Source organism: Bidens hawaiensis, unplaced genomic scaffold, assembly GCF_021521415.1.
Source record: "Bidens hawaiensis isolate Kalapana, Puna unplaced genomic scaffold, B.hawaiensis_p1.1 tig00012471_1, whole genome shotgun sequence".
In the NCBI taxonomy this organism is placed as follows: domain Eukaryota; kingdom Viridiplantae; phylum Streptophyta; class Magnoliopsida; order Asterales; family Asteraceae; genus Bidens; species Bidens hawaiensis.
This window is the reverse complement of record NW_027504990.1, coordinates 3,554-75,642: the sequence shown is the minus strand read 5'-3', so window position 1 is coordinate 75,642 and position 72,089 is coordinate 3,554. Positions and strand designations below refer to the sequence as shown.

Genomic DNA, 72,089 nt, shown 5'->3' with positions numbered 1-72,089 from the left:
CCGTGTAAATTTAGCCCCCAAAATTAAATATTTTTACCTACTCACTTAATTATTTAGCCGGTTTCGCTTAGCCGCCAATTTTTTTCTCATAGCCGGCATGTTTAGTCATCAGAAATAAATACATTTACCTACCCAAATTTAATTTTTCACCAATCATTTTTATAAAACTATACAATCATATTCACTCCATCTTATAAAACCATCTTCATCATCTCAAACTTTTTTACCTATTTATCACAAGATCCTCGTTTTTTTTTAAATATGTTTGTTAACGTCGTCGTTTACTCGGATCAAATTATAGGCTTAGGATTTAGGATTTAAGGTTTAAAACATTCCCTACCCTTATTTTAAAAGATCCTCGTTTTTAAAACATTCCCTATGTCACACCCCAACCTAAGGCGGAAATGCCGGGGCGTGAACTGATTGTCACAGCTCACAAGGTTACTATCATGCAATACTATAAATTTCAATATCTATTTAATAATTTCAAATAAAACAATTACAGTTAAGTACATCAAGTATAACGAAATTACAACAATGATTACTTAAGTTTGTATCCTAAAAAGTATCTCTACGTGATCTTCATCTTGCTAAACAACCACGCTGATAACCTGCAAATGCGTATGAAATATATTTTTGTCAACAACGCATGTTTAGTGAGTAAAACACCAGTTTAAGACACAACAGTAATAGTATATATAATATATAAAAGAAAGATGCAAACTGTTCCTGTGAGATAAACAGTTAAACCATAGCACATACACAAGCAATCAAACATAAAGAAAGGGCTAAACCGTTGCCATGAGAATGGGCATTGGTTACCAAAAACGAGGGTGTCGGTGAAACCATTGTCAATGCGTCGGACGCCGGCCACTACGACGGTCGTATGATCATACTAGACTGAGAATATGTTGGACCTCTCTGAATGCGGTTCAAATAAAGCAATTAAGCAAATAGCAAGTTAGGCATCAACTGATATACACACAAGGATTAAACAGTTGCGATTTTGAATACTAGATAATAGATAAATATGATACGATACGCATATGTCCCCAAAAGGTTAAAAATAAGTAAAAAAAGGGGAGTGATTACTCACCTGATCGGATGAAAGAATTATAAATGATGATGTGAGAGTGATAAACCCTTCGGGATACACAGACAAGGATTCCTAGTTAAATAATATTAATATGAATTAGTTATAAGAGATATAACATGATTAAATAAATTAAGATTTTGATGGAGATTGAGTTATGATTGGGATTATAATGTTATAGATTTGGATGATTGATTATATAGTTAAAATGCACTTGTCTTATTAAGTATAAATTCACTAATATTATCCTTGAGTAAATATATAATTTACGTGTATAAATAATTTAAATAATATGAGACATGCTTAAAATAATAAAATCTAAATAAATCAATGAGTAAGTATACAATTAAATAAAATAATTCAATTATATATAAAGTGAGATATACGTTTAATCATTTGAATAAATAAGATACTAATATATAGATAGATGGATAATCATAACAATGTATAACTACTTAGATATAATATGTAATAAAATATACATATTTTGTTTAAATCTTTTAAGGGAAAACTTGTTAACACATTTAGTTTATGTATAATATATACTTATATATATATAAATTAATTTATTAAAATGTTCAACGACAAGAATCCCCAACGATGAAGTCGGGTTTAAATAAGCTTAAGTTTATCATTAATATATATTTACAATACTTACATATATATAAATACATAGACATACATATATGTATATATATATAAACTTAATGAGATAAATTGATAAAAACGTAACTTAGCGAGGCCAGTTTAGATAAAATATTGTTTATTTTATATATAGTATTTATTATAAGAGTTGAGTGTCATTTTAGTACCTGTGGTTTGATCAACTACGCAACTTTAGTACTTTTTTTGAATTTTTTGCAACTGGCTACTCCATGTTTCAAAAACAGGTCATTTTAGTACTTTTTCGTAACCCCGTTTAATTTGTCCGTTAAGTCAAGGGCATAATGGTAACTTTAACTATTTTATTTATTTTCTTTTTTCTTTAAAGCTTATTCCCTTCCCCTTTAATATCATTCAAACCCTAATCTCATTATTTCTCAGCCACTTAAGTTTCTTCGATCTCGGTGGTAAAACGGGTAATTTGCGAGATTCCGGGTCAGAATCGAAACTATACGGGTCGGAATCGAATGAATCGAAAGTGTATGGGTTTTTAATTGAGTTTGATTCTTGGATGTGAAGGCGAAATTGAAAGTGGGTTCGATGCCTAAATCCAAATCTTGTGGGCTTTCTAGAGATAAAGACTCGTTACTGCTCCGGCTGTTATTATTATTATTATTACTGCTGTTAATGCTCCGGCGACCGTATGTCCGTACAATCATTTTGGTGTTCAATTCTAAGGTTTCATGTGAAATTGAGATATGGGTATTTGAATTTGGGTGAAATTAGAAATGGGTTTTTGAATTTGAGTGGATTCTTGAAGATTTGATTTGATTTGAATCAAGAAAGTGAATTGAAATTGAATTGGGGATAACTGTGTTCGAAGTTTTAGACGGAGAGTGTTTGTGGGTCGGGTCTTGGGTCGGATCTTGGCCGTCGGATGGATGAAGTTTGGGGTTTTGACTTTTGACCCGTTGTGGATCGGTTGAATTTTGAATTTGTTGTTTAGGGTTTGTGAGTTGAGGTAGTAGCCTACTGGTGTGTAATGTATGAAATTATATCATGTGTACGTATGGGATTGCAAATTATATTTTCTAAAATTATTCGAATGATATTAAAGGGGAAGGGAAGAAGCTTAAAATAAAAAAGAAAATAAATAAAATAATTAAAGTTACCATTATGTCCTTGATTAAACGGACAAATTAAACGAGGTTACGAAAAAGTACTAAAATGACCAGGTTTTGAAACATGGAGTAGCCAGTTGCGAAAAATTCAAAAAAAGTACTAAAGTTGCGTAGTTGATCAAGCCATAGGTACTAAAATGACACTTAACTCTTATTATAAATAGATTTATAAATTAATTACCAAGATAAGATAATTAAGAAAAAATATATATATAAAGCCACGTCCAGAGGGCTCGAACCCACTCCCCTGGCCGGCTCAAGCATCAAGCACACATCAACGCAACCAATTGAGCTAGCAACGCATTTGGTTAACATCTGGGAATAATAATTTATATACAACAGTTGATTAACCCCCCAACTATTATAAACCCTAAAATCTGGAATAGTTCGATCCATTATACTTTCGTTTAATTAACTAGAGGGTTAATGATATGGGGTTAAAAACGATGATGATGCATAGTTTAACCACATGGAATGATAAGAATTGATGGCGAACGGCGGGTTGTGGATGGCGGCCAAACGACGAACTGTAATTGGCATGAACGGCCTGATATACTTCGATTGAATTCTGGGTTATGATCGCGAGGCTAAGAGGGATATGCAGTAGTGTTTAATTGAATTTTTTATGATGTATAGATTGCTAATCATGGAAACGTATAAGACAGGGTGTTAATAAGTAAATTCGAATCAATTAAATCTCGTTTTCCCCTAATTAAGCGTGTCGGCAGGGTTGGTTATTGCAAGAAGAATACTATCATTGATCACATTCCAAGATTACGACGAGGATTAAGGCGCAAGGCATAACTGGGTCATGGTTTTGGGGTTTTGGATCTGGATCATGGGTTTGGTTAAAGGGGGTAAAAGGGTTAAGAGGATAATATAATACAGATTTTTCGTAGAGGTCCTTGGAGAATGTGGATGGAAACAAACTTGGATAATAGTCCTAGTTTGGGTCAAAAATGCCATAATGTATAAGTTATAAGCATATAAAATATAAATAATTAACAATATTATCATATAAATTAATTAACTCGATATTTTTTATTTAAAAAAAAATTAACCCGAACATAAAAGTGGGTCGAGCAACGGATATAAATTAGTAGTTTGAAAATCAGAGTTGTTACACCCTACCCTAATTTTTGGTAATTTTCCCTACCCTTATGAAAAAAACCCGTCTAAGTAAAGCCTACAATCTATCTGAGTAAACGACGACGTTAACAAACATATTTTTTAAAAAAAACGGAGATCTTGTGATAAGAAAGTAAAAAAGTTTGAGAGAATGAAGATGGTTTTATAAGATGGAGTGAATATGGTTGTATAGTTTTATAAAAATGGTTGGTGAAAAATTAAATTTGGGTAGGTAAATGTACTTATTTATGATGGCTAAAACATGTTGGTTAGGAGAAAAAAAATTGGCGGCTAAGCGAAACCGGCTAAATAATTAAGTGAGTAGGTAAAAATATTTAATTTTTGGGGCTAAATTTACACCGGCTAAAAAGATGACTAAGTGAAGCCGGCTAAATATTTAATATAGTTGGTAAGGTTGGTAAAATATTCAATTTTGGCGGCTAAAATTAGACGGCTAAATGAAAAAAAAAGAAGGTGGCTAAGTGAAGCCTTAGCCTAGAAGCCGAGTTGGAGCCGGGTAAGAAGGAATATTTGTAGCCGGCTAAGTAAATAGACACGTATCCCGAAGCTGGCTAAGAGTCAAAGATGCCGGCTAAATAACCATAGATGTAGGCTAAGTTTAGCCGAATTTGACACGTGTCAAATTTTTATTGTTTAAAGGTGGGACCCGTTTACTTTTCATAAAATTCCGTACCCATAAAATGGAGGCTAAAACTTAGCCGCCTTAGCCGGCTTTGGTGACGTGTCAGTTGTTTATTGGTCAAAAAACCAATGATTGGAGAGATGTAGGCTAAAATAAGCATATCTATTTTAGTAAAATTTTGGTCAAACATTTCTATTTTGGTAATTTTCCTATAGACAAAATGATAAATGGAAGAGTGAGAAAGAAAGAGAAAAAAAATGAAGAATCCTTTGTTAATTGTCAACGGACGGTGTTTGTCAATAATCATTGACAGAATCCGGTAAATAAAATGAAAAGCCGATAATTCGTTGCTGATTAACTACAACTAACGAAGGATATTGTTACCCGGTCAAGGCTACCCTATCGCCAACAAATTATCGACTTGCATGAGGGACATGTAACTCTTGATGCGATCGTCTTTTGTGAGAACCTTTTTTTCCGGTGGATAGTCCATCTGTGATCCATCACTAATTTGAGTATGTAAATTATTGTCTTTATTGACGGGCTCCTTGATTAAAGTGGAATCATGGTTTTCATGAACTAAAAAGAAAAGAAAATTGAATGCTAACTAAATTTATTTCTAATTTCTATCGTATGTTTATATAAAATAATATTTAATCAATGTAATACATTTATTAGAATTGTTGCACTTTTATATTGGTCTATGAAAATTTAAATAACATATATTTTTCAACAAAAGAAAGCTAAGCTAGTATTGTATATATGGTAGTTAGGTTAAGTGCGAGACAAGGGAATGTATGTGGTCTGAATCAAACATGTGAAATATTTAAGAGTCACCTAGCAATCGGTTACACTTAAATCGTTCAATAGAAAAAAAAATAAAAAAATAAAAAAACAAGTTACTATCACGGTTACATAACAAATTCCTTTATTCAAAAACTTTATATTTCATACATATGAATTTCACTGAATACAAGATATAATAAACATTAATCTCTTTCTGAAACTCTGATATTCTAGTACAAGTTATAAAAGATACACATAAACATAATAAATAAAAAAATTTATACTTGATATAATTAACTTTTTGTTAAACAAATCATTATCTTGTTATATTTTGGGTGATATGTAATGCAGCATTTTACATTTTTAAGTCTGATTGAAACGATTTTGTATTCAATGGTTTAGTTGGAAAGGAGCAACTTACTTTACTCTATTGATTACATTGTTTTCTACAATTAAGTTATTAATTTATTATACTTAACTGTGATAAAATCTGAATTAAATAATATGATTGTGATAAGTGGAGATATATGGCTAATAAACTTTAATTAAAGCCTTAAAAGTATAAAAAGTTTCAATAAATCTTGAAAATATTTTATTACTTAAAAAAATTAAATCATAAGATACAAGTCACGTAACTTAATCGGTCAATTTACTTTGAACTAATCAGTCCTCGTTCATAAACACCATTTCAGTAACATCGTGTAATTATAATATTGCAATTGATATATGATATCCCTACAAGCACAAAAATCAGAAGTATGACTTTTTAATAATAATAAAAATAAAAATTAAAAAGTTATAGCAATCATAAAAAACGAGCCTTGTAAAATAACACAAGTAAACTATAGCATAAATTACATGGCCAAATAACGTAATCTAATAACTAGTACATTAGATTACATAATTTTATATCACAAACAGAAAAGATGTTTTATGAAAGAATTGTCGTATGTTCTTGTTACAACTTTTATTTTTCCCTACACGTGTCTCTAGCCTTTTACTAGTGTTTTAGTGAAAATTATCATTCTAAAAACTATAATTACAAATTATATAACTATATTGCAATACTATTTGAGCCTAGAAGTCATCATACAATATGCAATAATCAATGCAGTTACATTATTTAGTAGATGATAGTTTGAGCATTTAATTTGGTTGTTGAAACATTCAATGAAAAAGGTTAATGTAAATCCCATTCTATCTTTCTTTCTTTCTTTTTACCGAATCCCCATCTTGCATAAAACCAGGACTAGCAATTCATACCATTTTTAAATTCATTTAATTATTTCTTTATTTATTTCAAAAACATAAACCTCCTCACCTTCTTCTTCACACCTTCTTTCTCTCTCTAGAAATAAAACCCAGAAGCCATTTTCTCTCTTTAAAAAAAAACCCAGTTCAGTGAGTGTAAATCAAAGTCTTTTCCATCTGGGTATAATATTATTATTATTACTACACAGTCTTCCATTTAATGGCTGACTCAACTAAATACATACCCATCAATGGAAGAACTCTGGTTTCAGACTTAAAGCTTAAAAACTACTTCTCCTTTCGAACCAAAACACGAGCCTTTGTGTATCTATCGGTTGCCATCTTCGTTGCGGTTACTTTCTTCTTGGCATTCACCCCTTCTTCAGACCCATCTTCTCCATGGTTCAACAACATCTTCACTGACACTACAACCGTTAAACCCAACCGTATAACAACTGATTCAAGATCTCAGTTCTCCTCAATTTACTCCTACTTTTTCCCTCCAAACTCATCCCAATCGAATCAAAATGACACCGGATCTCATACCCAGAATCTCAAAACCCCAAATGTGATTAAACAGAGTCCAACTGAACCACCGCCTGCTAAAATTGGCGCCAACCCGACTGAAATTGGGTCTAACCGGACCTCAATTGCAAACCCATCTTCTCAACTGGGTACGAATCAGACGAGTGGAAAAGTGCCCAATTTGGTAACAAAATCAGTACCGAATAATGCTACTGAAATTAAGGTGAACCCGGGTAAAGAAACCCAGAAATCAGTGCCGATATCTTTGGTAAATGGTACCACAAGTGGGCCCAGTCAAAGTATTGTTGAAAAAAGCAGAGAGAATAATAATAATAATATTAATAATAATACTTTGCCAAAGAAACAGGGTATTGATGATTTGATAAAGAATTTGGTGAATTGTGATTTGTTTGATGGAAATTGGGTTGAAGATGATACATACCCTTTGTATAAACCCGGGTCTTGTTCATTAATCGATGAACAATTTAATTGTTTTGCTAATGGAAGGCCTGATTTAGGGTTTCAAAAGTATAAATGGAAGCCCAATGGCTGCACTTTACCAAGGTATGCTATATTATAGTTTTTGGTGTTTTTATTATTAATTTTTTATCTTATTATTAAGAAATTAAGAATTATTGAAGCTTATGGTTTTTTTGATTTAGTTATTGATTATTTCTTGAAATGTTGTTAATTAATTGATTAAGAACTTGTTGCTTGTAACATAGATTGGATGGAAGGAAAATGTTGGAGTTGTTAAGAGGAAAGCGGTTAGTTTTCGTCGGTGATTCGTTGAATCGGAATATGTGGGAATCGTTGATTTGCATATTAAGAAACTCCATTAAAGATAAAACAAAGGTTTATGAAGCCTCAGGAAGGAAACATTTCAGATCAGAAGCTTCTTATGCTTTCATTTTCAAGGTATATTAGTCTCTTTTGGTGATATTCGGTCGATATTGTTTAAAACTTGCTTAATTTTTGATTTTTTGGTATTAATTTATAGGATTATAATTGCACGGTTGAGTTTTTCGTGGCACCGTTTTTGGTTCAAGAATGGGAAATGAAAGACAAGAACGGGACTAAAAAAGAGACCCTTCGGCTCGACTTGATCAGTAGTTATGCTGATCAGTACAAAACCGCCGACGTTGTGGTTTTCAACACCGGGCATTGGTGGACTCATGACAAGACTGCTAAAGGGTAATCATAACTCTTGATACACACTTATAAATTTATTTATTTGTTGTGGTAATGAATTAATATGCGTTGTGAAATTTATAGGCAAGATTATTATCAAGAAGGTAGCCATGTTTACAGCGAGCTTAATGTTTTAGAGGCGTTTCGTAAGGCCATGACAACATGGGGAATATGGGTTGATGCTAATATAAACCCTACCAAAACTTCAGTTTTTTTCAGGGGTTACTCTGCTTCCCATTTCAGGTAAAGACAACATTTCTTTAGTATTTTGCGTACAAATAAATGTTTTCTTGATCTAAACGCTTCAAGAAAAGGATTTTTTTTCCTTAAGTGTATCATATTTTGAAAAACTGGTATGTTTTTACTTTTTTGTTTTATAGTGGATCTGCTATCTATAAGTGTGAATTCACGCCTTTAGACAACGATCCCGCTACTTTTATGAAAAATTCCCTTAGGAAAAACCAGGATACGTGCCGTATATAACACATAACATTTTAAATTTTTGAATAAACCACTTATTTTTTACGGAAAAGATTATTGTTTGGATAGTAAATAAATCTAAAGAGTGTTATATTGGCCTAATAATGATAATAATAGTAATAAGAATAATAATAAGTTAACTTGTTTTTCTTTTTATCATAATCCAAATTTACAAAAACAAAATGCCAAAGATTCATTCTTGTTATACCAACATGCCATCAGAACGAGTTGTTTTCGACATTTACAAAGAGAATAATATTCAAATTTTCATCGTTTTCTCTTTGGACAGCGGAGGACAATGGAACTCTGGTGGAGCATGCGACCATGAAACCGAGCCCATCAAGAACACAACTTACCTTACTCCTTACCCCGACAAAATGGTCGTTTTGGAGAAAGTTTTTAGAGGAATGAAAACCAGGGTGTCGTATCTTAACGTCACAAGGTTAACGGATTTCAGGAAAGACGGTCACCCTTCAATCCACCGGAAACAGCATTATTCAGCGGAAGAACTAAAGTCACCACTGCATTATCAAGATTGCAGCCATTGGTGCTTGCCAGGTGTTCCTGATGCTTGGAATGAGATTCTATATGCTCAACTTTTGGTCAAACAATACCAAAGTCAACAGAAGATGTGAATTACTACTACACATACCTTTTATGTTTTTTTTTTATTATAAAGAAAATAGGAATATAGGATACAAAATAAGGATATAATCATTTCCTTAGTTTTTGTTTAAGAGGTTATTGTTTATATGTGTAAAGAGAAGAAAGCTTTGGTGATTATAAGTTGAATAGATGATGCTCATGCTTCTTTATTGCTAGTTTTTAGTAGTTAACTTCTTAAAAAGGATATCGACTTGCAACTAGCTTTTTTTCTTGGGCTTCTTGCGGTTTGTAAGTAGCTTCTTTATTATAATTATTTTTAATATGTTATCGGCATTTGAAAAAATGTTAAATTCTTTAAAATATTAATATGTTAAATGGTTTGAAAATATTATAATCATGAACTTAATGAACACACCAAACTTATAGGTACACTTCATAGTTTATATGCATGGTTACCTAACTGAATTTATCACGCATTTAAAAGAATACATGTATCTAATTTTCAGTTTTCATAATACTTTGTTTAAATTGGTTTTGTATCTATTAACTTTTAAGAAAATTGAAATTAACTCTTTTTTAGTCCGTGGGATATATGATTTAAGAGTTTGGATCCATAAATTTGTATTTTCACATGGGGTGTTCAGTGTACTGATGTACTCGTGTCCTTTATAAATCTGTGTGATTAAACTATTTAATTTGGTTTACAAGGATAATTATATAATCCTTTAAAAGTTTAAAATAAAAACCAATGATTGCACTTTTAAGTTAAAATTTTATCTTTAAAATCACAAGAATTTGGTTAAAAATTCTAAACTAAAGTTATGTGACTGTGTCCCGTGCCGACGTACGTTTTCTTCTAGACCCTCTTAATGGACACTTAACATAGTATGGGCGTTGCTTTGGCTTTTTCAACCTATATGCTTTCGTCCTATTATATAAAAAAAAATCATTTAATTTTGACTTCATTTTTCAACTTTAGTGACCCACCAAGATGCATGTTTCAACTTTCAAACACCATTTCACAAACGTTTTGTAACTTACTGCTGATGTTGACCCATGCCTACCACAAACTTTTCAACAATAATCGTAAAACTCTAGAAGATAAACATTTATACAGCTTGATTCTCCTCTTAAAATATTTACACATTGAACATGCTCTACATATGTTTGTGTTTTTCCCCTCAAATTTATGAAATCCATAAATGTTAGATTTTTTTATTTATATATTATTTTCGGATTTACCATACTCGACTCATTTGCTCAGCTTGTTAGCAGTTTTTCGAGCCCACATTTGATTTGACTCGGCGCGCTCGTCTATCATATATTTATTTTATTTACACACATTTATAGTTATTTTAATATATATTTAAAATTATAGTTTTTATGTGTATCTTAATTACTTAGTTATTTTTGTCATAATTTTATATTATAGTACTAAAGTACATAAATACGTATTAAATAAAATATTTCTAAACATCATGCCCGTTTAAGCGTGCAAGCATATCAAAGCTCGGTTCAAGTATGTTTTTCAAATGAGTTTAATATAAACTTGAACTCATTTATGATTCATACTTTTAACAAACTGATTTTGAATAACTTATGAGCACCTCACGATATTTACACCAAGGTAAAATAAAAAAAAATGTTACACTTTTATTGACCTAATAAATACATGAAATAATAAGTTTTATTAGCCGAGTATGGATTTTAAAACTATACAAGGAAAATAACTTCGGTGTGGTTGTTTAGGAAGCAAGGTAATATGATTATTAAGGTTATAAGATGACAAAAAGCAGCGTCGGTGATCCGGTGAATAATGGGGTCTCCGCCAGCGACAAGAAGCATCACCGACGGAAACCATCACCACAACTTTCTATACGGACACCTAAGCCTCCTCATCACATGCCCCCCATTATTAATATTGCACTATTTGATTCTTTTTATATATCTATCCCATCTTTAATGCAACACTTCAAAAAAAAAAAGGCTAATAAATATGATAATAATCATATTATTAATCTATCTATCTATAATAGATATAAACGAAAACATAAAAATCCTACGCGATATGGTCACTTCTCATTTTTTTTGGAATCACCAGATCTGTTTGATTTTTAAATGGAGACTTCTCATGCATTTGACCTGAATTCACGAGTATGGGTCTTACAAAACCAAGATATTCCTTAAACGGGTTAGAAAATCTCATTAAATTAAAAATTATTCTCAACAAATTATTGATGTGGAAATCCTATAAAATAGGATATATTAAAAATTATTATATGATTTTTTTAAAAAAATATTATTTATAATTAAAAAAATAATATAAATTTATATGTTTTACTTAATACACAATAACAATTTTATTTATTTTCACAATTTATACGCTGGGATATACCCATACATAATTTTTTAGTACACGCAATAAAATCTTATGGAATTAGCAAATTAGAATTGTATGTATAATGCATTCACTTTTGATTTAATTGCCTTAGAGTGATGGTTAAGAGGGATTTCCCCCAAATGGTGAACTTTTCTCAAATGGTGTTTTTTATTGAGTCAGACATGACGTGTCAAAATCAGTAGGACGGTTTATATTTTGTTTTAGGAAGGCTCACTCGGTTATTATGGGTAGTTTCAAACACGGATAATAATAATAATAATAATAATAATAATAATAATAATTATTATTATTATTATTATTATTATTATTATTATTATTATTATTATTGCATGTATAATAACTACTATTTAAAAATTAGATGATCTTTATCAAGAATGAGCACCAGAGAAGGTGGAAACAGGAGAAAGTGACAACTCAAATCAAAAGCATCGGTCAAGGTCTTTATTGCAATCCAAGGTCAACATCCTTGTGTGAAAGCAAAGAATCATAGTAAAATCATGAGGTTAGCTTAAAACCTATTTTAACCCTTAGAATGAGGGTAATGGGGGGTGAACAGGGGGCCATAAGGACAAACCACAAGGACGAAAACCGCAGTTCACTGAAATACGTATTATAATAAAGAAATGTGAAAAGACATGTCTACCCCTGATTTAACGATTAAATTTAACGGGGTTAGTGATTTGGATGTAATTGGCAAGAATTGAGAAACATGGAGGATCCATATGCAAAAAATAAACTTTTTGGACTAAATTTGGCTCCCTGAGCCACCATTTCGTTCGCCCTTCCCTGTCTCACTGAGCCGCCTAACCCAAGTAGCTGTCGGCCGTTCCATCATTCGAATCTTCCTTCCTCCCGTCTTGCTGGATCCTGTACCTGCTCATCACTGTGCTCTTGGTAAGGGGGCTTTAGTCTCGGAAGTTTCCTAGCATTGGAGTTTGATCTCTCAGTCGTTCATTCTTTGTTTGTCAAACCACAAGGACGAAAATAGCACTTTACTCTTTTTAGAAATTCTGATCTAAAAAATTTGGGATAAAGATTGATTTACGGGTTTCATTCGGATATGATGTTAAGAATAAACTTGTTCAGGGCATTTCCAGCTTTTTCCATATATTTTTCCCTATAATTTATATAAAAAAACACTATTTCATACATTTATCTATCATTTTTCAAAAATCTTCCACATTCTATATCTTATTCATATCCATAAATGTTTTTTCTATTATTGTTTTCTCTTTTGTCTTGTTATATAGTATATGGTGATTGAGAGATAAATCGATAATTGATATATTATATGGTATGGATTAAAAAATATATTTAGGTTTTTACTTTACTTGCCATATAACTCATCCGTAAAGTAGGGGAATATATTGGAGAGGTGATTTTGATGTTTTTTTTTTCAAAATTTATCCTAAATTATACGGGTTTAACAATTTTAAAGAATGTGAATGTGCTTTAGAATGCTCTTACAAACTAAGGTTCTTTTTTTTGGTACCATTTGAATGGTCAAATCTGAAGCTAATTTGGATTTTAGGTGTTTTGGGGTCATTTAAGAAACTTAGAAGTTAGAAGATACATCGTCTAAAAATAGTCAGTTTTTACTTTTTAGGCAGAGTTGATACCACCTTAGGTTTATGGTGGGCTTTCATATCCTTATCGTACGGAGAATTCGTTGACATGGAATCATCATATGATCTCAACCGCATCTCGGTTTATGTATGGCACGTTATGTTCGGTTTATGTTGTTAACCAACCAGAATTTTACTATAATGACCAGGTATCAAAGATACGAGGTGGCGTTTATTGTACGTATTACATGTTGGACCACTAGTAAGTGCATTCATTTTTCAAATAGGGGTGCACATCAAGTAAAAGCATAGCTAAAGGTCTTGAAGGAAATATACAATTTCATATAAGGATGAGATTTTTCCTCCGAATATCCGTACCCGTACTTATTCAGCACTCGTACATGTCTACTGGGTACGGGTATGGGTTCCCAAATTTACTGATTACAGGTACGAGTACTTTCGGATACATGTACAGGTACAAGTACGGATATTACGGGTACCGGTACCCGTTTAGAATATGTAGGGGCTTTTATTAGGTATCCAATACTCATGACCTAACTTTCAAGCAGGATTTTCAAATCATAATATATATTAGTTGAATAAGTTCATTCTCAATCTATATGTGTATATTAATATATTGTGTATACGTATATTTTTATTTCATGTATGTGTAATTGTGTATATCATTAAATAACATGTATTAACGTTCTCTCTTGTTTTTCTATAGAAATTGAGAAAGCAATAAACAAAGAAAAGAAAAAGGGAATGAATTTTATATTATGATTGATTTATTTCATTTTTAGTTATGGTATTATGTTTTGGTTTCGGTATTACGGTTTTGGTATTATAGATAATTGATTGTCAGTACCGTACCGTTACTGATACCTAGTTTAGTGGAATTTAAAAAAAAACGAACAAATGGGTAACAAACCAAGTACCTTACCCAAAGTAAATGTACCTGTACCCGTACCCGTACCCGTACCATGTAATTCGGGTACGGGTATGGGACCAAAATTTATTAATTTAAAGTATGAGTATTTTCGGGTACAGTCTCGATCTCATCTCTAATTTCATATTGAAGCTCAACTAAGCAATCTTGTATGTATCTTTTATTATTAATCGAAAGTAAAAATATAATGTAGTAATATTGGACAACTTACTAAAGATTTGAAGTTTACATATATATTTCCGTAAACTTAGACCTACTTACTCAACGATGAGAGCATTCTCATCACACTCTTCATCCTTATCTTTATAATTACACTAAAAAACATTACATTTCTCTCTCTTGTTCAATTAAATATTATGTTTTATACCTTTATCATTACAGTTTTCTCTCTTCTCTACTCACAACCAATCCAACAAATATTAAAAAATAAATAGGAGCAAACAATGTTCCCCAAATTTACAAAAAAAACACTACATTTTTCTCTCCACCCTATAATTTACACTCACAACCACTCAAAATCTCACCCTATAATTTACATACTCTCCTCACATAAATTTAGGGGATGGGATGTGAATGCTCTCATGAGCTTTTCTTTCAAATAATCCCATGTGCTCATCCTTTCTTTTGATACCAGATCACGACTATCCTAGCGGCATTAAGGTGGTAGTAACGCCCTGTTCTTGAGTTTTTTTTAAGGAGGGAAAGGAAAGGAAAACTAAGGATAGTTAAAAAACGGGTGTTCTTGAGTTTTTTTATGATGGAAAGGAAATGAGTAGGAGGAGTTAGGATGGATTAAATTAATGTATTTGCTCAATAAGTTATCCTCCCAAAAATGAGATGATTACTAAGGATAACTATTTTTTAACATAGTTATCATTTCCTTTCCTCTAATTTCCTTCCAACTCAATAACACACATAATTAAAAAAAAATTCTTCTCCTCCATTCCCTTTCTTATCATTTCCTCTCCTTTCCTTTTCTTTCTTTGATTAAAAAACTCAAGAACAAGGCGTAAATGTGTTAATCCTCAAGTAATTGAGGATTAATTTTCTTTTGACTACTTTAGGTTTGGGTATGCTATCATATTCTTAGTGTGCTAAAACTCATTGTTTAATAAAAGTCATATAAAGCCAAATGTAGCTTTTTTAAAGTGCACTACTAGTCATTTAAAGATACAATAGTCTAGTTTAATCTACGTTTTCATATTATTTAGACGCTAAATGTGTGAAATTTGAATTAGTGGGAATATTGGAAATCAAAGAACACAGGTTGAACAATTTATAATAACAACAATTGATAACGTGAGATCAATCTTGATGATAATACCAGATATTTGAGCGAGTATTTATACACAACAAGAAGGTTTAATGCTGCTATAACCGTTATGACAGTTACGAATTAATTACGGCTGCAGCAAATTAACCTAACTTCTAAAATACAATTTTAACCCTAGTTTAATAAGTATGCTACAAATAAAATATATCCTAATAATGTTTATAGTTCTAATACACTCCCCTAAACATAATTAGGTTTAAGGAAGATCTTGTTCTTTGGTAGGCTTTGAAAGGCTTCATCCAAAGCTATCTTTGCAGCATTGAAGTTTGTTTCGCGTTTCTTGTGTTCTTCCTTTCGTTTCTTGAATATCTTCTTTGCTCCAATCCAATCGTTACCCATGAATAAAGCATATTCATGTGATTCCTTTAATCTTTTATCTATCTCGGCATTTGCAACTGGTTCGTATAACGTTTCACCATAGTCTTTGTCTTCCATATTTTCTGTTCCAGCTTGTGGTTTTTTTTACATCTTCACTTTCTTTATGACTCTTTCATGTTCCTTCTTTGTTTATATATGACCTTTATTCAAACTCAAATACGTCCAAATATTTTGCATAGATTAGTTTCATGACACATCCTTCACACCATTCGAAACCAATATCTTTTGCAACCATTATCCACAATCCTTTTTCATCCACCCTCTCATGTCCTCCTTCTCTTTTCACAACAATATATAGATCTAACAATTCCACTTTTTTGTTTTGGTTGTTGTTTGGTGGTACTATACGATTTAAAGAGATATGATCATTGAGGAACCAATGTATCATCATCTCAAACTTGTTTCTTAAAAGTTCCTTATATTCCACGACAAACTCCGAATCATCGATTAAATTTATGAGGGCAACACAATCATCAAACGTTCTAAATTCTAAGGTATGTATGATTGCTTCATTCCAATTAAATCTTTCACAATCAAGACTTATGTTCTCCATATAATTTTCTAACGAACTCCCATTATCTTTCTTCACAAACTTTCCCTTCTCTAATTTCAAGAAATTTTCGTAATCCTTGTTGTATTTATCAACATAATCCTTATTCTTATCTTTCTTTTCTATATTCAAACAAGCCTTTTTCCTTTGTTACCCTCTATATCATCCAGATTATTAATAATGTTTGGACCTTTAAAGATTTGAAATATACGACCAATAAACCCGTCTACCTTTACTACATATCCTTGAAGAATTAATTGATCATAACTTTGGGTATTTTTATCAATATTAGGAACATAAAACACATTAGGGATAAATAAAGTTTCTTGTTTGGTTTCAACACTTGTCGTTCCTAATCCCCTAATAAATATTTTCCCTGTACCTTCGATGCATGTTTCTATTCCATAAGAACTTTTGATACAACTAAACATTGATAAATTACCCGATATATGATGTTTGACAATATGACTTACGTACCAAATATTTGTCCATAAACCTTTGTCTGAACCTGCAACCAATAAATCTTCATGATAATTTTCTGTGTTGGAATGATTTCTGGTTCCCACATCTAAGGATTGACTTATCAATTCCCTGGCCTCATGATCTTCTTTAACCGGACAATAAGCGATGAAGTGCCCAAGTTCTTTGCAGAAAGAACAACGTTGTTGCTTCCTCCTGCCCCTTTTGTGTTTGATCTTCCGTTGTTCAATGATGCAGTGTTAACAAGGCATCATGATGATGAAGAAATTACAAGTGTTTAATTGATGTATATTGGGTTGATTTGATAAGGAGATAACCGTGGCTTTGATACCAAGTTATTGGAAATCAAAGAACACAGGTTGAACAATTTATAATAACAACAACAACTGATAAATGACGTCAGGTTGAAGACTCACTCAAAAATAATCCGATTATAACTAATTAGATAGCGATAAGCGGGTGTCGAACACAAGGAGTTTGCGGAAAATGTGTTAATAAGTAGCTTTATAATTGAACTATATTAAACTACGTGCAAAAGTAAATTCAAAGAGTTGGTTGTTTGGTTTTGATTAACAAAAATAATTAAAACACTAAACGAGTTTTAAACAATATAAGAAACAATGCTCTCTCCCGTTTTCAGGTTTTCAATACTGATAATGCTAATGTTTACTTTTGGGATGAATTACATAGACATAATTCATGAAAGTGTGTTTGAAAGTGATCAAAGAAGACTAAGTACTTGGATTATAAAAAACGCAAGGTTATCACTCAATAATCAATATGATATAGTTAACCCTAATTCTCTTCTACTAAATCTCGATTGCCTATGGCACCAAGAACGGATAGTCAAGAACACGAATTTATACTATACTAACAATTACAAGGCAAACTCACAATCACCATAGCAATACAATCAATTGATCAAATTACTATCCCACAAATAACATAAACAATTCACAAATAGTCAATTGAAACCTTACAATTCGAGAAAGAACATAAAAAGTACTAGCCACTCATCATTCGATTCATCATCGCATCCATTAAAGTATGTAGATGAATCTAAAATATCAATTCAACGATTAAAATCACCAAAATAAAGTACTTACACTCCCAAAATCGTCCTAGAGGTGTTTTTAATGAAAGATCGATGATAATTCATTGAAAAACGACTAAAAATATAAAGAGAATCGAGCAGTTACGACCCGCACCGTGGCCCACGGTTCACACCGTGAGTCACGGTGTCTTTTTGCATAAACTGGACCGTGGCCCACGGTCACCACCGTGGGCCATAGTGGGCTTCACGGTGGGATAGAGGCCACGGTACGGTGGCCTCTGTCCATTTTGATCACATTGGACTGTGGCCCACGGTCTCAACCGTGGGTCACGGTGGACTTCAGCCTCGCCTTCCCGTTTTCATTTCTTTTGACCTCTCTCGCAAACTCGGTTCCTTAGGTTTCTTCATTATACATCATTATAGCCCCGGAACCTCCTTTATACCTACAATTCACCGAGAATACCGTAGTTATCTAATTCCACAAGATAAACCAATTAAATACATGATTATTACGATATTAACTCACTTAAGGGTTGTCCCATAGACCACCCGTCAATAAACAATAATTCTTGTATTGATAACATGAGATCAATCTTGGTGATAATACCAGAGAATTGATCGAGTATTTATACACAACAAGAAGGTTAACTGCTGCTATAACCGTTATGACAGATACAAATTAATGACGGCTGCAGCAAATTAACCTAACTTCTAAAATATAATTTTAACCCTAGTTTAATAAGTATGTTACAAATAAAATATATCCTAATAATGTTTATAATTCTAATAGGAATGTGACATAGTCGAAGTTCCGATTGGGGCAAGGGTGTTGTTTGATACTTTGATTCAGTTAGGGGTGTGGAATAAAATGGTTGCTTTTGGGAAGTTAAAGGATATATTGTAAGATCTAACGAATATCGCCGTCTATGTGTTATGCGTGAACACTATAACTCAAAGATGAGTTGCAGTGTTTAATTATGTATTATCTTTTAGGACCACGGGTGAGTACATCCATTTTTTAAAAACAAGGGCTTACATCTATATAAAAGCAAAGGTAAGTATGTCGTCACGTCTCATGTTAAACTTCGGTTTAAAATTTAGAGTATGTTTGAGATTGAGTTTGAAAAATGCTTATTGGCTTATTTGTTTTTACAAAAACCCATTTTGAAAAGTTAGGATTTGGAGCTTTTAAAAAACTGCTTTTGGAAAACTGTTTTTTAACCTTTTCAAAAAGCTAAAATAAGAAAGTTTTATATGATTGCCAAATATATTTAAACTTATTGGCTTTTTGAAAACACCAATAAACCAATAAACATTTTTCAAACTCAATCCCAAACATGATTTTAACTACTCATTGAGCAATCAGTGTGCTCAGTGCCCACATTACACTTGGGTAAGCTCAGGCCCATTGGGCTTTTCTTTCACATATTCCCGTGCGGTGAGCTCGTTCTCACAATCTCATATATAAATGTTCCTTTAATGAAACACAAACATTTCATATAGCAACCTTGGTTCAGAAAAGAGTAAACGCTCTGAGACGTCTAAGTCCCAAAAGCACACATGCGAAATTGCGAAGTGCACTGCGTGGGCATCACATACGTGAGGTGTTAGCTCTATTTACAGGAGATGCAAATGAGTTAAGTTGCTCGCGAGCTACACAAGATTAGATCGATAAAAACCTTGAAACGAGCCAAGCCTTACGATCCCGAGTTCGAGCCCTGTATATGAGGATTGTTTAGGCTCATCAAAGTTTAACAAGCCTTGTGTATATTTAAGTTTTAACTCTTTTCGATTTCTACGCCTTAACTCTGCAATGCATAACCGAGATCGAGTAGATATTTGGCTTATTTAAGGTACTCAACACTAGCTCAAGCCGAGCTTAGACTAATTTATGTTTTTTTATATACATAAAAATGATTTGAAATGTACATAACTTGATACGAGCTAGGCTTGAGTTCTAGAAAGACAAAACGAGCCGAGCTCGGGCTAAGCTTTTTACACTTTACACCCTGTCCTATTTACAACCAAAAGTTGTGACGTTGTCAAGTGTTTTGCATATCAACCTTTTTATTATGAAAACCTTTCATGTTTCATAAATTCTTAACCCCTTTTCATTGTTATACACATCATCATCCTACAGACCTTAATTTGATTCACTTTGAATAACTTTGACCCAAGCATTTCTGATCCCCTCGTGTATCAAGCAAGCGCTGCGCTGCACCCCGTTTTTAACAAAGAGTGCAACTTACTCATAATAAATATGAAACAAGTTTAAATATTATTATTACTCAACACAAGAAACACATTATTATGAAGAAAAATCTAAAGCAATTATTTACAGAAGCCCATCCGCTTGCATATAGATCAGCACCCATGTTCTGATCAGCAACGACGGGCCAAAAACCGCTACAAGATACACATTTAAAGACACATCAAACACGGTTAGATCCATAACTCACGAGCCTGAACCCCCCTGGTTCGGACAAAAACTTCCAATCATCACCGAAGCACCTGTTTTTCAAAACAACCGCCGCCTTCTAGAAGCCCGAGAATCTCCACTGTCAACATCCGATACCCTTGAAGATTCACTTCTTCTTCTTGAAGAAGAAGTAGATAACGACACTCGTGAATCAATTTCAACCGCAGTATCCACTGTTTGACTCTCGGACTGTATAACCGCAGCAATACTCGACACAGAATCCCGATCCTCCATTGATGGGGCCCGCTGTTGATTATTAATATTATTAAACGGCTCAACCAATGCAGGATCTTGATCTTGTTCTTGTTCTTGATCGGTTCTTAATCTTCTAGAAGCTAAATACCGATTTAACAACGAGTTGCTTCGATCTGAAACATCCCGAGGATTTTCAGGAACCAAATCACGGGTCAGATCAAACCTACTCCCGAGCCTACGGATCATCTCCTCCATTGGCATTGTAAACATGTTTCTCTGAATCGTTTGTCTAAAGCTCTCGACTCGCTTCGCTTGCGGTCGGTTAGGAATCTTTAGATCCGAATCTTCTTCAACCACACGGGTCGGGTTTCCCCGCCCGTATATAGGAGTCACTGTCTTTATTGTCATTTCCCCTTTGCAAATCGGGCATTCTTTTACATCCGAGTGAGCATGTAACCACCGATATAGACACGGCCAACAGAATAGGTGTCCACAATACGTAACAACCGGCTCACTCGCCATACTAAAACATATATTACAATCGAAAAAACCGCCTTTATGTTCTTTCCGGTCTGTAACCTCGTTTTCTTCAGGACCGTTACTGTTACCGTTATCATCACATGTTTTGGTCAACTCGGGTGGCGGTGTTCGGTCAGCAGCTGGCACGCTTCCCTCACCGGTTTCGGTAGGGAGAGGAACGGGCCACCATATGGACCGCCAGCGGCGGCGCCTAAGCATGGTCCGAAGCTCAAAGGAGTCGTCTCCGGGTCCATGTCCATCTAACCAGTATTCCAAATTCAAAGCCGCTGGCTCGGTGTCAACGGGTCCCAAATTAAGGTCAAGGTTCATAACATTCTGAGGCGTGTCGTCTTCCATGGCAATCAAACAATTGACACTTAATATAATATTACAGGTCGGTCGAATCAATAGCCTTAAAGGTAGGTTTCAAGTCATTAGCAGTTGTAATTAGTGAATAGTATATGGATAGAAACCCTAATTGTTTGCTTACGGTCAAAATTGGGGAAATAAATATGTGAGGTTATAATTGAATTGAAAAGTGAAAAAAAGAAACAAAGTGAATTAATAAAATGAAATTGAATTAGGGTTTTAATGATAATAATAAAGCAGGAGAATAGATGAGATGGAGACCTTATTCGGCGTCACGATCGAGAGGCGATTGATTATTATTAATAATAAAATTAACAGAGAGCAAAGCAAACAAACTGGAATGGAATGAGTGAATTGATTGCAAAAGCTTGGATATGGATATGGATATTGATATTGATATTGATAATAATATTTTGACTTATTAATTTGGGGATGATAAGATTACACCATTCGTTTACTTTACTCGCTGCATTATTGGAACGAGGTGAGGTGAGGTGAGGTGAGGTGAGGTGAGGTTTGGTTTGGTTTGGTTTGGTTTGGTTGAGTTTACGTTTATTTTACTTTTGCAACTTGCAACTTTGCTACTTTCCCATTAATTCGACTAAAAAGATTAACGTAAGAAAAGATTAACGTAAGATAAGAGTAATGAGTTTGTGACGGGGCACCCATATGGGTAGGGTGTATGGTTTTCAAACCATATGGCAACACCATCCCATCCTATGTGGGTAAGGTGCATAGCTTCATTTCATGGCAAAGGATTGCTACACAACATTGATTCATTATTGGCTATTGAATAATTAAAATGAATTAATAAAGCTCTAGGGTACTTGTGAGTAGGTGTTGCCTGTAAGTTTGTGATTTGGGTGTAATTAATGGGTAAAAATGATGTGGCGGTACATGATTGACCAACACATGGGTAATACCCATGAGTGTCTCTTCCCCTTAGTAATGTGTGGGTAAAAGAATGTGTTTTAAGACCATACATACTCATGGCTTTTTGAGACGTTTTCACTCCAAAACGCCGGGGGTACATCCCCCCCCCCCCTTGAGTTTTGAAGTTGGCGTTTTGGCAAAACGTTTTGTACACAACGCTAGGAATGCACGGATTTGAGGGTCATGTGAGAGAGGGGGAGAAGAGAAAGACATTTTGGGGACATTTTCCCAATACTCCCACTTTTTGAAAAATGCCCAAAAGCTGACTAGACGTCACATGGTGTAAAATGCTCGGGTGTGCCTTGTTGTGACTACGCATGGTCTAAGTGTTTAATTTCGTGTATATTAAGTATTTTTATATATCGAACACGATTACTTTGAGTCGTTTTATATTTACAGGTGCTCGGAGCTTAAAGGAACTAATTTGGAGCACTTAGGATGACAAGAAATTGAGTTATGGGCAAAAAGGAAGCAATCAAGTGAGCTCGGAAACAATTCGTGTGCATCTAAAGTAAAACAGACATATCCGGGGCTATAAAATAAGTTACGGAACCCATAATATATGAATTTTGGGTTTCTCGACGAAACAAGTATGAAAATGGAATAAAAAGAACCGTAAGGCATAGGGCTTAGACCGTAAGCTACGGGTTAGCCGTAGGCTACGGGTCCAGGTCGTAGCTTACGACCTGGTTTGACGGGAATTCGAGTTTTGAAGGTTTTTGTTCCATATTTAAGTCCGATTAAATCTTAATTCGATAATTATTCATACCCTAGCCACCAAGGACGACATAAGAGCAATTCTTCACCATCTTAACACATCTCAATCACCAAATCATCCATGGTTTCTTTCTTCCAATCCATATTCGAGACAATCGTGATGCAAAGGTAAGGCTAAACCACTTGTGATCACTTCAGGTATAGGGTTTGCATATGAATTGATTATTTTGATAAACATTACATGTATTGGGATTTAGTTTTGATTAATCTTTAGGGACAATTGTGTTTATTAGAACTGATTAAACAGTTGTGTTTTTGGGACTTTCATTTATCATCAATTATTTGGTTTGTGTTCATCAACATTTAGGATTAAGTTCTTATCGCCATTGAGTCGTTTATCATTAATCACTAAAAGATGTTAAGTTTTATATTAATGAACTGGTAATTAAATAGACCGTGTTCAGTTGTATCAACTCTTCGGATTAAGTTCTGTAAAACATCATAACCAAACTAGTGTGTTTCGTAATCATTAATCTATTCTAATACACGAATCATGTCTATGTGATTTCCCGATTTGTACAAATTATTGCCAGTCAGTTTATTGCGTATCCCGAACCTGGAGTGTAGTCACTGTTTTCTTAAATTGTTTTACAACCAAATTAATTTCTAAGCCGCTTGACCTCGTTTGTCCGTTTAGTTTAATAATTACTAAGTTATGAGTCAAACTTGCACTTTCCACTGATTCCCTGTGGATACTGTTGGTACATGTGTGTCAGTAGTTCATAGTCTAGCATTTGTAATCGAGTCTGTAATGCAATTATGTTTTGATTATGTTTATATTTGTAACACGCGAAGTTGTCAACAAGTTCGCTCTGGCGAACTTGTTGAATCAGCGAAGTTATTGACAACTTCGCCTATGGCGAAGTTGTCATGTTTATATACTGTTTCAGCCGAAACAGTTAGAGTTGGTCATTTAGGGTTTTCGTTTCAGCTGTTCACTTCGTGTGTTACGTGTCATTGTCTGTAATAGTGACCTCGGGTCACGTGTTTGTTATCAATATAACGTGTTTGGTTTATTGCTTGTGTGTTCGATCTCTACATACTCTACACTCGTATCTACCTACGCAGGGATTCCGCACCTGTGTTGTTAGCGACATCCCGTGTACGATCCGTCCAGGAGCCTACAATTGGTATCAGAGCCATCGGCTCGATTGTGAGGTTCGGGATTTCACGCGGGTGTAGAAAACGTCTCGTTTGACCTATTCGCGGGACGTGTTTTTGTTGGGATTGTGTTTTGCTCGTGCTTGACAGTCATTTTCAAGCCATTGCATTGATCGGAAACTGCTGGATTGACGAAATCAGATCTGAACAGTTTCCTTGTTCATCGGGCGAAGTTACCGTTCTTCGGGCGAAGTTACCATTCTTCAGGCGAAGTTGCCGTCACTGGAATTAGGGTTTCGGCGAAGATATAAGGATTAGCGAAGTTAACCACAACTTCGCTTACCTCATAAGTTCGCCTTAGCGAAGTTATCCGCAACTTCGCTTTCCACCCAAGTTCGCTTACCTCCTAAGTTCGCTCATTCTAAGCGAAGTTATTTTTAACTTCGCCAAGTCAAGCGAATTTAAGACCCAGCGAAGTTCTCTTTTCAGCGAAGTTAACTTTCAAGCGTAGTTATTCTTAACTTCGCCTACTGAGCTGTTTTAATATTTTTTTATTTTCAGGTTTTTCAGGTTTTCGCAAGGATGTCGTCAATTAACATCTCCGATTTGGTCAAGATGGAAGTAGAAGCGGGGTCAGCCACTAAGGCCCCGAGGTTGATGAAAGGAACTGACTTCGTGGCATGGAAGGACAGATTCATCCAATACATTAAATACCAGGATGCCAAAATGTGGGTGTGCATCCAGGATGGATATATCCCTCCAACTATGCAATACGAAGGCCGTGACGTGGTTAAGAAGTACAGCAAAATGGAGGACGAAGAAAAGAAAATGTATGAGGCTGAGAGCAAGGCCCATGCAGCTATAACAATGGCACTTCCTCAAGAGGTTCTCCACACTTTCAGAAAATACACTTCTGCGAGAAAGCTTTGGGATGCTCTTGAAAATAGATTCGAGGGGAATGTGGGTATCCGTGCATCAAAGATCAAACTCTTAAAGACCCAGTTCTCCGTCTTCAAATTTTTGAAGAACGAATCACTGGATGATATTATCACCAGATACTATCATCTAATGACAGAGCTTAGCAATTATTCGATTGCCTATCGAGAAGAAGAGATTGTTGAAAAGCTTCTCGATGCTCTCCCACCGAAGTGGGAAATGTACACCGTTCTTATGAGGGAAGACAGAGACTTTCCAAATTATGATCTGGAAACACCGTTCTTATGAGGGAAGACAGAGACTTTCCAAATATGGTTCGAAAAGAAACACCAACAGATCAGATACAAGACCCAGGTATGTATGGTGCAAAGGTTTACTCAGGCTCAAGTTCGAGGCCTGAATCTGCTGCTTTTTACTCGAAAGGGGAGTCAGGTCCTGACTCTTCTCATGAAGGAAACGTTTCTGTGAACATGAACGGTGATGTCTGTTTCGTTGCTGGAGGATCAAGTACTTCAAAGCCTCAAGCATCCTCAAGTGGTTTTTCTGCAAATGCCTCAAGCAATAATTATTCCAAGATGCCTATGAGTGTAAAATCTGCTGAAGAGCAGTTTGCAGTCTATGCATCATTTATTGCTTCCTACGAAAACTACATCCAGGGGAAGATTGTGGACCCTGCTGTACTGGATGAGGACTACGACCAGATCGATGCTGATGATCTGGAGGAGATGGATTTGCAATGGCAAATGGCAATGATTGTGAGGCGTGTAAAACGGTTTATGAACAAAACTGGGAGAAAGTTTGTTGGTGGTAGGCCCGGGTTCGACAAATCCAAGGTAAGGTGCTATAATTGTCAACAGTACGGGCACTTTGCAAAGGAATGCAGAAATGAGAGGGTTGAACGAGGACAAGGTCGGCCTACACAACACTCTGGAGTTAACAGAGAGATTAACGCCATGTTGACCAGAGAAGCAGGTGAGTACAACTGGAACCCGCATTCAAGTGGTTCTGGTGAGCAAGCGAACATGGCTGAGTCTGAAGTTGAAGAATGTGAGAAGGTTGATGGAAATGAGAAAGCTAATGAAGAAGAAACCGCTTTCATGGCAGATGACAAGGATAATCGCTCTGAGGTAAGTACTAAGAATATTTGTACTAGTTGTGAGAATTTGTCTGAGCAACTCACTACGATAACTGATCAGTACGTCCGTTTAGATGCTGATTTTAAAACTATTAAAGAAGATCACCATTTTACTAAATCAAGAGAAAACAGTTATAAAGTTAAAATAAAAGCATGTGAAAAAGACATTCAAAGCTTAAAAACTAAACTTGCTGAGAAAATTGAAATAATTGATCTTAGTTATGAAGTTTAAGAAGAAAAAACTAAATTGATTGCTGATCGAGATAAACAGATTGCTGACCACCAGGTGAAGGTGGTGGAACTGAACCGCAAACTTGAGCAGTTCAGGAATTCCTCGGCCATCCTTGATCACCTCGTGAGTGATCAAGGTACCTCTGCAAAGAGGGGAGGAATCGGATATCACGAAGTTCCACCACCCTTTAACCACAACTATACCTATAATCCGAGTGTTCAGAAATCTGTTGATTTCGAGGTTACTCAGACAACTCCAATCAAGATTACAAGGGTAGAACCAAGTGTTAGCTGTGGCGAAACGAGTTCGCCTGTTTCTAGTGTGAATATTTCTGTTTCGAGTCCAGTCTCATCGGATTCGGATAAGTTGTCCGAATCTGGTCAGACAAAAGAGAAAGTAGGGTTACCCAACGGTGGAGATAAAAATAAAATTTCTAAAAAGAGTTCTCCACTCAATCCGTACGTCCCACCTTATGTGAGACATACGGATGGTAACACTGCCTCTACATCCAAACCAACATTTGACAAGAAAATGGAGAGTCGGTGTTGCTTTAGATGTAACAAATTAGGGCATTTAGTTGCAGACTGCCCTCTGAAGCCGAGATTTAGAGGTGTGAGGCCAAATACAACTGAGGATAAGCGTCATTTTGTTACTGCTAAAAATGAAAACTTTTCAAAGTGCAAAAATGTAACTAATTCAAGTTTTTATAAAAACAAACCTCAGTTTTTCAACCAAACCACAAGATATAATACTTTCAACTCTCATAGGTTTGGAAGGCATTACACTCAATCTGCAAGAAGATTCCCTAACAGGACTTACAGAAATTATCCTGATGCTAACTTGAGAAAGCCAGGGTACGGGACGTATCAATCCAAGACCAATTGGTCTTGGGTCCCAAGATTCTAACTCTTTGTTTTATTGTGCAGGAACAGTTGAACAGGGCTGCCAACAATCTCTGGATTGTAGATAGCGGCTGTTCCCGGCACATGACGGGCAACAAACACTTGTTGCAAGATTTAAAACCTGTTCAGGGAGCAAGAGTTAGTTTTGCTGGTGAGAGCGGTGGTAGGATTACTGGTAGAGGAACAGTGTCGAATGGGAGAATGACACTTGAGAATGTAAACTTTGTGGAGGAGTTAAAGCACAATCTGCTGAGTGTGTCGCAGATTTGTGATAAAGATTACACTGTCCATTTCACGAAGAATGAAGCGATAGTATTGAAGCCTGGTTTTCAGATACCAGACGAATGGATAGTAATGAAAGCTCCACGTGAAACGAATACATATGTGATGGACATGAGGTCTACTGAAATGGCCACCGGAGAATCTTGTTTAATGACAAAAGCAAGCGAATCAGAATCAGAATTGTGGCACAGGAGAATGGGACATATTCATCTTCGGAAGATGAACTTCATTGTCAAAAATGGGCTTGTGATGGGCGTTCCCTTAAAAAGTTTTAACTTTGAAGACAAATGCATAGCCTGCAAGAAGGGAAAACAACACAAGAAATCCCATCTCACCAAGAAGATCAATTCAATTGCAGGTACTCTAGAACTACTTCATATGGATCTCTTCGGTCCCGTGAATGTAAAAAGTCTAGGTGGTACTTCTTACTGCTTGGTGATAACTGATGACTACTCGCGATACTCGTGGGTATATTTTCTGAAAACGAAAGACGAGACGGCTTAGATGGTGAAGAATCTAATTACAAAAGTTGAAAACGTCATGAGTAAATCAGTTAAATACATCAGAAGCGACAATGGGACAGAGTTCAAGAACTTTGAAATGGAAATCTTCTGTCTTCAGAAAGGAATTGAACATCAATACAGCGCTCCGTATACTCCGTAACAGAATGGAGTGGCTGAAAGGAAGAACCGAACGTTAATTGAAGGAGCCAGAACTATGCTGGCAGACTCGAAGCTTCCTGTGATGTTCTGGGCTGAAGCAGTTGCTACAGCCTGCTATGTTCTGAATAGGGTGTTAACCGTTAAGAGACTTGGAAAAACTTGTTACGAGCTTATGCACGGAAGGAAGCCCAACTTGTGGGGTCTTGAACCATTTGGGTCTCCTTGTTCGATTTTGAAGACTAATTCGAAATTTGGTGAAGTAGCCGATGAGGGAATCCTAGTCGGTTATGTTGTTGGGACTCCCAACAGACGGGTCTTCAATACGTCGACTTGCAAGGTGGAGGTGGTTTGTAACACCGACATTACTAGTTACCAACCGCCAAAACCAAGCAATGGACCTGCTGAGCTTTTCGACTATGTTAAACTTTTTAAGTCGTTTAACGTACCTGATTTGGAAATTTCTGAAGAAGACGAAAGAGCTGTGACGAAGATGATACTTGATGAGGAAGAGAATCTATTGCAACATCAGATGTTTGAGAAATCTCAACCTTCCACATCAAACCCTATCGATACCCCTGCTGCCTCAACTGAAGATGAATTTATTAATCCTTTTCACTCTCAGCCAGAAACAACCATAGATGAGATCTCTTCAAATTTGGAAGATAATTTGCATGTCGGTGCTGTTCCGACCACGAGAATTCACAAAGATCACCCATTGGAGAATATTATAGGTGATGTGTCCTCCGGTGTACAAACCAGAAGTAGCTTGAGTGAGCACACCTGTGTTTATACAAGCATTAAGGAAACGGGTATAATGAATGAATGTTTGTACTCCTGCTTTATAAGCCAAATTGAACCAAAGAATTATCAAATGGCTTTAAAGGACAGCTCGTGGGTCGAAGCCATGCAAGAAGAGTTGGCTCAGTTCGAGAAAATGGAAGTTTGGACTTTGGTTGAAAAACCAAGGAATGTGCACGCTATAGGCACAAAATGGGTGTTCAAGTGTAAGAGAGATGATAAGGGAATTATCGTAAGAAATAAGGCGAGGCTGGTTGTTAAAGGTTTTAATCAGCAAGAGGGTATTGACTACAATGAGGTGTTCGCTCCTGTCGCCCGGTTAGAAGCGATTCGATTGTTTTTGGCGTTTGCTGCATTTAAAAAGATGAAGGTATTTCAGTTGGACGTGAAGAGCGCGTTCCTAAACGGGAAAGTTGATGAGGTTGTGTATGTTGAGCAACCTCCGGGTTTTCCTGACCCAGACTTTCCTGATCACGTATACAGGTTGAGCAAGGCGTTGTATGGGTTACATCAGGCACCTCGTGCCTGGTATTCAACGTTATCAGACTACTTGCTGGAAAATGGTTTTGAAAGGGGATTGATCGACAGTACGTTGTTTGTGAAGAGAGAAGGATGTGACTTCCTGCTGGTTCAAGTCTACGTGGATGATATCATTTTTGCTGCATCAAGAGTATCCATGTGTCAGGATTTTGAGGCTGTCATGAAGAAACGATTCGAGATGAGTGCTATGGGTGAACTAACTTTCTTTCTAGGATTGCAGGTTGATAAGAAGAAGGACGGGATGTTCATTCATCAAACGAAGTACGTTCATGATGTGCTGAAGAGATTCAAGATGGAGGACAGTTCTCCATATGACACTCCAATCTGCGTCAATCACAAATTGGGCGCTGAAACAGATGGTGACGCAGATGTGGACCCAACTCTGTATCGGGCGATAATAGGTTCATTAATGTATTTAACTGCTTCTAGGCCTGATATAATGTTTGCTGTTTGTCTTTGTGCACGTTTTCAGGAAAATCCGAAAGAATCTCATTTGAAAGGTGCAAAGAGGATACTACGGTATCTCAAGGGCAAGCCGAAACTAGGGTTGTGGTACCCAAAGGGAGGAGACGTTGAACTGGTGGCATATACAGATTCTGATTATTGGGGATGCAATCAGAGTCGGAAGTCAACAACAGGAGGCTGTCAGTTTCTTGGAGGAAGATTAGTTTCCTGGCAGTGCAAGAAACAGACATCAGTTGCAATTTCAACATGCGAAGCTGAATACATGGCAGCATCCAACTGCTGCTCTCAGGTTTTGTGGATTCAGCAACAATTGCGCGACTATGGTCTGAATTTCTTACTCACTCCTATTTTAATTGATAACACTGCCGCCATCTCAGTAATTAACAATCCCGTGAAGCACAGTAAAACTAAGCATATTGACATTCGTCATCACTTCATACGGGATTGTGCTGAGAAGAAACTGATCAAGATCGTAAAAGTTGATACACTGGAAAATTTTGCTGATCTGTTTACAAAAGTGTTTGATAAATCTAGATTTCAAAACCTAATTGAGCTGAACGGGATGATCAATCCCGAGTAACCATGTCTTTGTGTGTATTTAAAAAAAAAAAAAAAAAAAAAAAAAAAAAAAAAAAAAAAAACGTCACTATTGCTTAAAATTAGTCGGTTACCTCCGTTTGACGGACATATCCACGGATATGTTTTGGTCCTCGTTTCTACTTAGAAAATGAGGGTCGCCATTAACCAGATGACTGAAAGTGACCGGGGCAGTTATTATGTGTTTTCTTTAAGTCGCTGAAAATTAGTCGGTCATACATAGTTAGAAGGACACATACTGGTATGTGGTCGGTCCAGTGGATCCATTGGATCTTCAGGATTGCCGTTTACCTGAAGACTTTGACTTGATCGGGGTGACTGAAGTCAAAAGTTTTGTTAATGGGAAATGAAATTACTTTTCAAGTCTATTACTTCGTATGAAGTAAATGTGCTATGTTTAACAGAAAATAGATCCAACCTTGGAAAATGATATATATACTGATTGTGTGTGCTTAACTAGTGAAGTTATTAAGCTTAAAAGGCTTTAGAACAGTCATTGTATGTCATGGTAATTTTTATGGTGCGTAAAAGTGTATGTGATACTAACTTAAACTACTCGATTTTACGTGGAAACTCCTTAAGAATGTTGAATGTCTTCATACATATCTTTCCGAATGATAGGCAGAAAAGCGACTACCCAGTCATACACGAGCCCGTGAGTGTTCTGATTCCCGTAAAGAAAGCATTTCAAGACACTGCAGTGATCCAGATTCGGGACTTGCAGTGGTTTAGTACTCCGAAGTCTATAAGTATGTATGGTAAAAAAAAAAAAAAAAAAGTGTATATTTTCAGTACTTATGAGTCATAGTCACAATCAAGACTTCTCAATTCTGGAGTGAGAAAAGAACGGGAAGCAGACAACAAGTATCTACAAGTTAATCAGACACTATGGGTCGAAGTCAATTCGGGGTGACTCGGGTATAGCCAAATACGCTTTGAGAATAGATAGAAGGCTTCATTATCTTTGAGTTGTTGCCTACTTAAAATTTTGAGCTCAACTGAACCTTAATCCGTATCACAGAAACGATGAAAACCATTTAAGTTATTTACATGCCTACAACCTGTTTCTCTATGTCATAATACAGCTAAACACGGATCCAAGTGACAGTCACATAGTTAGTATGATTCCTGTTGGGATCTTGTCTAAAACGTAGTGGTCCCTGACTAGACTGAAATTTGATCCCTTATTTCGTTAAAATTTTATAAGTTTTTCTATTTTTGTAGTTATATTAATTTATCGTTGGTTACTGGGTCTTGATCATATTTGTTTAACTCTTTTTGGAAACTTCTAATGTTAAGTGCAAGATTCTTCAAACTTAAAGGGCTGATTTTGAAATTACGGGCGAAGTTGTGCTTAACTTCGCCTAGGCGAAGTTAAGCGTAACTTCGCCTGAACCAACTCTGCCCTATATAAGGCTTTTAAAACTGGAACAGTTCATTATTGTCAAAACCACAACGAACTTATTTTCAGCACAGGTTACTGCTGTCGAGACGTCGGCCCCAGCAATTGTGTCTCTACCACCCCAACCGCTTAATCCACCGGTGGTAGTTGCACGATTTGTTGAGTCGTCCATCACTACTACTGCAGGGTTACCAAGTGTACCACCTGCGGTCACTTCTGCTGCTGATGTCCCGCCAACTCCAACGCCTACTTCAGATTCCGAGAGGATTACATCACTAGAGCGGATTGTTGCTGATCAGACAAAGACCATTCAAAGCCTAGTGGAATCCAATCAACTACAAGCAGCCCTCCTGGTTGAACACGGTAAAGTTATAGATGCCTTCAAGGCATTCTTGGCATCTCAGGGGGAGAAGACTTGTAGGGGAGATGAGTTGAGGACGAAACGGAGAGAAGATCATGACGATGATCCCAATGCACCGGAAGGTGCAGGTGGTGAGCTGCCAAGAACCTCTCAGGCTCTTGGGGCTTCCACAGCTGAGGGGGAGTCTACAAGTGCAGCCGGTGACGACGTTGTAGATGTGGATGATGATGCTGATGTTGAAGATGTTATAGATGCGTTGAAAGAGTTGGATGAGGAGGATGATGAGTTTATGAATGAAGATGATGTGCTGCTTGTTGATGAGATCGAGAGGATCGGAGAGCAGATTACTGTTGAAAACGTGATAGAGGAAGGGGAGATTGTTGATGACTCCGTGGAACACGAGATTCCGGAGGTTGAGAGACCAGAGTTGGGTGATGAGAACGCGGAGGAAGATGCTGAGTGGGAGGAACAACCGAAATGGAAGGAGGGTTGTGCCCACTGGTTCGTAAAGACGAAGAAGCCGGCGGTCCCTAAGATGTTCAGAAAAAGTTACAATATTAAGGGATACGCGGAAGCCAAGAAAGGTATTATCTGCTGGTTATACGACTAGCAGCTGCGGCTCTTCGTGATCAAGAGATACGATGGCATAAAGTTGAGATCTCTAAACACACTGCCAGAATGTGAAGTAAAAGATTTAGCCAGATTGGGATTGATAAACAGAAGTGAAGACAACATGGCTAGAATCATTGCGAAGATCGTGTGGAAAGAGTGCGTTAAAGAGAAAAAGTTTGAGCTACTGAAACCACAAAAGGGGAAACTTGTCAAAGACAAGGATAGAGGTCTGAGAGTTGATGGAAAACATTGGATGGTCATGAAATACAAACCGATCCGGTGCCTTAAAGAAGTACCGATGAAGTTCATGCCCAAGGACGTGCTCAAAGATCAAAAATGGTGGTTCGTGGACTGTGAGACAGCGGAGGCGGTAATGGAAGATGAGGATGAACAAGAAGTACTTCGGGTTTACGACCCGATGCATCTTGTTAATCTATCGCAGGCTGATCTGAAAGTGCTCAACGAGAAGAAGATCTTCTACATTCCTGCTTGGAAGGATCAAGCTAGGAAATATCAACGGGTGGTGTCGGTATGTGTTAGAGAAGGGGCGCATGCGTAGAGATGCAAGATTACAAGACTCAAGATTTGAAGATCAAGATATGAAGCTACTGCCAAGGGGGAGTCTGTTGGTACATGTGTGTCAGTAGTTCATAGTCTAGCATTTGTAATCGAGTCTGTAATGCAATTATGTTTTGATTATGTTTATATTTGTAACACGCGAAGTTGTCAACAAGTTCGCTCTGGCGAACTTGTTGAATCAGCGAAGTTATTGACAACTTCGCCTATGGCGAAGTTGTCATGTTTATATACTGTTTCAGCCGAAACAGTTAGAGTTGGTCATTTAGGGTTTTCGTTTCAGCTGTTCACTTCGTGTGTTACGTGTTATTGTCTGTAATAGTGACCTCGGGTCACGTGTTTGTTATCAATATAACGTGTTTGGTTTATTGCTTGTGTGTTCGATCTCTACATACTCTACACTCGTATCTACCTACGCAGGGATTCCGCACCTGCGTTGTTAGCGACATCCCGTGTACGATCCATCCAGGAACCTACAGATACGACACCTTATGTGCCCTTGCTAGTAAATGTATTTTATAAATGTTTTTAATTAACCTTTCGACATCGATCACTTAGTCTAAATAGTGTGATATCGAAAAGGTGAAAACGTTTAACTAGATATGTCGTGTTCAGGTTTATATGTGTGAAACAATTTTCGTATTCGTATTGTGTGCGAGTTTGATTCATAGTCTACAAACACGATCACTTTGACGCTATTAAGGGACTACTGAAAATTTCACGAGGGAAATGTATATAAAATGGATTTAATAGGGAAATGTTGCTTAAATGACAGTTCACTCTTTATTCGAACACTAAAGCGAACATGTTTAAAAAGTGGGTTGCATGACATGATACGTTTAACACGATTACATGCAATGAGTTTAGTAAACACAAATGGCATTAGAGGACACGTTTAAACATGATTGAATACAAACAACATAATAACACAAATGAACCACACATTTAAAATGATAACAAACACAAATCACTTAATATGGCTAATATAAACCTTAGATAAATAAGACATTAAAATAAATGCTATATAAAAATACTTAATGAAGTACCTTGGCCGGTTATGGGAGGGTAACATTATAAAATACACGTCATTCCGATCAATGGGTCTTAACTCTTAAATGTGTCGTGTTGACCTGTTAACCCAGTTAAAATAATTAGTTCAATGCGGTATTTGTGTTAAAAAAGGGGTTAGGCGGGTCCCATTTAGACATGTTTTTAATCGCTCATTAATGAGTCTACTTGTTTATAACCCGCACCATCAATGAGTCTGTTTATAACCCGCACCCATCAATGAGTCTGTTTATAACCCGCACCCATCAATGAGTCTAGCCTGATTAACTTCGTGTTACGTCATGTCATGTTAACGGTTTGTGTCATAAACTGCCGGCTCTATTTGATGGACAAGAAAGATGAATCAAGGAAAACCAAAAGTTGATGTTGAATCAAACCATACTAGAAATCGTCAAAGGGCGCCTCAGATTTAGAGCAAAGGAGAGGTGAAGGTCTAACATGCAAGGGAAGAAGCATAAGTGGTGGGAGTGATTATCTTCCTCTTAATGTAAGAATTCTGGATCAAATATGCAATCTTGATTTTGCTTAGAGTTTGTTTTTAGATTATGAGTATTAAAATTGGTTAGAAATGAGGTTTATGATGCTAGATAGCTGTTACATATAGTTTTGTTGAACAATAAACACACATCCCTTAATTTCTACTCCTAAAATTCGTCTAATGTCTACTTTGTAAAACCCAGACCCACACCACTTTGATAAGGATAAACAACCTATGCCACTAGGCCAAGAGGTCATAGGATGTTACATAATTAACTTAGATTCTAAACAAGAATAGGAAAATGGTTGCATGTAGGACGTTAGGGAATTTCGAAATTAAATACCCTGAATTTTTTGAGAGTTGTTTGCGTTTTTAGATTTAAACTATTTGGTAGTTCTCCAAATATCTTAATCGGATAAAACACAGATGGATCAAGAACCTCGTATGTGACATTAAGCGTGAATTTTTGTGAACCAGAATGAGAATATACAACCCAATGATACAATAATGCTACTAGGGTTTGGTAACCGCCAAAGGCCACGCGGCTACCAATTCAAATTTTAAATATTATTGAAATTCCCTGTCTTTTGACTTAGGATAAAATTGTTACAATATTATAAGCCAGAGGCGTTGCCTTTGAGACCTTGCTACAAGGGGCGCCGCCCCCTAGGGCAGTAAGATGTTCCTATTGAAAGTGTTTTAAGAGATTAACTAAAACTTTGTTGATAACTTGTTAACCTGAGAAAAATGTGAACTTTTATCCCATATTGCAAGTGAAGAAAGGTGATAAATTCTAGCCACATCATAGCTGAGTATATGATTTATGATCTGCTTTCTACACTAACGCCATGTTGGTAAACCCGTTAGTTTCCACTCGCTTCCCAGTTCTAAAAACTGTGTTAAAATTTCGACTAATTCTATAACCACCAAAAGTTAAAATAAAATAAAAAATTGTCTAAAACAATTAAATTTTAAATATATTTTCTTTAGACTGTTTAAACAAGTAGGCTAAAATGCAACCCACAAAGAACATGTAAATAACAATCCCAGTAAAAGTACCTTTACTCTGATATTCAAATTTTCTATAACTGTCATCAACTGTATTACCGATCAAGCCTCCACGTCCAACTGAGCTGTGAAATCTTGAACTCCTAAATCATGATATAAATCACGTACAAAACCAAGAACAGGCTGATCATCCACCCCCTTCTTCACCTATTAATTCACCAAATAATCTTATAAACAAACTTATATACATATCTTAAATGAATTACAATTTTTTCTTTACCTGCAGTGAAACCGATCCAACCACATGACCGGGCACAAATTCCCACAATCGCGCTTCAGATACTTCAATAACATCTTCAAGAGAAGCCACCTAACAACAATACATGTTACAAAAAGAAATAAGTTAAAGCTATTACTAATTATGATTTAACAAAATTTAGTACCTGTCTCCAGCATTTGGTCAATGCTGAGGAATGAATACTGGGTGGGGCCTCTTGAAGAAGAATACCACCACTCGTTTTGAAAAGTGGCATCGCGAGCATGAATACAGCGAATGAAACTAATCCCAAACACAATACTTCAGCATTCTCAACCCTGGAAAGCCAATAATAACATTTATGTTTACTTAACATTACATAAATAATAAGTAAATGATTAAAATGTATTTGTTTATTAATTGCAGAACTTACCCAAGGCTTAATAACCAGGAAGCCAGAATCAAGCCTGCACTGGAAATAAGACACAACACAAGCTTTAAAATCAGATTTAACATTTATCATTTATGAATACGTATATATCAAAACTAAAAGAACTAATCATACCTACGGATGGAATCAGCAACCACATGCAAGCAAACCGAGTGGTGATTCATATCTTCAGCACTTCTATAAACTAAAAAGAGAAAAATAAGATAAAACTGCAAGTTAGTTTTTCTGGTACTTTTCATGAAAATTATATATTCCTAAATCCTAAGGTAAAATCAACACATACCAAGACTAACACGAGCATAGTTCTGGAAGAACCAAATACCAATGAGATTCACAAACAAGTTCGTTACTGCAGAAACGATCATGTAATGCCTGAAATTGACAATAATATAATTAAATACTTCAAGCATCCATTATACCATCAATCAGTCAAAAGAATGACTTACTTGTGCTCAGATTCATCTTGTACAAACGCATGAAGCGCTTCAACAGTCAACGAAAACGACATAAACAAAAGAAATAGCTGTCTAAACAAGAAGCACAATTCAGACATCCACCATATTAGCTAACAATAATGCAAACGTAAAACTATATCATCAATCATACGCAGAAAGTTTGCATACTTACAGAGTTGGTAAAAGCAGCTAAAACTTCTAACCGCTTGTACCTGACATAAAAACCAATCATTTTATCTAAACCGACTCATAATTACTAAAATCACAGTGCTTTCAGTTGATACAAACTCAAAGCTCACCCGTAAGTGTAGACTCGATCCGGCTTTCTCCTAGACGCAGCCATCGCAAACAACGAAAACGTCAAAAGGCCACATCCAAACGTCAAATGAAACGCATCAGACACCAAACCTAAATACAAAAAAACAAACATCATCCGGCTGAGAAATTCAAAACCAGAAGCAATATGTTACTTATATCCAACAGACTAACAACAGTACCCGCTTGACCCGACAGAAGACCGATTAACAATTCAGCCATCGAACACGCAACATTAAGCGAAATCAACATAACCAATCTCTTCATCGGTTTATTCCCAGATCTAATCACATTAACCAAAGAAAACACAAACCCAGATACCGAATCATCATTATAATTATCTATTTTACTGACAGAATCCGACCAAATTCTCTCGCTTCTGTATTCTCGTACCGGTGTCGGATATATGTCGATCTTGGACGAGGTACGAGAAAGCAGAGGTTTATTTGTCGAATAGCTGTTGGAAATGATTGATACCGGAGTGGGTTGTTCGCCGGAGAATGAGGTTTGGCGGGAATAGGCGAACCGGCGGTCGAAGTCGCTGGTGTTCCATGAACGAGGTGTCTCAGCTTCTAGTTTCTGGTAATCGAAAGTGGGGTTTGAGTCTGATTGGTTCATTTTTTGGTGTTGGATCAAAAACCCTAGAGATTTGATGGATGGATGGATTGAAATAGGTGAAGGGTAGGATTATTAGGAAACAGTCATCGGCGGGATGAAGGCTTTGACCAAAACTCAAAATCTATTTAGGAAGTAATAATATGTTTGGGATAATCCCTTCCAAAGTAATATTTAATCAGGGATTAATATGCTGAACATGTTATACACAACACACAAATATGTATATGAGTGGAGTATGATTTAGGGAACTGCTATTTAGATACTTTTTAATTATTTAGAGTGGGTGTATATAAAAGATAAAATGTGTATTAAAAGAGTGTATGAATAGAAAAAAAAGTGTCTTAATAGAAAAACCCATGATTTAATGGTCTTATCAATTTCTTGGTTATAAGAAAGTCGGTTTAAGTGACTCAGCTAACCATCAAATAACCATTGTCTTTTAAGTCTCGGTCAATTGAAGTACTTTTTAGCTAAGAAACTTATATGGTTTTGAGTAAAATTAAAATAATATACGTATTAATTTACAAACGAGGCATTTTATAATATTTAGTATATGATATATATTATATATTATTTACAATATATACAAACTTAGTCTGGTTAATAATGGACATCATCTTCTGGTCGCATAAGATGCTAGAGGCATCGTGTAGCCATCACATCAATCTACCAATCATATAATATACGTATCATATATTGTATATTAGGATTGTAAGTAAGGTTTAAGCTTACTTGGGTTATGTATTGTCATGTCTTTGTTTATACTGTAATACACGGTCCTTTAAAAACATAACAAAATATAACGTTTCCATAATACTAAAGCCATAAAGGCTCCATATTTTAGCCTTTCAAACCACTATATATCTATATTCAAAACGCGATATATATCTATAAAGCGCTCTCAAATAAAGCTATTTTCATATACATATTGTCGAATTTATTGATTATTATGACGTCATTGATTTCTACCCTATATAAACATGTATATGAAATCCATTACTTTATACAAGCATATAAAATCCCATGAAAACCCTTTGCCTTGTGTATGTATACCTAAACCGGTTATACAATTTCATAGAAACCACTATGTGATGTATAATCATTAATAGTTGAATAAGTAATCTAGAGGCGTTCAACTGTTCATGTGTCTATCCTCTACCTTTTCTTTCGAGCAATAAAATTTAACATTGGACTGTCATAACATGTCGGACACGACACGATAAGACATAATGACCCGTGGTATTAAACATGAACACGACATGATAACTAATTGTGTCATTTTTTCCAAACACGAACACGAACCTGTTTAGTAACAGTTTAACTTGTTAAGGGACCTGTTTAAACATACAATGAATAATACATGTGTAATGAAACAAAAAATTTTTAAACAAGCATAAAAAGTCCTAATTAATACTTAATTCATAACATATTTGAAACAAAAAACCACAATTCTTTTTGAAACAAAAAAACACAAATCCATAACATACTTGAAACAAAAAACCATATAAGCAAACCATAACATCTGTTAAAAATATAATAATGGGTTCTGATGGACATGAGTGAATGTCGTATATAAGTATGATATTAGGTTTAGGACTTTAGGAGTGTATATTTTTTTATAAATCAAAATCTACACAGGTTATTAACTTGTTATGACATGAATTTTAACATGTCTTTTACAGATCGACCCATTTAAAACATAAAATTGGAAACATGTTAAACTCAAACCCAAACCTGCTAAACCTTGTATCATGTCGTGTAATAAATTGACAGCCATAATTTTCCACGCAAAGTTCTTCAAACCTTACCCTTGCAAGAGCATAAATAAATCCGGTCTCTAATAAATCATAAAATTATCTATTAGAGTAAAAGTGGTGGTTGGTGTCACAACCTTTAGTTTTCTGTTTTAGGTTATAGATAAATAATTCGGGATGCTACCAATATGATGTGTTGGTATGGCGGTTCGATCTAATTTTAGATTATGGCATTATAATTACATGTGTATTTGTTTTGTTATTAGGCGTACCTCATTTTTGTAAATCTTTTATTTATTTTAAAGGAAGACATATACCCGTATGAATATTTTAGATTATGATTTATAATTATTATTAATAATAGTTATAATAATAATGAAAATTTGTTAACGTTTTATTTTATATCTATGGCTTGGGTTTTATCGACCGAATAAATGTCTTTATAAATATTTTAATATTTTATATATTAATCAACCGAACATAAATTAGTGCACCACTGCAAACAAATCCGACCTATTTGACGCGTTATCTGCCCTGCATTTGCGTCGGGTAAAACAATAGATTAGTTATAAATAAAAAAATAACTAGATAGAAAGGGTAGGAGCATGGTAGGAGTTACTAGTAGGTATATTTCCTCAATTAGCAGACATTCAATTCAACCTTTCTTTCAGCTGAGTTAGTAGTATATGCTGCTATCCTCACCAGAGATTCAATTCTTAATCAATTTCCTCAATCTGTTCAATTAGGGTTTACTACCTGATTCTAATTTCAATCTCACTCTTCCTACCGTAATCAATGGCGTGCTGTTCAATTCAATCTATGCTTCCTTCAATTCCCAGCCTATCTTCTTCGTCCTTGTTTTCTCGCCCTTCTGTAATCATTTTGCCTGTGTTTTGTGCCAAGTTGTCGAATCGAAATGTGAAGTTAATCGGTAAGAGATTTGAAGTTTGCCGAGCAATGGTGCAGCAGACTCCTTCGGTTCAGGGAGCTTCTGCTACTTACGCTAAGGAAATGGAGAGGTTATCCGCTAAAGAATCGTTACTTCTCGCTGTACGTTTTCGACAACCGAATTTGTTTAATTTGCCTTGAAAAATCTGGTTTATTTTCTTGTAGCTTTTAATGATTGATTATGTGATTTTAAACTAGTTGGGCAGTTTATTGATTTGATTGTGATAATGGAGATTTTAGCATCAACTGTTTATGTGCTAGAGCTAGACAAACATAATATATGATTTGGAATGTGTTAAACGCTTATATGTTGCAGTCAACGGTATAACGTTATTATTATTATTAAAAAAGTAAACAGGATAATATTATTTAATTTAATTATTGAATAGTGTTTCCACGACTATAAATACAAACTACTTTAGAGTTTTAACAATGAACACAATCTCTTAACACAACCAAAGAAACATGTTAAAGATATTTGAATGCACAATGGCTGCCCTCTTCGTCTTGTACCTTAATCTGTTAACCATGACAAGGTTCTTCCCTAATGTGAAGGTGAATGAATAGTCTACTTTTGTTTTCGTTTGTTGTGTTTTCCATTGGCTTCTTCGTACACACCTATATAATTCTCACAACTCGTAAGGCACCACTGTGGATGCTGATCCTCGCGAATGCAATAGTGCTGACGGCTATTGCGTTAGTTATGTCAGCTTTTGTTATCAACTATGGCCAGCAACATGTAAAAGGACATGCTTTAAGCTTGAATGGAACCACACCACAACAAACATTTGCTAGGAGATTCTTATGGGAATCGACAATACCGGTATTTAAATGGTACCTTTCAACACTTCCTGAAAAAACAGTACCTTTCAGGGGTGCCGGAGATCCGTGAAGGAGATCCGTGAAATATGAACGGAGTCTCCGTGATCACCGGTCGGGAGTCTTGGAACTAGTTGATTCAGGCTGAATGTGACACCATCTGGACGTCCCTATAAACAACAAACACAAAAAAATTAGCAATGGTACAGAAAAAGACTGATGTGGAAGCTATGGTGAACGACGCTGGTATTTCCGATTCCCATAAGAATCTCCTAGCAAATGTTTGCTGTGGTGTGGTACCATTCAAGCTTAATGCGGGTCCTCTTACATATTGCTGGCCGTAGTTGATAACAAAGCTAACATAACTAACGCAATAGCCGTCAGCACTATTGCATTCGTGAGGATCAGCATCCACAGCGGCGCCTTACGAGTTGTGAGAATTATATAGATGCTTACATAAAGCCGATGGAAAACACAACAAACGAAAGCAAAAGTAACAGGCTCTTCACCTTCACATAAGGGAAGAACCTTGTCATGGTTAACAGAGTAAGGTACGGGATGAAGAAGGCAACTATTCTGCCTTCAAGTCTCTTTAACATGTTTATTTGGATGTGCTAAGAGATGGTGTTAATTGTTAAAACTTAAAAGTGGTTTGTATTTGTAGTCGTGAAAACACTATTCATTAATTAAATCAATATTATTAAAATAGTATAGAGAATTTTCCTGTCTACTCTTTTAATAATAATAACATTATACCGTGTATATATTCTCATGTGATTAGTAAACTAGGATTAAATGATTAGTAAACTAGGATTAAAGCTTTTATGTGTGACATGAAACAAGTTATACACTGCTATTCTTTCAATGTTATTCTTGTTTCTGATTCCTCACACGCACAGATAAATAGAAATAGAGTATAGACACACATGAATACATATGAGAGGTAGTAAATGGATGATCAATGCATAGCAAGTTTAAAAATGCCACCATATATTTGCAGTTCACATAAGTGTTACTATGAAATCACATGAGTGATGGTTGATTTCCTTGACATTTTAATCTATTTACACGAAGCAGTACCAATATAACAACTAGAGTTTAAAAGACTTTCAGAGCAATGGCCTTCTTAAGACATAAAGAAGTCGTATTGTTATTGTAAATTTCATACAAGATTAATCAAAACTTTATAACTCACTTGAACCAAATTACTCTACAAGTATTTGAACCTTTTGTTACAGTTCAAAGATGCCGGAGGGTTTGAGGCACTAACTGCTGGACAAACAACTGATATGCAAAAGATTGATGTGAATGAGAGAATCGTTGGTCTCGAGAGGCTTAATCCAACACCTCGTCCAACAACGTTCGTTTTAACAATAGTAACAATTTAAACAATAGTTAATAGTTCTTAGTATTTTTATTTTCCCCTTTCCCAGATCTCCATTTCTGGAAGGCCGATGGAATTTTGAGTGGATTGGATACGGAAGCCCCGGATTATTTGCTGCTAGAGTATTATCAGAGTATGTTTTTTTCTGATTAATTATTTATTTAATATTTGATATATACTATTATAAAACCTTTTGCAGAAGATTTCCTGCAACGGTAGCAACCTTGCGTAAGATGGATTTGGTGATTAAGGATGGATATGCCAAGATTACTGCCAACATTAGGTTTCTGAATACGGTAATCATATTATTATTACTACTACAGTACTACATTATGAATAATAGCATAGAGACATAAAATGATGAAATGCTACTTGTTGGTATGCAGATAGAAAATAATTTCATTTTAACTACAAAACTGACTGTGGAGGGCCCGCTTAGAATGAAGGAAGAATATACAGAAGGAGTGCTTGAAACCCCTACAGTTGATGAAGGGTCGATTCCGCAGCAGTTAAAAGGCATATTGGGCCAGGCGGCTAATACCATGCAACAACTTCCGGCCCCAATTAAGGATGCTGTTTCTAATGGTTTAACTATTCCTCTAAGTGAGTTTTTATTACAAAATTTTGATGTTGTTCGTTTAAACTTTAGATTGGTTTTGCAATGCATCCTGTATTATTGTTTCAGATGGGGCTTTTCAGAGGTTGTTAATGATTTCTTATCTTGATGAAGAGATTCTAGTAAGTTGCTAAACACACTAATGCATACTCAAACACACATTATTAACTAACTTATTATGAAAATAGTATTTAATACGGGTGTTGTTCAGATTATAAGGGACACAAGTGGGGCCCCTGAGGTTCTTACACGAGTGGATGTGGCTCAATCTCCCATTGATGCCATCGAAGAGTATGAAAGTTGACCGAGTAAGAATAAACATGTAAGGATATTTCATAAATTTCTTGAACTGCAAAAATATGAGTATCATAAATTCATACAAATCACAACCCATTCTTTGTTATGGTTGATATTGTGAACCTAATTAAATGGAGTTTGTAAGTTTTTGCAGTAGTTTGTAGAGTTACGTTTATCATGAAATAAGTAAATATTAAGTTTTAATATTTTGGATAACGGGTTGTATTGGGTTTGGGTCGTTATTATCCTGGATAATCCATCTTAAATTCAAACTGTCTACTTTGAAGTTGTGAAATGGTGATGGCTTTTTATATAGTTAGTATCATATGTATATGTACCAAAATGTTATGATAAATTTTAGAATCTGAAGATCCCCAGGACCCCAAGGCCATTTCATTATGGAACTACTTCATTGTGACTATTCTCTTTCAAATAAACTCCTTTTGGTGGTAGGTTTTTTTATTTATTTAAATGGTTCTTAATTACACAAATAAGCAATCAATGATTCTATCTTTTGAAACTTGCATGTTTGAGATTTGTGATTATAATTTGTAACATGTTTGGCTTAACTTCCGTTATATGACGAATTCTAGTATGCCGTCGTAAGTTAAGTGTTATAATCAAACATGCTACAAATTGGAATCACAAATCTCAAACATTCAACAGGTAAAAGTTTTTGTTACTATGTTATCATTAGAAGATAATTTTGAAGCACAAACTTTTATAAAAGTTAGGCATATAAACTAATCGAAAACTGTTAGTAATTTTTTTTGTGAATGGTTCAATTGGATGCTCGTTTATTGACCTAGTCAGGTATCCGCGCGATGCAGCGGGATACGCACGAACATTATCGGTGTCAGTACGTTCCTCGCAACAATACGTGCATATCCTGATGATGGTGTGTGCTTAACGTGACATCAGAAACGCAACTGGTGTCGGTAAGCTAGCGGGTCACACAATGCCTACACATGAGTAATCTGGTACGCATAAACAAAGTCATCCGCGTAAGTTATGCCTGAACGCAAGTAACAGGTGTTGAAAATCAAGAAGCAAAGATGAAATGTACAGTAATTTCAAGTAGAGCTGCACAAATCGGGTACACCTTGAAAACCCGAACCGGTTCGGAACCGGTTTTTTTCAACCCGGGTAGAGAATGACACCGGTTCCAGTCAGGAACCGGTTCGGTTCCCGACCCGAACCGGTGCCCAGATATGCGAACTTTTAAGAACCGGTAGGGTATGAACCGGAACCGGTTTTTACGTAAAAACCGGTTCCGCCGGTTTTTTTTGAAATTTAAAAATTAGAGCCGTTAGGAACAGGTTCCAACGGCTATATAGCCGTTTTTGACCGTTGGAACCGGTTTTTTAACTATAAATAGGGTATTTTCTTACTAATAATAGCAAGTTTCAAAACTATCAAACACACTCCAATTCCAAAACCATAAAACACACTACAAACCAAAATTAACCTTAAACCGACCACAAATGGCATCCAATGATGACGTTGTTATGGTGATCGAAACAACAAGATGCCCCGATGTTTGGGTCCATTACGATTTGTGTCTCATGACCGACTCACATGAGTTAGCATGTTGCAAATATTGCTCGAAGTTTCTTAAAGCAGGGTCCAACTCGACATTACGAAAACATACGAATAAGTATTGTCGAGAGAAAAAAAGATTGGAAGATAAAAAAAAGGAAGTGGGAGAGTCGTCCGGCTCTACAACCCAAAAATAAGTATTCCCGGATTAAAACGACGGACTTTGTTTTTTATGTTTTAGTTGTTATGTTTAGTATCGTTTATGTGTTAATAATGTTTGTAATAGTTAGTTTTTAAATAAATAAAATGTTCGTCGTTATTAAAAAAGTAACAAAAATTAATCGAACAAATTATAATAAAACATATAGTACAATTCTTCTTCGTCGAAACAAATAATTTTACCAAAACAAATAATTACAAGTAATGGAAACAAGTAATGGTGAAACAAGTAATGGAAACAAGTTATATATAGGTTTGGCCCAAAAACCGGTTCCAACGGATATATTGCCTCAAAAACCGGTTCCAACGGCTATATTACCGTTGGAACCGGTTCCAACGGCTATTTGGTGTCTAAAAACCGGTTCCAACGGCTATATTACCGTTGGAACCGGTTCCAACGGCTAGTTTGACTTTTTGTTTCACCCTTTGAAAAAAAACCCGTCGGAACCGGTTTTTCCGGGTACGACCCGAACCGGTTCCAAATAATAACCGGGTAGGAACCGGGTTGGAACCGGTACTGAAATATATATAGTAGAACCGGTCCCGATTTTCGGGTACAAAAATACCCAAACCGGGTATTGTTCCAACCGGGTTGGAACTGGAACCGGTTCCGGTTCGGTTCCACCGGTTAGGTTCCGGAACCGGTGTTTTTGTGCACGTCTAATTTCAAGTAGACCACTTTTTAACCAACCTGTTTTGACGCGAAACCCATTCCAACCTAGTATCGTTTTAACCCAAAGCTAACCTGGCCTCTTTCGAATTGAATCCACCGAGAACCGAACCAAATTAACCATTTTTTGTATCGACATGTTCTGAAATTAATTTGTTATGACCTGTGAGCCGAACATGTCCGACCTTTTGCCGTTACTAATTGATAATCATGTAACATGCTAATTTTTTTAAAATTAATAAATTATAGTAATATGATACTCAAATTAAAGATAAAAAAAATTGCTCGTTTTATGGTGTAATTTAAAAAAAAAATATTAACGTGTGAAAAAGTTATGGCCGTTTAAAAGTTGTGGGGGTGGTTTGTTTAAAATAAATGGTAAAAGTGTAAGTATTATGTAAATTAACAAAAACTAATTGAAGTTGAAGGACTAAAAGTGTAATTTATTTTTAACAAAGTTGAAGCTAACCGTTCATTGATATGGGTAAAGACAAAAATGCCCTTATTATCATATAATTTAATACATTACTAGTATGAAACCCGCACGATGCTGCGGCGACGACTATTTGTGACACGATATTTGTTTATGTTTGTTATCAATCCTCTCGTGATATATTGTATAATACTTACGCTAGTTTTCTTATTCGTGTAATATTTTACAAAAGTTTATTACGCTAACTGTTTTTATTCTTATTAAAAAAATTTAGTTAGTATCATCAACGTGTCATTACCACTTTGGTGGAAATGTAAGGTGATTAAGGTGTGAAATAGGAGGTCATAAGTTAAAACCTTGTTGTGTGCAAAAGTTAAGTCATTACAAAGAAAGCAACATCAATATCATGTATCTATGTCATAAGCCATGCATATGTTAAATAAGTGATATTTTAACATTAAAATTATCGTCTATTTCCAAAAATACTTATTTTAGTGCAATGCTGTGGTTTTTTTTTATTTAAGACATATAATTTGTTTTGCTTGTGTTACCTAGTTCGTTTTAAATTGTAACTCACACATGTAACTAAGATTGATTTTTTTTACTTTTACATAATTTTTTTAATTGTATAAGTCATTATATTTTATATATTATATGAATTTTATTACATAACGTATTTTTAACACCAAGTTGAAAATTGTTAACATTACTAAGTTATTTATTTATTTGTATTTGAAATGCATTTTAATAAAATATGAATAAAGTTGCATGTATAAGAAAAAAAAGCTAAAATGTTATAAATAAAAAAGTTGCATCTTACACTTTTTAAAGACTTGTACATTGATGCAACAATGACTTGTACATTATAATTCGTATCTCGATATTCAACAAACTTTATATCAAAATATTGACAAAAATAAGCACATATTAATGATACGCTTGGTTTTTTTTTAATACATAATATATTATAAGATATAGAAGAAAAAAAAAATAAATAAACATATCAAATACATGGGTAAACTTAAGGGGGGTAGAAATGTAATTATTATTTAAATATATAAAAACTTAGTATAGTTGAAGGGTAAAAAATGTAATTGTAATTAAAAGAATTAATGTCACAGTAGGCAGCTTAGCTGTGATTATGAAGTCAGGTGAGAAGCGTTATGCAATAGAGAAGTCAGCTAGTGCACTTAGACAGGTAGTTGATTTCATTAGGGAATTGAATTGCAGGAAGGTCAGCAGGTCAGGTAGTCCTTAGGCCGTTGAGCGAAACTCTTGGCGTACGTGAGTGATATTGAGTTTAAAGACCACAATGCTCTCTTAACCACCTTAAGACATTCAACAAAGGTTGTAAAATTAGCAATAAATCTTGTACCTCTTAAAAATTAAGAGGTTCTTGGGATTCTCTTTATATATAGTATATAGATATGTTGTATCATTTGCATGATTGATGGTACCTCTTAAAAATTTAAGAGGTCCTTGGGATTCTCTTCATATCTATAGATAAACAAATTTTGTTCTTCTTCTTTAAATGAATGAGTAGTTTTGTTCATTATGTGGAGGTGGAATTGAGACCGTTGACCACCTTTTCACTTCTTGTGGTTATACGGCAGTGGTTTGGGATGGCTTAGTTTCTTGGTGCAAAATACACAGGTTCAGCGGGTCTAAGTTTGAAGATGTGGTGAACTTTCATAATTCTCTTTAGGTGCCTACGGCTAAGAAAGAAGTAATTCACGGGATTGTTATTATTGCTTGTTGGAGGATTTGGAAAGCAAGGAATGAAAAAGTGTTCTCCAACAAAGTAGTTAGGATTGAAGAGATAATAGGAGACATTAAATCTCTTAGTTTTCTTTGGTATTGTAATAGGTTGAGATTTAAACCGATCCTTTGGGAGGACTGGTGCTCGTTTAAGTTGATGTAATCCTGCTTGTTTCTTGCCCCGTCGGGCTGTTTATATAAAGTTTAACTTTCAAAAAAATTTTAAGCATGTGAAAGTTTGTTCATGTACGTCCTACGTATATTCATTTATGTTTGTTTTTATTCATCTAAGTTGATTTGAGCATTAATGAACGAGTGCGGACACACTTATCTTAATGAACGAAGACATACACACTTATTTCTTAACAAAGAAACACATTTATATTCTTCGCGAATGAACACAAACAATAAAATCCATTTGTTTAAGTGTCCGCGTTCGTTCATTTGTATGGTCAAAGTTAAATGATCAAATGTTAAAGATAAATGATAAAATATGGACGAGTCTCATATGTGTTTGGTTATGTTTCTTTGGCTCTTTTCAAGCTAATTTAAATCAGAGTTCACTTTATTAGAAAAGCGAAAGGCAAATAGAGAGCTAAGTTCTAGTGTGTTTTTTTCAGCTGGTCAGTTGAATGGATCTAACCAACAAACTTTTTCAGTCCGTGTATGACCTATCTTATGACTCGTTATATTTGAGGTTTTCCCATACAAGCCCATTAAACATTACATATGTGAAAATGCGATATAGTCAATAGGAGAAGAGCACCTTTTGAAGGCAATTGAGCTCATTTATCACTTCAACTTATCAAGAATTGTTTTTTCTGCTAATTACAATTTACAAACTGGTCTTTGTTTTTCAAATAACGCGCAATTGACATCATCAAGCCAGAAACCAAAAACACAATGTCAAGTTTTTCTTATGATATTCAAATGTTCAAAAAATAGAAGCCGGATCCTTCTTGGATGAAGAGTGTTAAATTGACATGGCAAGGACACTTAAAAAATGAACATGTAGCAAGTCTAGCAATAATACACAAGAATCAAAAGTAAAATAAAACTAGCCCATGTCTATGCAAATTAAACAATTTATAAAATAGCCTCTAAGCACAACTCAAATCCGAGTCACAAACCATAACGTTAAACTAAAACTCCAAAAAACCTAGAATTTAGTCTCTTATGTTAGTATTAGGCCTAATTATACAAAAGACCACCTTATAAAATAGATTTATGAAAACTAATATGATAAACAAATAGAGTGAACGTTCAACATCCACGAGGTTTGGTCATCTACACAACTTTATTTCAAAAACCTTTTTTTAACACATGAAACATTGAGGTTTCGGAATTTTTTTGTCCCCTTTTCGTCAAAATGGCTAACTACATGTGCCTTTTAACGTTTAAGTTAGGAGCAACAATCGATACTCAAATCAGTCATACTCTGGATTTTGGGGCTGTCTACACTTTATGTTGGGCCTCTCAAGCCCATCTTTGCATTTGGGTCTAGATAAGCACCAACTTTATCATTTTTTTTGAACGATCGACAAACATAAAATTATCTAAGTATTAATAACGATAAAGAATGTGAAAGAAATACTTAATTTAATCCTTACTTGATGTGTAATGTAACATAGTAATTATCTTTTTTAATTGGGAGAGATGGCTGAGTGGACAAAAGCGGCGGATTGCTAATCCGTTGTATGAGTTATTCGTACTGAGGGTTCGAATCCCTCTCTTTCCGTTGATGACTTTCTATTTTTTTTCCTAGTTAAGTGTGTGGAATAGCTAAAAGAAAATAAAAATATGAAGAAAATTGTAAAATAAAGCAAGAAAAACAATTTATTCTTCACGTCCAGGATTACGTCCTGGATCATTGGATAGGAATCCAAAGATGAAGAGAGAAACAAAGAATATTACTACTGTGTAAACGCAAAGTTTGAGAGTAAGCATTACACAACCTCCAAGATCATTTTTTGAAAAAGAAAAACGAGAGAAAAGAAAAGGGTGATCCAATGGCAAAAGGCCATCGTCAGCTAGCCCAACCCAGCCGTATGGAGCCCTTATGCGTCTCCAAGTTATCTCCACTTCCGAAGGAAACCCACCGGCTCGAAGGCTTACTAGTGCTAAAACCCGAGCGCTCTCAAGATCAAGCCGATGATCATAAATATCCCGGTCTTCCTTCATCAAACCATCCATACCATCATTAAAACAAATTATAAGTAGAAATCGATCCTGATTCCTGACCGTCCATTCAAATTCCATACTAATTAATTCTACCGTGGACACATTTCAAGAAAATTTGCATCCCTAATTAGTAACCACCCAACGTATGCCAAAACTCCACGTATCAACCCGTTAACACACGTGTCAGCTCACACTATCACATGTCAAACCTGTATTCGTGACTTTCTCCCCACCCTCCAATCCTTCTCATATATCCTCAAACCATGCATCAGCAAAACAAAAACAAAGCAAACAAACAACCAAAAACCAAACACAATGCAGGCAGTAAAAGAAACCGCGGCGAATATTGCCGCGTCCGCGCTGTCGGGTATGGAAAAAACAAAGGCAGTATTAGACGAAAAGGTGGAAAAGATTAGCACAAGCGACCCAGTTGAAAAAGACATGGCCACCTTAAGAAAAGAAGACCGGATCCGGATGGCGGAGCTCCGGAAACAAGAGGCTTACAACCAGAACGCTGCAGCCGCCGCCAGTCACGCCGGTGGTCCTGGTAGTCCCACCTTCACCGCAGCTGGTCACATCAGCCCTCAAAAGAACCCGTTTCATAAACCCGGTGGTGAGGCTAAGGACTCGAGTAAACCGGGTTCGGTGCAGCAGGGTCACGGTGCAACCGGAACGTCCACGGTGCAACTCGCGAAGGCCGCGTCGGGTTAATTAGCCGGTGTTGCTAGAATTGTTTGGAGGATGGGTTAATAAGTGAAAACGATTTCATGTATGAATGTTTCTTGTAACGATGTGTTTACGATATGAATTTATTCAATTTAAGCAAGTTTTGGAGCTTGATGATTTTTAAGGGTAACATTTTGCGCATGTTTGGGCTGGCGTGTCACTCGTAAAGTGCGCGTCTAAATAACAATTTATATTAATGGTAACTAGGGAAACAACCAGTCGAGTTGCGGCGGCACAACAATGCGAATTCGGTGGTATCAGTTAAGTTCGTTACAATATCGACATTAAATAGAAAAGTGTCAACGTCCAAAATAGTATGACACACGTACAATTTATGATCAATATGACATGAACTTGATCATGATACAAATAATGTATTTAAAATGACGCTTACTTGACCGTTAAAATCAGGGCATTGCAGTAGCCGGCAGTGAGTCGGAGTGAATTCGGTCGATAACGGATATGTTAGTTATTGTTCTAAAAATAAACCCAAATAATACATTCAAGTTAAAATATTTAAAATAATATACTAATAATAAAAATATATAAAAAGAGAAATGAAAACAAATACAAAAAGGAAGATCCATGCTCCACCAAAACTCACCATAGAAATATGAAATAAGTAAGTAGTAAAAAAATTGATGCTTAATACGGGCCTCGAACCTAGGTTGAGTAATCAACAACCAAGTGATAAACAAAAAAAAAACAACCACCAAGTTACAAAATCTGAATTGTTTAAAAATCAAAGCGATTTAACTAAATATAATAAATGAACTAATAAAATATTAAAAAAAAGACCTTTTATGACATCAACATTTCAATCTTTATATGGGTTTGGATATGGTGGAAACCATGTGTTGGGTAGGAAATGTAACAAACAATCCAAGCTATTCATTATTAGATCCAAGGGATCATATTATGTGTAGTAAAACAATGTGTTTTTTATGTTTGAAGCAGTTGTAAAAGGGTAAAAAGGTAAAGTTAGGGTTTTGATAAATAAGGAGATTGCTTAGTATTTGCCTGGTCTTTCGTCTCTAACAAAAAATCACGCGGTTCCCTCCTAAATTACACTATGAGTTCGACCAACAGGATTGGAGAAGAGGCAATTAAAATCGTCGACAGGTTTTCAACTAGTAAATATATGTTTTTAGTGTTGATTAGATGCAATTAAGGTAAAAACCCTATTTTTTTTGTTCATTTTCCCTTGTCGACTGTTTATTATTATGGTTAATGACAAAATCCGAATTTGTACAGGTGCAATGCACCTTGGGCTTGTGAATTTTCTACAAAAATCGAAGTTTAATTGAAAGACTGTTTTGATGTACATGTAGTTGGTTTGTTTATTTTTTATGGGTTTAATTTGATGGGTGTTGGGATGACCACGGTTGGTGTGTGTTATTTTGGGTCCGTGTTAAACATTATGTTTGTTTCATATGTGTTATAAGACTCTTTGTTGGATTATCATGTGTTATTAGCAAATATATGGATGCTAAAGTATGTGTTGTTAGGGCAATGGTGTTGTGTTAGTTCGGTTTTGTGAAGATGGTGCTGGTAATTTAAAGGGGATTTTGTGTGTGTGTTTGTGTGGGTGTTGGGTGGGGGTGGGGGTGGGGGTTGGGTGTTAAGGTTTATTAGGTTGTGTGTTGTTAAGGTTATGCCTTATGTGTTGGTGATGGATTGTTGATAGAGCATGTTGGTGATGATATGATTTGGGTTTTATGTTGGTGTTGATATGATTTGAGCTATTTAGGTTTTATGTTGGTTTCTTATAAAGGGTTGTGTTGTTGCTAAAGTATGTGGTTATAGGTGGATAGATAGTGTTGGTGGTGCTGGTTGTTATATTTGTTAGTAAAATATAAAGCTAATTTGATGTGTGTAAGTTAAAAGTGGTGATGTGAGTATAATGATGTGCTGGTAAAGTGTGTGATGACTATAAAAATATTCCAGCAATTAGGAAGAAAAGTGATAGGATTGTGTTAATGATGTCAACGTTGGATCAAAAACCAAGAATCAAAATCCACGAACAGGTGCATGTTTATTTTGCATTCAATAGTATTGTTTATGTATAATAATATCCACACGTTATTATGTTTTTTTTTATGTTTTTAATTAGTAGGAGCAGTACAATGTGTGATTGATGTTGGATCTTCAATGTCAACAAAGCGAGCAACATGATGTGTGATTGATGTTGGATCTTCAGTGTGAAAGATTTAATGTGTTGGTGTTGAAGAATTGTGATATTATAATTTTAGGAATAGTTTATTCATTCTGTTAATGATAAACATATTGGTGCTTGGCTTTTACAGAAGGGCTCATTAGTAAATTACATGTTTCGTAGTGTGATGTTACGCAAATGAGTCACTAAAAATATGTAGTGTGCTGCTATGTTTTTCGTCTCCATACATACATGATGTTCTCAATATAATACTAACACAACAATATTCATTAGCAGTTTGATCTTCGTGCTCATCTGAAAACAAGAAAAAAAAAAAAACTAAACAACTATAGGACTTTTCCAAAATATAAAAGATGAATAACCTAGAAAAGATAATTCAATTACATAATAAAATAATAGAATGAATGTTATTCGACATTGATAATTAGCAAATAAGCCACATGAAAATTTTAAAGGATGACATGATGAACTGACTTTTGGAAACTAGCAGTGGAATCAAGGAAATCATGAATTGATTTTGAAATGGTATAAATGGAATACATAATTAAAATTCAACAGGGTAACCTGGTTGCATGAAATTAGGTGTTTAAAATAAACATTAAGCAAAATACTAAAATGCCCCTCTTTATAAATTGGATAAAATGTAAGGCGTGTACTTTGTAATGGTTCCTATTATTCTCACAAAAACCATTTTCTATTTGATCCTACCCCAAGTTCATGTGAGAAATGATTTTAATGTGAGAAGTGTGAGAAATTATTATGGACTGCTAATTTAATTATAGGTTTTAAATGTTTAAAAATAAATAGAAAAGATGTAAATGCAACAATAAATACACTCTATTTTCAATCAATACAATTATTATAATCATAATAAGTCTCTTTGTAATTAATATACCCCTCTTCATAACTATAATAATTATAAAGATAAAAACACTAATTTAGTTAATAATTTATTTACCCCTCTTCATTTTATTCAACAAAAATACAATTTATTCATATAATAATATTTCTTTATATTAAAAAAACAATTTCTTTTCACTCAATTTATTAACATATATCAAAACGTAATTTTTAATAATAAACATTAAAACATAATATTTTTTTCAATTGATATACCTAGAAAAATTATTGTTATAAATAATAATACAAAAATATCATACAAATATGTCCATTAATATAAACAAAAAATATACAACCTACACAAAATTATATAACCTACACTTGTTTTGAGCAATAAAAACATATAACATACAAAAAAGCATTCAACTTACATATGTAATTCGACATCAACAATTATATAAACTACACAAAGATACACATATTCCACACGTGTGTAGGTTATATGTTTTTCGTGTGTAGGTTATATGTTTTCTTATTGTTAGAACAAGTGTATGTTATATGTTTTTGTGCAGGTTGTATATTTTTTTATTGATATTTAATGCAAACATGTGTACGATAGTTTTTGTATTATTCATTGTTTTGGTCAAAAATCGTTTAAGGATCAAGTAACCAAATTTGTAAGGTGAGGTTTAGTGCTATGATGATAATATCGATTATGTAAAGATTGCAAACACAAACACGAGGATTTGTTACGAGGAAAAGCCCTTAATCTTGGTCGTATCGCCGGCACAAAAACCCCGGGTGACGACAATTGTCTATCACCACTTTATTAATGTAAAAATCGGGTTACAAAGGTGGAGTATATGATCAAAGGTTACAATGAAAACTAAGTGTATGTGATCTGCCTTGAGTGTTCTTGATAGAGTGTTCGTGAATGTAAGCAGTAAATGAATGAATGTGTGCGTATGCAGCTAAGTGTGGGGTGACCTAACTTTGATCATAACTCTGTATTTAACAATAATAACAACTAACTACTTGCTCCTACTAATCCTCCATCTTCCCACTCACTTCATTCGTGCCATTTGACCACGTGTTGAACAGGTCCAGTAGCGAAATAGGTGGTGGAATAGGTCTTGGAGCCGTTACACTTGTTGAATATTAACCTACACACAAGAATCAATCGTTAAGAATACCAAATACCAAGGATCCTTGATCATGACACGACTCCGGAGCTCTTCAGAAGGATAACTGATCCAGACTCGTCATCTAGAATAACATATCCTTAGTACTTAATTATTTGTGGCTCAACGTTCATCACAATGTAACTACGTGTTGATGGATATTGATATATTGAGTCGGAATAAATTGGTTTTGGATGGAAAGAAATTTTAATATATGAAGTAAGATTAAAATTTCGTGTGTAGGTTATATGTTTTCGTGTGCGTGTGTATTTTATTGATGCTAAATTTCACGTGTAGATTATATGTTTTTCGTGTGCAGGTTATGTGTTTTCATCACAATGTAACTACGTGTTGATAGATATGGATATATTGAGTTGGAAGAAATGGATTTTGGATAGAAAGAAATTTTAATGTATGAATAAATTGTATTAGTGTAAGATAAAAATTTCGTGTGTAGGTTATATGTTTTCGTATGCATGTTTATTTTATTGATGCTAAATTCTGTGTGTAGGTTATATGTTTTTCTTATTCTTAAAGCAATAGTAGGTTATATGTTTTTGTGTAAGTTGTATATTTTTTTGTTAATATTTAATGCAAACACATGTAAGATAGTGTTTTGTATTCATTGTTGATCAATGCCTACCGATAGTTGCTTTTCAAACTCGTCAAACCATATGGCCGGAGATATGAAAAGTCAAGGGTTACTGCAAAAAACCCTTCATCGGAAATTTTCAAATTCACATACCCCGATTGACCAAATAGCATCCTCTTTACCTTCTAATACCGTCTTCAGACCTTACGATTCCTCAACCCCAAGCGACATATCCTCAAAGGTATGGGTCTGTTTTCCGGCCTGTCCTTTCCTACTTGGTTACTCGTACCCATTCCCGGAGTTTACCCAGAGATTTTTCATCCTTACCGGCATTAGCTATATCCAAGCTATGCTGATGATATGACGAGCTTTACTGACTCTTGAAGAAATCATAGCCGACCATGACCTTGAGTTCGGAATCTCTGAAGTGTCATACGTATATTCTCTGTACACCCACAGTTCCAATCGTTTCCTGCTCAAATCCAAGCCTCACCAGCCTATTCCGCTTGACAAAGTTACACAAAATGATTCTCATTGGAAGAATCAGTTTTTCTTTGTCAAGCGAGATTCTATTCCAAACGGAAATACCTTTCCTACCAAGTGGATTAGGTGGGGTAGGATTTTTGTATTTACTGTTGTTTACTGATTATGGTTGAAATACTGATTTGTTTCTTTCTTTTGTGCAGTTGACAACTTCGCACATCTGGCCAAGCTTCCTGGAACCAAAGAGAGAGAGAGAGAGAGAGAGAGAGAGAGTAGCTGCCTTCCTTGCACCGAGTCCAACACTCCGGACTTTCAAGATCAGGATCCCTGATTCTGAGTCAGAAGCTGAACAGTCAGACATCTCACCTCCAAGTAATATGTAAAGTAAGTATAATTATAAAGAAAAGTATATTGATTTTGTATAGTAAACAATGAAAAACTTATATGTTTTGTTATATTTTGAAGACATGCCTAAGTCTGCCAACAAGCCTGCTGCCCAATTTTCTCTGGATGACATAGACCATTTGATTTCCCCAAATATGGTTAAGAAAGAATCGTCCAAGTCCACCCCTGCTCTTGGTCTTCACACTATGACCACCAGGGCTAAGGCTCCTCTGGGAAGAAGAAGCTACTGGAACCACAAGCTGAAGTCCATGATATTGAGAAACATCTTCAAGAAGGGGTCACTCAGGCGGTTGTTCAGGTAAGGATCCTTTATTCTTTATGCCATTATTGTTATATACTTGTTATTGATCCCAAGCTTGTGACTTATAGGATATCCAAGGTTTCCACTCTTACTATGGTTTAGTCATCAAGGACCTCGAAGATACCTTGACAGGAAAGTGGACTCTTGCTGCTGCCAAGGACAAGCAGGTTGCTAAGCTCACAAAGGAGAAGAAACAGGCTGAATCCCAAGTCCATGTTATGGCAATGAAGATGAAGGACGGGATCAAGGCGACAACTGTTGAAGCCAAGATGTCTGCGGCAAAGCTTATCTTGCAGGCAAGGATCCAGGTCGTGTATGAGGTGAATGATCCTTCCTTTGACAGGGCTAACTGGGAGGTGGACGAATGGAAGAAGTCTCTGGCTATGTTGGGAACAGCAGAGGAAGAGGAGGATGCCGGTTAATGAAGCAAGGCTACAGAGGAGGGTGAAGTTGGAACAAGTGGTATGAAGGATGCAGGTGACAAGGATGAAGGAAAGGAAACAACAGCGGATGGGGATGCCGTGGAGACGGGCAATGAAGGATAATAAAGACAAGGCCAGAGCCTGTTTTGTTTTTATTTTGTTGATGTTTTCAGGATATTTGGTTGTGTACTTTAACACAATAGTAATCTAGGATGAATGATCTATGATCCTTAAGACAATTATCAGGGGTAACAAAGGTGGAGGGATCCTCTGTTTGTGGGGATGAAGCTTTGCTTTTATTTTCCTGCACTTGGTCAAACTGTTAGTAACAACTTACTTTAACCTGGGTGAATGATCCATGTTTATATGGTGAAGTCCGGGTTAAAACTTTTGGTAATCTAAGTAAGTTTTAATAAAAAGTTTTAGGATAGAATATCCTTGTAAAAACGTATTTAGGATCTTGGACCCTTTCAGAAAAAGAAATTATAAAGCGTTAGACCAAGTAAATGGAAATCAATAAGTAGAAGTCATACCATAAGATCTAATTAGATCTAAGTTACCATAAGCAGTGAACTTTCTATAATCCTTGCAAAAATAAATTAAGGATCTTGAATCTGTAGACGTTGATCCTTCTATGATCCTTGGAATCGAATTTAGGATACCTGATGCAAACAACTTATGATATTAACTGGGATTAAACCCAACAAACTGGGGACAAGCCCATAAGATAAACTAGGGACAAGCCCGTGCAACTGGGGACAAGCCTGTGTAACTGGGGAAAAGCCCAAACTGGGGACAAGCCCAAAAATACGAATGTTAACTGGGGACTCGCCCAAACCAGGATTTAGCCCAAACGTGAGATAACATGAAAATGTTATAACCGGTGGTATGGTACGTCTACCATAAATCGTAGGATCCTCCATATAGCCGAAAGCAACGAAAATTGTCAGCCACTAAGCGTGTACTAGTCCCGCTGCCCTGAACTATCGTTGGATAACGTGCACTCCAGGCGAGAGTGTAGAAACTCTAATTTATAAGAAAGGTGAAAACCTTTAAACCTTGGAAGATATGACCATCGTGGGTCATACTAATCGTGGGCTAGGCCAAAGGAAACAATAGTATACCTTAAGCGTGAGGGAGAGGTGGCCAACCTCTTAGTCATTGAATCCTTTGTAGAAATCTGCATTGATACTTAAGACTTGGAAAAAGAAAACGTTAAGAACATATTATCATTAGGTTAATAATAAAATATAAAATGAACAAGTGATTAGATAGATATTACCAATTTTAGGACCCTTGATACTTTAAGGATACTCAATCCTTATCAGAAAAAGTACTTCTTGAGATGGATAGCGTTCCATGCTCTTGGAAATCTGTTGCCTTCCATGGTGAGCAAATGATATGCCCCATTTCCTGCCTCCAACTCGATCAGATAAGGACCTTCCCATTTGGGTGCTAGCTTTCCATCTGCCGGATTGGTTGTATTCTGGAAGGCTTTTCTCAAGACCAGATCTCCTTCTTGGAATCTTCTTGTTAGGGCCCAAATTTTATAGTCGGATCTGTGGTTAGCTCAGGATCCTGGATCAGCTCAGTATCCTGAATATGCTCGGGATCCCGAATATGTTCAATATTATCAGATAAGTTTAGTATCCTGAGTATTAATGCTAATAAATAGATATATCTCTCTTGGTGTTGATTTATAATTTCAGATATTAATCGTTGATTTAGTCTATGCGAAATACACGATTGGTGGTTGCATAAAATGTTTGGAATGAGCTATAACCTCTAGGATTAAGGGCCAAGTAATGGTTAACGGTCAAATATTGACTGTATGCTAAAATATTGCACTTATAGTTAATATTAGCACGTGGGAGAACTCTATTATTATTACCAGGAATCATTTCTACGTATAAGGATCCCGGATTTACTGACAGGATTTCAGTATTCGGTATCCCTGATAATTACTAACTATTGTATTATCCTCGAATATTTGAGATTATTTCGCAGGTGGAACCACGTTTGACGAGTGACTCCCTAAAGAATCGGTCAAAGACGTGGGACGAACGTTGATGAACGTGGATAGACTCAAAGAAAAGTGCTCCAACGGCTATATTGGAAGACTCTTTCAGTTCCGGGATACTCGAAGAGTTAGTTAGGGATTTTCAGTATAAATAGGCTGCTGTGATCAATTAGAAAAACACATGTAACACACACTTCACATCCATAGCTACCAGAACTCATTGTAACACTTAGTATTTGAGCAATTATCAGCTCCACCACTTGTAATCACCCTTTTTGTTATTAATAATAGGGCTTTTCCCTCAAAATGAAATCATTGTGTTCACTTTATTCTTGATCAAGCACTCTACCTCACATACGAATTTGATCACAAAATTACTTTGTTAATTTTTGACCGAAACAATTTGGCACCCACCGTGGGGCAAACGGTGCTTTGATCATTATTAACCCTCAAACTAAACCCTACTTTCAACATCCACAACATGTCTTCCCAATCGAAGAATGTTTCCTCTTCTGCCACTGCTTCAGATTCCTATGTGAGGCCTTCCATGCCTCCTCCTCCTGCTGGTGGTATCCCAAAGAAACCTGACAACACTCAGAAGAAATCTACTACTCTAGTGTTTTCAGGATCAAGACCGTCTCCCCAGGATCCCATTATGGTATCCAACAATGACCTTCTGTCTATGTATAGACGGTTACAGGAACAGGTGGATCGCCAGAACAAGACCAACCAGATGCTCGTGAAGGAACTGGAAGATATCAGGAAAGCCAAGAAGCCGGTGGAAGAATTCACACCACTGATCCCGAGATCTCTGGATTTCACTCCTCCGAGATCTTCAGGATTGGTGCGTCTGGAGTCGACCATGGCGTACAACTCTGGATCCTCGCTTTTCCAGCACTCAGGGTCTGCAGGATTGCACTCATCTGGATCCCAGGGGTACTTGCGTGCATCTTCTGCTGGGCCGTTTCAACATGCAGGATCCTCAGGATTGTCGCAGCAGGGAGGATCATCAGGATCGTTTCAACAGTCCGGATCCTCAGGATTGTTCCACCAGACGGGATCCTCAGGTTCTTATCAGCAGGCGGTATCCTCAGGATTTCAGCAACAGGCAGGATTCTCAGGAGTGCCTCCATCAGGATTCTTCAATCCTCAGCAGCCATTTGCTCAGACTTAGCAGTTTGCAGGATCCTCTGAGGTGCACCAGGGAGACTTTATCCCAATGCAGACTAACACCTCGACCACTCCATTTTCTACTCCGGGAAATACTATGTTTGGGAATGCAAGCTACAGCACCCAGACTGTTCCTCAGAATATTAATCAGGGTAACACTTTCAAATACAATTCCCTTTAATGCTAATCAAGGATTTTTGCAGGATGCAGGCATAAGTTCAAGTTTAGCCCGAGAATTACAGAAGCTAAAGGACATGATCTCAAATGTTCCTGGCGTAATCGTCCAATAGCTGAAGTTCCCACTGACAGTCACAGAATATCCCGATTTGTACCATTAATTGGTGACGTCTAGATCCCAAAATGGTTTCAAACCCCAAATATGAAACTATATGATGGTTCAACGGATCCTGAGGAACACGTTGCACAATATAGAGAGCGTATGGAGATCAACCCAATCCCTATGGAAATCAAGGAAACATGTCTTTGCAAGGGTTTGGGTCTACCTTGACCGGAGCAGCCATGAAATGGCTACTGAGTATTCCTCCTAACACCATCACCTCCTTTTCTCATTTAGTTAACTTGTTTAATAACCAGTTTTCTTGCAGTAGAACGTTTGAGAAAATGACAGGTGATCTTTATAGGGTTACCCAGAATCCTGGGGAATCCTTGAGAGATTTTATTACCAGGTTTAGCAAGGTGTCATTGGAGATTCCAAATCTAAATTCTTCTTCGGCGGTGGAAGCTCTTAAGTTGGGGTTGTAGAAAGACTCCTCTTTCTATGATGATCTCGTTATGACGCCATGCTGGTCATTAGACGAAGCAAGAAGCAGAGCTCTGAGGTTTATCAGGCTAGAAGACGATAAGAAAAACTTTAAAAAGATTGATATCCCAAAGTACGATCAGACGAACAGGAAAGCCGAATCCCCGGGAAAATCATATCGATCAAAACCTTACTATAAGCCTAATAACCCCAGGATTAACGCAGGAGATGATGAAGATATTGAAGAGTATCCTAAGATATCTGATTATTGTTTTTCTGTTGATATTGGTGGATTAATGTATGCCATGCATGACTTAGGTGAAAAAGCCAGGTGGCCAAAGAAGATGGAGAAACAAGGAACCTGGAAAGACAAGTCAAAATGGTGTGCTTTCCATGAGGATTTCGGGCACTTGACTGAGGATTGCATTTCGCTCAGAAGGGAGATTAGCTATCTTCTCGGAAAGGGCCACTTGAAAGAGCTACTTGGCCGAAAGAAGGAAAAAAAGCAAAATCCTGAGAAAGTTCCTGAAAAGGCAAATCCTCCACCAACGGATGCAAAAACAATCATGTTCATATCCGGAGGATCTGACATCTGTGGAACCTCTTATTCTGCTGCAAAAAGAAATGCTGATCAAAGAAAGTTAGAAGTGGCTGACAGACCAACAAAGACATCCATTCTCACTCAAGCAAAGACCATATCCTTTGATGAAAGCGATAGAGTCAATATTCAGGATCCTCATCATGATATTTTGGTAATAACATTATATGTGGCTAACCATTATGTGCGCAGGATCCTCATAGATGGTGGAAGCTCTATCAACATTATCCAACTAGACGTGCTGAAAAAGATGAATATTCCTTAGGATGAGATTATCCCTAGTTCCTGAGTATTGGTTGGATTCAGTGGAGAAACTAAGAACACTATTGGGGATATCAAGCTCCCAGTATATGCTAAAGGGGTAAATAAAATGCAAAAATTTTGTGTTATTGACTGTTTATCTTGTTGCAATATTATATTAGGCAGGCCATGGATACACGACATGGAAGCAGTCCCCTCCACTTATCACCAATGTGTGAAACTCCCAAGTCCGTGGGGAGTTCAAAATCATCAGCGATCAACAAGATGCAAAGAATTGCTACACCTCTTCTATGAAGTGTACTGCCAAATCCCAGCAGGCGTAGCAATTACAGAAGCCAACACGAGACGTAATGGAGGCCAGGGAACAAGAAATTAAAGAAGTACTCCCTTATCCCGAGGATCCTGAAGTCAAAGTGCTGATAGGAACGAGCATTCCTGAGGATATTGTGTCAAAGTTGCTCGATTTCCTCCAGTCGAGACTGTCAAAAATTGCATGGAAACATGAAGATATGACAGGTATTTCCAAAGATATTATAACACATAAACTTGGAATTGATAATTCTTTCAGGCCAATCCATCAAAAGAGAAGAAAGTTTGCACCTGAGAGAAACATAATCATCCAAGAATAAGTTGAAAGGCTCTTAAAGGCAAATATGATTAGGGAAGTCCAATATCCCTGATGGTTAGAAAATGTGGTGGTTGTGCAGAAACAGAATGAAAAATGGAGAGTTTGTGTGGATTTCACAGACTTGAATAACGCCTGCCCTAAGGATCCATTCCCTCTACCACACATAGATTCAATGGTAGAAGCTACAGCTGGCCACGAAATGCTGACATTTATGGATGCATCCTTAGGATTTCAGCAAATCCAAATGGAGCCCTCAGATCAAGAAGACACAGCCTTCATGACTCCCACAGGTATTTATTGTTATATTGCTATACCCTTTGGACTTAGAAATGCAGGTGCAACCTATCAGAGGTTAGTTAATATGATGTTCAAAGAGCAACTGGGGGACACGATGGAAGTTTATATCGATGATATGGTGGTGAAGTCCAAGAAAGCTGAGGATCACCTCCAGGATCTCAAGACTGCATTTGATATCCTCGACAAATATAACATGAAGCTGAACCCTGCAAAGTGCCATTTTGGAGTGAAGGCTGGCAAATTCTTGGGATACATGGTCACCAAAAGGGGGATAGAGGCGAGTCCAGAGCAGATACAAGCTATCCTGAATCTGAAATCCCTAGCATCAGTCAAGGATGTTCAAAGGCTGACTGGCAGGATAGCGGCACTCAACAGATTCATATCCAAATCCTCAGAAAAGTGCAAAGAATTTTATGATATCATGAGGAAAAATAAGAAGTTCGAATGGACCAGTAAGCATGAGGAAGCTTTAATGTCCTTAAAAGCTTATCTTTCCTCTGCTCCTCTACTGGTAAAACCCGAAGAAGGTGAACCTCTATCTCTATATCTAGCTGTATCAAATAATGTTATGAGTGCAGTTTTAGCAAAGGATCTCGAAGGTCAACAGCATCCCATCTATTATGTAAGTAAAAGTCTATTGGATGCTGAAACCTGGTATTCTTATCTTGAGAAATTAATTTTAGCACTTATTATGGTATCTACTAAACTTAGACACTATTTTGAAACTCATCCTATATGTGTTAAAACTAATTACCCTATTAAGTATGTTTTGAGAAAACCAGAAATGTCAGGTAGGATGGCAAAATAGGCTGTGAAGCTGAGTGCATATGATATAGCATATGAACCTAGGACTGCCATCAAATCCCAGGCATTAGCAGACTTTATGGCTGATTTCACCAGGGAACTTAAAGAGGAGGCAGACTTGGAAGCCCAACAACTTGAAGAAACCAAAGATAAGTGGACTCTATACACTGATGGTGCTTTGAATGTTAGAGGAACATGTCTCGAGATCCTACTGAAATCGCCACAGGGGGACATTATACCTCAATCCATATCATGTGAATTTCAAGCCACAAATAATGAGGCAGAATATGAAGCTTTGATAGCAGGATTACAACTAGCAATCGACATGAAAATCAGGTTTATTCAAGTACATGTTGATTCATTATTATTAACTAATCATTTTAATGGTTCATATACTGTTAGAGGCAAAAAACTAATGAAATATTTAGAGCTAGTAAAAAAATCTAGCAAAGTGTTTTGAAATGTTTGATATTTCATAGGTACATAGAGAAGATAATGTTGAAGCAGATTCCCTAGCATATTTAGCTTCATCCTTCAGGATGCCGGAAGGTGTCAAGATTCCTATCATACATATATAGAGCCCAACAATAGGAGAGCAAGGTGTCAACGAAATATCAGACGATGATGAATATATGGGAGTCAAAAATCCTGAAGATAACGAAAATTCTTGGATTATCCCAATCAAGAGATATATTCAGGATGGAGTTATCACCAAGGATGAAAACCCAATGGCTTTTCGCACAAAGGTAATCCCATATACTATAATGAATGATATATTATACAGGAAATCTCTTGCAGGACCATATCTTAGGTGCTGGAGAAGGCAGAAGCCCAAGAAGTTCTTCAGGATATCCATGAAGGAGATTGTGAGAATCACACTGGGGCAGAGCACTATTTCTAAAATTCTGAGGACATGATACTTTTGGCCAACGATGAAGAGGGATGCTATGAATTATTCTCAGAAATGTGATGCATGCCAAAGACATAACAACATTTTGCACCAACCAGTAGAACCCTTGTATATCCCCTTGGCCTTTCATGAAGTGGGGGATGGATATTGTTGGAAAGCTACCCAGAGCTCCAGGAGGAAAAGTCTTTATGCTGGCTATGACATATTATTTCTCGAAGTGGATTGAAGCGGAGGCTTTTGTTCAAGTCAGAGAGAAAGAGGTTATCTCATTCATCAAGTGCAATATCCTGACAAGATTTGGAATCCCAGCAGAGATAGTGTGTGACAATGGCTCATAATTCATTGGCAAGAGAACAACTAACTTCTGTGCCAGTTGGGGAATCAAGATGATCACCTCAACGCCTGTCCATCCTCAGGCTAATGGTTAGGCCGAATCAAGCAACAAAATCATTATCAATAACCTGAAGAAAAAGTTGGGGTCTAAGAAAAGAAAGTAGGCCGAGGAACTACCTTTTTGTTCTTTGGGCGGATAGGACCACTTCAAAGAATTCTACTGGTCAGAATCCTTTCTCATTGGTATTTGGGGCTGAAGCAGTTATCCCTACAAAGATGGTTATCCCTACAGCTAGAATCAGTCATCAGAATCCCGAAGATAATACTCAAAGTCTACTTGAAGATCTAGATGTAGTAGAAGAACTCACGGATTAGCGAAGATCAGAATGGCCTCCTATCAGCAGAAGATAGCAAAATCCTACAACAAGAATATCAGGGTTCGTAGATTTCTAGAAGGGGATTTAGTTCTCCGAAAAGCTTTTCAGAATACCACAATCCTGCGGATGGAAAGCTTGCACCAAAGTGGGAATGTCCTTACTCGATTGAGTCAAGAGCAGAAAAGGGGGCATACATATTGTCTACTTTGGATGGTGACTTATTACCAAGGGCTTGGAACGCTATCCATCTCAAAAAATATTTTATGTAAGACTTCTATCCCGAGGATTATTGCTATCCTGAGAAATTTAATAGTGATGTTAAACAACTGAGGTATGTATTTGAATTTATATTTTTATTCATTTTCAATATTATTATTCTTTTATCATGATACTGACTTAAGCATCGGAGGGGTGTTAGCAAGGCTAACACCCACCCCTCACCTAGATTTGACTGTTTTGTAGCCTGAAGATATGTGGTATTACCACATGGAATGAAGTTAATAAGGGCCTTGTAGCTAGTTTGTTCCTAAGGTTTAAGGGGTTTTCACCTCTTCTAAGGGCCTTGTTGCCAGTTTCTTCGGGCCTTGCCGTCAGTCGAGGTATTATTCGATGCCTTATAAGGTTTAAGGGGTTTTCACCTCTTCTTAAGATCGCCTGTAGCGCACGTTTATTTAGCCATAGTTCAAGAGGCGGGGCCAGCACATGAAATATAGTGAATTGTTATCTCGTTATCCTCGGCTATTGGTTTGAATCCCAAGGTTTAAGGGGTTTTCACCTCTTCTTAAGATCGCCCGTAGCGCATGTTTATTTAGCCGTAGTTCGAGAGGCGGGGCCAACACATGAAATATAGTGACTTGTTACCTCGCTATCCTCAGTTATTGGTTTGAATCTCGAGTTAATGGTAGACGTACCATCCCTAAGGATTAAGGGGTTTTCACCTCTTCTAAGGGCCTTGTCACTAGTTTATTCCTAAGGTTTAAGGGGTTTTCACCTCTCCTAAGGGCCTTGTCGCCAGTTTGTTCCTAAGGTTTAAGGGGTTTTCACCTCTTCTAAGGGCCTTGTCGCCATTATATTTAGGCCTTGTCGCCAGTTTATTTAGGCCTTGTCGCCAGTTTATTTGGGCCTAGTCGCTAGAATTTTTGAATTTATTTTTAGGATAATTTTAACATTGTAGGTCTTCAGTATATCCCCAGAATCGAAGGACTGATCTATTCTCGTAATGATGTCAACTTTAGCCGATGCTAAATCATAAAATTTGGTGCTACATGGAAAACAATTTATCATTAGAAAATTTAACAGTTGAAGTTGATAAAAATAGCTGTCAAATTTTGGGGACAATTGTTAGGGACCAAATTTTATAGTCGGATCTGTGGTTAGCTCAGGATCATGGATCAGCTCAGTATCCTGAATATGCTCGGGATCTCGAATATGTTCAAGATTCTCAGATAAGTTTAGTATCCTGAGTATTAATGCTAATAAATAGATATTTCTCTCTTGGTGTTGATTTATAATTGCAGATATTAATCGTTGATTTAGTCCATGCGAAATGCGCGATTGGTGGTTGCATAAAACGTGTGGAATGAGCTATAACCGCTAGGATTAAGGGCCAAGTAATGGTTAATGGTCAAATATTGACTGTATGCTGAAATCTCTCACTTATAGTTAATATTAGCACGTGGGAGAACTCTATTATTATTATTAGGAATCATTTCTAGGTATAAGGATCCCGGATTTACTGACAGAATTTCAGTATTAGGTATCCCTGATAATTACTAACTATTGTATTATCCTCGAATATTTGAGGCTATTTCGTAGGTGGGATCACGTTTGACGAGTGACTCCCTAAAGAATCGGTCAAAGACGTGGGATGAACATTGATGAACGTGGATAGACTCAAAGAAAAGTGCTCCATCAGCTATATTGGAAGACTCTTTCAGTTCCGGGATACTTGGAGAGTTAGTTAGGGATTTTCAGTATAAATAGGCTGCTGTGATAAATTAGAAAAACACATGTAACACACACTTCACATTCATAGCTACCATAACTCATTGTAACACTTAGTATTCGAGCAATTGTCATCTTCACCACTTGTAATCACCCTTTTTGTTCTTAATAAAAGAGACGGTGATAGTTTTCACCGTCCGGGGGTTTTTTGTGCCGGTGATCCTCACTATCAAGGGCTTTTTCCCTTGAAATCAAATCATTGTGTTCACTTTATTCTTGATCAAGCACTCTACCTCACATACGAATTTGATCACAAAATTACTTTGTTAATTTTTGACCGAAACACTTCTGATCCTTATACTTTTGTTGTATGCCCCAGCTACCCTTTGTTGATATACTACCATTCTGATCTTGGCTAGATCTCTAAGTTCTTCAACAATATCCAAGTCTTCGAGAAGGATTTCTTTATTGGCTTCAGGATCACGGATGCTTGTTCTGGCTGTAGGGACCACCAAATCTATAGGGATTACAACTTCTGATACAAACACCAATGAGAAGGGTGTTTGACCTGTTTCATTTTTTGGTGTTGTTCTATCAGCCCAAAGAACATAAGGAAGTTCCTCAGCCCACTTGCCTTTCTTGGATCCTAGTTTCTTCTTCAAGTTGTCGATGATGATCTTGTTACTTGATTCTACCTGGCCATTGGCTTGATGGTGAACTGGTGTAGAAGTAATCATTTTGATGCCCCAACTGTCACAAAAGTTAGTAGTTCTTTTCCCAATAAACTGGGATCCATTATCACAAATGTTAGGGCACGGAAATTTGACACTGTGGATACGTTATCCTGACCTATGTCTGGATCAGTTATCCTTAGAATGTATTCCAGATCATATCAGGATCAAGGATCCTCAGTATTTATTACTAATTAACGATTGTTCTCATGTGTAGTCTTGTATTTAGCAGGTGTAACGGTTAGGAGACTCAGTCTATCCACTAACTCACAGTCAAGAAGATATGGCACGTGGTCAAATGGCTGTAACACGTTTAGTGGGGATAATGGCGGATTTATAGGAATTCTTGTTGAGTCACAAATAATTGAGTACTAAGGATATGCTATTCTTGAAGACGTGTCTGGATCAATTACCCTTCTGAAGAGTTCCAAAGCTATGTCAGGATCAAGGATCCTCAGTAAATTGGTATTATTACTGGATTCTAGTTTCTTTTTCAAGTTGTTGATGATGATCTTGTTACTTGATTCTGCCTGGCCATTGGCTTGAGGGTGAACTGGTGTAGAAGTAATCATTTTGATGCCCCAACTGTCACAAAAAGTTAGTAGTTCTTTTCACAATAAACTGGGATCCATTATCACAAATGTTAGGGCACAGAAATTTGACACTGTGGATACGTTATCCTGACATACGTCTGGATCAGTTATCCTTAGAATGTATTCCAGATCATATTAGGATCAAGGATCCTCAGTATTTATTACTAATTAACGGTTGTTCTCATGTGTAGTCTTGTATTTAGCAGGTGTAACGGTTAGAAGACTCAGTCTATCCACTAACTCACAGTCAAGAAGATATGGCACGTGGTCAAATGGATGTAACACATTTAGTGGGGATAATGGCGGATTTATATGACTTCTTGTTGAGTCACGAATAATTGAGTACTAAGGATATGTTATTCTCGAAGACGTGTCTGGATCAATTATCCTTCTGAAGAGTTCCAAAGCTATGTCAGGATCAATGATCCTCAGTAAATTGGTATTATTACTGGATCAGTTATCCTTAGCATGTATTCTAGATCATATCAGGATCAAGGATCCTCAGTATTTATTACTAATTAATGGTTGTTCTCATGTGTAGTCTTGTATTTAGCAGGTGTAACGGTTAGAAGACTCAGTCTATCCACTAACTCGCAGTCAAGTAGATATGGCACATGGTCAAATGGATGTAACACGTTTAGTGGGGATAATGGCGGATTAATAGGACTTCTTGTTGAGTCACAAATAGTTGAGTACTGAGGATATGTTATTCTTGAAGACGTGTCTGGATCAATTATCCTTCTAAAGAGTTCCAAAGCTATGTCAGGGTCTAGGATCCTCAGTAAATTGGTATTATTAACAATTGTTTCTTCTGTGTAGGTTGTTATTTAATAAGTACAACGACTCCAAGACTTATTCCACTAGATATCTCGCTATTGGACTTGTCAAACACGTGGTCAAAGTCGTGGATGAAGACAGTGGGAAGATGGCGGATTTATAGGACTAGTTTGTTGGTTATTATTCTTTTTAAATACTGAGTTCTATAATCAAATTAGGGCACACTCACATACACAGATACACACAGCCACATTTATTGACGGCTCACATTCATAAACACCCTCTCACGAACTCTCTAAACAGTTCATACACACACTTAGCTTTCTTGTAATCTTTGATCATAAACTCCACCCTTGTAACCCGATTTTTACATTAATAAAGTGGTGATAGACGATTTGTCATCACCCGGGGGTTTTTTTTTCCTTTGATCTAATCAAGATCAAGGGGTTTTTCCTCGCAACAAATCAAGGTGTTCATCTCAATTTCGTTCATAGAATTGTTATTGTTATCATAGCACTAGACCTCACAATTACAGATTTGGATACATTATCCTTAGCAGATTTTTGTCCAAAACAACAAACAATTTCAGATGGGATACCAAATCTATTTATAATTTTTCTTTTAATAAATGATATAACTTCCCTTTCTCGGACTCGTACGAATGCTTCTGCCTCAATCCACTTAGAGAAGTAGTCTGTCATAGCAAGCATAAAGACCTTTCCGCCTGGTGCCTTTGGTAGCTTGCCTACAATATCCATTCCCCAGTTCATGAAAGGCCATGAAGAGGATATATGATACATCGGTTCGGCTAGCTGATGCAGGATGTTTCCATGCCATTGGCAATCACTACACTTCTTTGAGTATTCCATTTCATCCTTCTTCATTGTCGGCCATAAGTATCCAGTCCTAAGTATCCTGGAGAATAATGCTCTCCCCCCTGTGTGGTTGCCGCAGTCGCCTTCGTGGAAGTCTTGGAGTACCTCTTGTATTTCAGGTGCCTCGATGCATCTCAAATAGGGACCTGCAAGAGATTTACTATATACAATATCTTGTAAAATAATGAATTGTGATACCTTCAATCTGAAAGCTTTAGAATTTTCACCTGTAGGGATTTCTCCATCTTGGAGGAACTTCTTAATTGGGAGGATCCAAAATCCTGATTTTAGAGTGGATGAAGGATCCTTAAGCTCTTCTGTGCAATCCACTATTTCCTCCATAGCTTCCTGTTCTCCAATTGCCGGAGACAATATACGAATGATAGGAATCTTTACATCATTTGGGATCTTCAATGATGATGCTAAGTTTGTTAAGGCATCTGCCTCCGCATTTTCTTCTCTTGGTATCTGTATGATACTAAACAACTCGAAGGATTTTGCTAATTCCTTCACAATTTCTAAATATTTGACCATATTCTCACCTTTGA

General features: G+C 36.2%; 4 protein-coding genes, 1 non-coding gene and 1 pseudogene across 6 annotated transcripts; 4 read left to right on the top strand and 2 right to left on the bottom strand.

The window, feature by feature from the left end:
- Positions 1 to 6,761: 6,761 nt before the first annotated feature.
- On the top strand, positions 6,762 to 9,697 carry LOC143609724 (protein trichome birefringence-like). Its single transcript, XM_077084400.1, has 5 exons — positions 6,762 to 7,774; positions 7,936 to 8,128; positions 8,211 to 8,404; positions 8,486 to 8,644; positions 9,171 to 9,697. Exons 1-5 carry the CDS (start codon positions 6,906 to 6,908, stop codon positions 9,514 to 9,516), a joined length of 1,761 nt encoding a protein of 586 aa, XP_076940515.1. The 5' UTR covers positions 6,762 to 6,905; the 3' UTR covers positions 9,517 to 9,697.
- A 10,814-nt stretch (positions 9,698 to 20,511) lies between these two features.
- Positions 20,512 to 21,775, bottom strand: LOC143609726 (uncharacterized). The gene has a single exon (XM_077084402.1). The coding sequence runs from the start codon at positions 21,745 to 21,747 to the stop codon at positions 20,716 to 20,718; it is 1,032 nt and encodes a 343-aa protein (XP_076940517.1). The 5' UTR covers positions 21,748 to 21,775; the 3' UTR covers positions 20,512 to 20,715.
- A 14,535-nt stretch (positions 21,776 to 36,310) lies between these two features.
- LOC143609725 (metal tolerance protein C2-like) lies at positions 36,311 to 38,719 on the bottom strand. The gene is made up of 10 exons (XM_077084401.1): positions 38,284 to 38,719; positions 38,086 to 38,194; positions 37,959 to 37,998; positions 37,778 to 37,854; positions 37,615 to 37,703; positions 37,446 to 37,515; positions 37,314 to 37,352; positions 37,068 to 37,218; positions 36,905 to 36,994; positions 36,311 to 36,831 (listed from the first exon to the last, which is right to left on the bottom strand). The coding sequence occupies exons 1-10, from the start codon at positions 38,717 to 38,719 to the stop codon at positions 36,727 to 36,729; spliced, it is 1,206 nt and encodes a 401-aa protein (XP_076940516.1). The 3' UTR covers positions 36,311 to 36,726.
- A 2,453-nt stretch (positions 38,720 to 41,172) lies between these two features.
- Positions 41,173 to 45,001, top strand: LOC143609723 (putative plastid-lipid-associated protein 13, chloroplastic). Of its 2 annotated transcripts, none has more exons than XM_077084399.1 (7): positions 41,173 to 41,523; positions 43,479 to 43,600; positions 43,674 to 43,757; positions 43,827 to 43,920; positions 44,011 to 44,227; positions 44,310 to 44,362; positions 44,452 to 45,001. In XM_077084399.1, the coding sequence occupies exons 1-7, from the start codon at positions 41,269 to 41,271 to the stop codon at positions 44,542 to 44,544; spliced, it is 918 nt and encodes a 305-aa protein (XP_076940514.1). In that variant the 5' UTR covers positions 41,173 to 41,268; the 3' UTR covers positions 44,545 to 45,001. The 2 variants fall into 2 exon arrangements, with proteins under 2 accessions (XP_076940514.1, XP_076940513.1); XM_077084398.1 differs by having other exon boundaries at positions 43,824 to 43,920; positions 44,452 to 44,998.
- A 5,805-nt stretch (positions 45,002 to 50,806) lies between these two features.
- TRNAS-GCU (transfer RNA serine (anticodon GCU)) lies at positions 50,807 to 50,894 on the top strand. Its single transcript has one exon. It is a non-coding gene; the product is annotated as a tRNA-Ser (tRNA).
- A 733-nt stretch (positions 50,895 to 51,627) lies between these two features.
- On the top strand, positions 51,628 to 52,142 carry LOC143609727 (late embryogenesis abundant protein 46 pseudogene; annotated as a pseudogene).
- The last annotated feature ends 19,947 nt before the right edge of the window (positions 52,143 to 72,089 follow it).

Bases quoted from the DNA above. Each gene is read 5' to 3' on its own strand.
- LOC143609725 (XM_077084401.1), bottom strand. From the start codon at position 38,719: ATGAACCAATCAGACTCAAACCCCACTTTCGATTACCAGAAACTAGAA. The intron at 38,195-38,283 runs GTACTGTTGTTA...TTTTGTATTTAG, and splicing joins TCTTCTGTCGGGTCAAGCGG to GTTTGGTGTCTGATGCGTTT. The intron at 36,832-36,904 runs GTAAAGAAAAAA...GTGAATTAATAG, and splicing joins TTGGATCGGTTTCACTGCAG to GTGAAGAAGGGGGTGGATGA.
- LOC143609724 (XM_077084400.1), top strand. From the start codon at position 6,906: ATGGCTGACTCAACTAAATACATACCCATCAATGGAAGAACTCTGGTT. The intron at 7,775-7,935 runs GTATGCTATATT...CTTGTAACATAG, and splicing joins AATGGCTGCACTTTACCAAG to ATTGGATGGAAGGAAAATGT. The intron at 8,129-8,210 runs GTATATTAGTCT...ATTAATTTATAG, and splicing joins CTTATGCTTTCATTTTCAAG to GATTATAATTGCACGGTTGA.
- LOC143609726 (XM_077084402.1), bottom strand. From the start codon at position 21,747: ATGGAAGACGACACGCCTCAGAATGTTATGAACCTTGACCTTAATTTG.
- LOC143609723 (XM_077084398.1), top strand. From the start codon at position 41,269: ATGGCGTGCTGTTCAATTCAATCTATGCTTCCTTCAATTCCCAGCCTA. The intron at 43,758-43,823 runs GTATGTTTTTTT...AACCTTTTGCAG, and splicing joins GCTGCTAGAGTATTATCAGA to AAGATTTCCTGCAACGGTAG. The intron at 43,921-44,010 runs GTAATCATATTA...GTTGGTATGCAG, and splicing joins ACATTAGGTTTCTGAATACG to ATAGAAAATAATTTCATTTT.